We start from the raw sequence: 72,089 nt of genomic DNA on the forward strand, positions 1-72,089 counted from the left end.
TCGAGGAACTAAGACCTTATTTTGGCCAATAGAAACTGCCAAAATAAGTAAAAGATATTAACAAAGTTCATTTACATTGATAGTGCATAAATGTTATCCAAGTTACAATCAAAGGTCATTTGCTTTAAAAAAAAAAAAAAAGACTATTGCTTGAGACTATATAAAGACTTGTTCGTGACAATTGCATACCTCTTTCTTTTTTTCTAATTTTATGTGCTAAAAGCAGAAACCAGAGCCAAAGGAAAAATGGGCCATATGGGGACCTAAACATTTGTACATTGCTGCTTGAAGCTTTGAAAGCTGAATGAATGGAGAGCAATTCATTTTGACTTCTTAGTCTCTCTGCTGTTACCCTAGCTTTACCAGTTTTTTCAGTCATTAAATAATTCTACCCAATGGCAAAAAATATTCATGAATCATATCTTAAAGCCAACAGGCTAAAAAAGAAACAGTCTCATCCATGGCCCTAAGATCCACTCTCCATGAAGACTAATATCAATCTCAATATAATCATGTTGAAGGCCAGACATCTTTTGATCAATGGTGTCTAGGTGACTATCAGAGTAGTTGTTCAGAACACACAGATAATAACAATGACAAAGACCAATCTCAGAGCCAAGTTTTAAAGAGCATCAGGAGAGCAATGACAAAGATAAGATTTAAAATAATAATAAAATAAAAACAAAAACAGAGACTAGAGTCTGCAGAAATCTGAATTACGTAATTTGAGCATCTATTTCCTGAAACACATTTTCACTTAGGAAATTCAAAAAACAAAAAAAGGAATAAGTTAGCCTAGCTGTTTGAAAAAAAAAAAAAAAGCTGTTTCCTGCATGACCTTGTATAAAGGTTTCAAAGTTTCCAAATGAGAAGTCTAAATTTGAAGCATTGGAAGTCAAAATCACTTGCAAACCGTTAAGAATGGTTTTCCAATACAACAGCAGCAAGCTAGAAGCAATTTCTGTTCCTTTGAGATCATGCTCTGTTATCCAATTCTGGCATTAAAGACTAAGAAACTTAAGAAATACCTAATAATTATATAAGCTTCTAATTGCACACATTGTTCTAATAAGATTATGTGGTCAATTTTGAGACTGGGTAAACATTTTGAAATTGCCTTACCAGAGTTCTGCATATAAAAAGGTTTGGTTTTTTTTTTTTGTAATCCTAGTCCTAATCCTGTTTTAGAAAATCTCTTATTGAGAATTTGATGAGACCATTTCAGTATCAGTCTGCTTCTATCCCTTTCTATCCCTTTTTCTAAACAAAAGCCTTGTTTCAAGCAATCAATCCCAGCAAGCCAATCAGCTTTCCACCATGCATCCTCTTAAATATTTTCTCTGAAGCAATGTTTCTAAATCCGTATGCTTTCAATAAGATGCTAATAAATGTTCTGTGAGGGAAAAAAAAAAAAATAAGTTTACATAGTTAACTAAGCTTGAGGCTGGCTGGTAAAACACACTTAAACAGATTTCTTAATTACAGGAATTCTCTTGAGCATTTAGCCTCCTCTTTAAAGAGTCAACATTTAGCATCAGTTAAGCTCCTCCTTCTTTTTCCCCAAAACACTATTTTTATCTTTCAGACTTCATTCCCATGGAACTTAGGAAGAACATCCTTGAAAGACAGTAATAAGGAAAACTGTAGGTGGGATTAGTGAGTCTCACAGAGTGGACTGTACCTGTGTTACGGAAATGTGCCGCTTGAGGCTTTATTCCACAAGCCAGTTCTATTTAATGACCAGCTTCTCCCATCCATCCTGGATGAAAAAGCCTGATTTGGGGTCTCTGAAGCCCTGGTACCCAGGAATCAAGCATGTTTTATGCCTCTACTGAATATCTGTCACCTTTACATGTCACCAATCTCAGTGAAGAGATGGGATTACCAACTGACTTCATCTGGCTGTATTAGAGCCTAAATCTATATAGGTGCAGAGGGAGGTAACCTGGCAGGTAATACAGCCTTGTCTCATTGGGTTGAATAACTTCCCTCAAGCATTAGGCTTTCTTATGATACTTTTCAATGAGAATGAGACAATGAACCTGGCTGAGAAGACAGCCCTGCTTGTTCTCTCTCAAGCTGTTCTAAGATCTCTACCAATGGAAACTCACCAGGACTCCAACATTGATTTAAAGATGCCCATTAACAATCCACTTTAGAAACATTTGGCTTGTGAAAGCTTGTCCAGTGAAGATAAAATTTGATTAGAACTTAATCTAGGGAGATTGGGATTGACATATATACACTATATGTATAAAACAGATACTGAAATTGAAGTCGCTCAGTTGTGTCCGACTCTTTGCAACCCCATAGAATGTAGCCTACCAGGCTCCTCCATCCATGGGGTTTTCCAGGCAAGGGTACTGGAGTGGGGTGCCATTGGCTTCTCCAGAGGATCTCCCCGACCCAGGGATCAAACCTGGGTCTCCTGCATTGTAGGCAGACGCTTTACCGTGGCCACCAGGGATGCCTATGAGAACCTACTGTATAGCACAAGAAACTTTACTAAGTGCTCTGTGGTGATCTAAATGGGAAGGAAATCCAAAAAAGGGTATATACGTATATGTATAATTGACTCCCTTTGCTATATAACAGAAACTAACACACCATTGTAATGGTGTGTTAGTTATAATCTAATACAAATGTTTAAAAATAACAAAAAAGAATATTATTAAATCATTAAAAAAAAAAAAAAAAAAAAACTTAATCTTACTGGATTGCCAAAAAGTCTGTGTTACGGCTTTTCAGTGACCTCTTCCAGAAAACCCCAAACAAACTCTTTGGCCAGCCCAATACTAATGAAGACATATGCTGGCTAATAGAACCAATAAATGGTAATCACAGAGGTTAACAAGTTTACCCAAGGTCATACCTCTGGAATTCTTTCCATTATACCATGTAGTTTAGTCCATTCAATCTTTCTTTTTATTAAGATATGTATCAGCCTGATGTCCCTTCCTCACAGAGCCACACCTAACCAATTTATCTAAAGCATCTCTGTCCGTATCAATCTATGCTTTTATTTAATAAAAATTATCACAGTTTGAAATGATTTCATTTGTTTATGTCTTTGTTATCTATTTCACTCTATTGGAGTGAAAGTTTAAGATGCAAGTATCTTATCCTTCTATGTTCTACTTTATCACAAACACCAAAAAACAAGTACCTGGAGCTTATCAGAATTAAATCAAGATGGGGGATCAAGGAAGAGAAATCCATGCTTTCAAGTTAGTGAAAATCCTAATTCCCATGATAGACTTTCCTTCATAGCCATGTTCAGTCTATAAAGGGAAAGTGGGATATCGTGCGCCATGGGAACTTTTAAGGGGATAATCACCTGCCTGAAATGATTAAAGGAGTCTTTAACTTGGATGCAGGAGGCTGAACCTCATGGCTCTCTAGGGGGCCATCTGTTTACATCTATACTAACAAATCATTTCCACTCACCTTTTTTGACCCCGGTCTTTGATCTCTTTGGTTTCTAGTTGTTAAAAGAACCCGGACACTTCCAAATTTCTATACCTGTCACATCTCATAATATTAATGCTTGTGGTTTTAGTTGACAACAATTCTGGTGCAATATATTAATTAGTGTTAGATTGCTCACTTGATTGGTTTCATTATTTTTTTATGATGAGATATATAATAAGAAAATAATTTAAATAAAATAAAGTGAAATAAATATTCGACTCATTTCTATGATTTTTAAGAATTGGAGAACATGCTAGAGTTATGTCTATAAAGCAAACTAAAACCACAAAATGCTATAAGCTCTTAGCTATCCTGCATTCCCAATATGAAATTTTTGGATACTGACAGATTTTCGTCTCTTTTACTTTTAACCTGACTATGAGAAAAGTCAATATGAAGGAAAAGACAGTTTTTAAAATCAAGTTTGCTAAACATAATGACCAAAGAAATGTAATAGGGGGAAGGAGTTAGGGCCTGTAAGATTTAAGAAAGGAGGACCAAATTTGAAAAGACAGAACATATCACTGGGTCACATGATTTAATTTAATGGATGTATACTGATGTTGCCATTCAAGCCATCTCCCTCAGCTAATGAGGACTAAATCCATAAGATTTACTATACACATTTCCCTCTGCCATTAGACTTCAGATGTGCACTTTTTTTCCTAAAGGTTAATTCAACTTCTTCCAAATTATTAAGAAAACTAACATTATATACTCACCTCTGGAAGATAAACCACTCTCCCAAAAGCTACCTGAGTGGACATATTTTAAGCTGTATCACAACGCTTCATGATTACAATAGCAAGAGCTTACTTAGATATTACAAATGCATATTTTATCTTTTTAAATAGCTTTTCAACCATGAAAGCACATTATTTCTTTTATTCCTTAAGTACTCAATATACTCATGGTCAGTACTACATATCTTATGGTCCAACTTTTCCCTTATTTCAGAAGACTTGATCTTAGAAAACTTCAAACTTTTTGAGTTCAAGGTTTCATCAAAATTCTGACAAGTTATTTTATTGACATTGACAAAAGGTTTCTAAATTTATATGAAGGGGCAAAAGACCCACTATGTCAACACGATATTTAAGACGAAGAGCAATGTTGGAGAACAGATACAACCTGTCTTCAAGATTTATATAAGGCCACTGTGATCAAGAAAGTGTGGTATTAGCAAAGAAGAAACAAATGTATCAATGGAACAGAATAGAGGGTTCAGAAATAGACTCCTATAAATATAGTTATCTTTTACAAAGGTGAGAAGTCAATACAATGGAACAAAGAGTCTTTTAAACAAATAGAGCTAAAACAACTGAACATCCACAAGCCAAAAAAAAAAAAAAACCCACAAATACATCTAGACACAGACCTCTTTTTGTAAAATGAGACCAAAATCACAGATCTAAAGGTAAAATGCAAAACTATAAAATTACTAGAAGATAACATAGGAGAACATCTAAATGATCTTGGGTATGGTGACGTATTTTTATAAGCAACACTGAAGTCATAACCATGAATGAAATTATTGATAACCTGGACCTAACAAAAATTAAAAACTGTTCTCTATGTAAAAGACTACATCAAGAGGATTAGAGGACAAGCCACAGACTGAAAACAAACATTTTCAAGTGGCTCATCTAAGAAAGAACAGTTTTCCAAAATATAAAAAGATCTTTTAACACTCAACAATAAGTGAACTAACAACTTGATTAAAAAATGGGCCAGACACTACACCAAAGATAAACAGATAGCAACAAGCACATGAAAAGATGCTTACTTCATTTGTCAGAGAAATACAAATTAAAACAACAATCAGATACCATTACACATATTAGAATGGTCAAAATCCATGACACTAATAATACCAAATCCTGGTACAAGTCATGTCCAGCTCTTGTGAGGCCAGGCTCCTCTGTCCATGGGATTCTCCAGGCAAGTATACTGGAGTAGGTTGCCATTTCCTCCTCCAGGGAATCTTCCAGACACAGGGAGTGAACCTACATCTCCTGCATTGGCAGGTGGATTCTTTACCACTGAGCCACCAGGGAAGCCCACATACAGTATTTACAACAGCTTTATTCATAATTGCCAGAACTTGGAAGCAACCAAGATATCCTCAGATAAATAAACTGTGGTAAATCCAGACAATGGAATATCAATCAGTTCCAAAAAGAAATGAGCTATCAAGCCATGTAAAGACATGGAGAAACTTTAAATGTATATTACTAAGTGAAAGAATCCAATCTGAGAAAGCTATACACTGTAGTTCCACTATATAATATTTTGGAAAAGGCAAACCTATAGACAGTGAAAAAAAAAAAAAGGAAATCAGTGATTGGCAGGGGTGACAGTTAGTGGGGAAGGAGATGAATAAGCAGAGCACAGAGAATTTTTCAGGCAATGAAAACACTCTGTATGATATAATAATGATTGAGAAGTGTCACTATATCTTTATATTCCAAACCCATAGAATGTATAATACCAAGAGTGAACCCTAAGATAAACTGCGGACTTTTGACAATTATGATTGATGACTTTGATGATTATGATGTATCACTGACATCATCCTTGGTTAAAAAAGGAAAAAAAAAATTACCGTTCTAGTAAGTGATGCTGGGGAAGGTTATGCATGTGTAGAAGCATGGGGTGTGTAGAAAATCTCTATACCTTCCCTTCATTTCAGCTTAATACTATTTTTAAAACTTTAATTAACTAGAATGAAGAAGAAGGAAGGCAGCTATAAGGAAAAAGGGATGAAGGAGTAATCCTATTTTTGTTTGGAGTCTTTCCCCAACAGCAGAGGCCTGTCTGTCAGCTACAGATAAAACCCCACATCTCAGTTCCACTCCCTTTTGACCTTCACACACTCTGCACCACTCCTTGCTTGTCCAGCAGCACTGAATCTATTTTACCTGTGACACCACCTTGTAACATCAGGGGGGCCCCAGGGGAGACAGACGCACTAATGCTGATGCACAGCCTCTGGATTCCCTGTGGAAGCAGATGTTATCAGTACCACTGACCTCCATAGGCAATTGCTCAGCTGATTAGTAGGAGAAATAGCAACCCCTGACTTGACAAAAGCAATAAGGGAGAAGGAATCCTGAGTTAAAACGGGAGAGTGAGCGGTTGCTGCAGTAGGAAAGGAAATTATTCATTCTAGGATAACTCCCAGGAGAAGGAAAAAGAGAACTTAGGCAAAAAAGATTAGATCGTAGTTCTAATTCCACTATTAATTAGAAATATCTGGAGGGAAACTATTTCACCTTCTGGAATCTCCATTAATAAGCAAGTTTTAATGGTAACAAGATAATATTTATGAAACATTTATTATGGGCCAGAAAATGCACTAAGTGTCTTACATGTGTTCCTTCATTCTTTATAATTACACTTTGAGGCAAGTACTCCTATTATTATCCACATTTTACTCATGTGGCAACTTGAGGTTTTGATAGCATAGGAAAATTATTTAAGCCACTGAATGCTGGAGCTCTGGTTGTCAGAACAGCTAATGACATCATCCTTGCATTCCTATGAAGACTGTGGACGGGACCCAAGGAGATAATGGATATATAGTGTTTGGAAATCCTCCCAAATGAAGGAATAGCTATCATCATCGAGTCATATGGAAACTTAAAAATGACACCCAACATCTTTCATGCCTACTATTGCTCCAGTATTTTTTTCACACCTCCCTACTCTATCCCTGGTATTTTGTACTTGTGCATGTCTCGCACTTGATACTTCTCTGTGGTGCCGTCACTTTTGTGAAAATGTTGGCATCTCTTTTGCTTTTCTCCCAGTCATGAGGTTGAACAAACCAGTGGAGCTTAACACTGGCTCACTCAGCCCTCGATGTGTAGGTCAAACTTCTTCCAGGTAATAAATTTAGGACAGAGAGTATATAAGCATAGAAATAATTCTTTCTTAGGTCATGCCATCTGTCACTTGCTTTCAACAAAGGTAACAGGAAGGGAGGAAAAAAGGCAAACAATGCAGAGGTTACTTCTCCTCAAGGGGAGAATTATTTATCAGTAAGCAGTTACTTCTCATTAATTGGCAGTAAGGAATCTAGAAACGTCTTGCCTTCAGTTTCTTTCTACACTCAAATGCAAACGGCTTACATTACTATTCTTCCCCCACCCAAAATAATTTTGATAAAAACTTAGTAATATATTTTAAAAAAGAAAAAGTGCTTATCAGTCATTTTCACCTTAGTACAAGGTAGTTTATAGTACTTTATATCTGAAAGGGATCTTGCTACAATGATATTGGAAAGCATATGAAGTGCTTCATCATCAGAAAACAAGAGGCAGGGTGTTCGTATAGGGCCACCTCTGCTCCTCTAGAGCGGTGTTCAGTGCTAGAAGTTATTAGACTAATGATGATCATATTACTCACTTATATTGATTTTTATAGTACTACAGTCTTCATGTAGCACACATGATCCCATGCTCCTCTTACCACAGAATATTAGAATAAGAGAAAGAAATACCTGGGATGCCTTGCCTATAAAGAGGCTAAGACTATACACAAAAAGAGGTCTCCCGAATCAAGAGCCCTGACAGATGCCCAGTTATATGGTTGTGGCACAAGTGGCTACTTGGCTCAAAAATTTGAATATTCCCCTATAACATAGGGGAATAAAGTATAGGTCTTAGAAACCGTAGGGATGCAGGAGAAACACTGGCTCTGGCCTTGGTCCAGTGAGCAATAAAAGTTCTCAGTTGTAAATTAGGATCTTGGGAGTAGACAAGTGGTTTGATATTGGGTTGACCAAAATGTTCATTTGGGTTTTTCCATAGATGTTACAGAAAATCCTGAACTTTTGGGCCAACACAATACTAACCCTCACTTCATTGTAGGCAACATAGAGAGTTCAGATGACTTACTGGAAAAAGTGCCTCTCTGGGTTGGGAAACAGAAGACAGAAAACAGAAACAGAAAATGGGATGGGGGTTGGCACCATTGTTAGAGGTCAACTCATTATTTTCTCTTAACATTTAAGTGGTGGGTAGAATAAAACAGAGTTTTGCTCTGGATTACCATTGATTCACTACCTAAACTAGATACGTTGTTTACCTCTCATTTGTTCACCCCTATATTGGGATGTTTCATCCTTATCTCCCTTAGGTTGTTATAAAAATATTTTCCATGTTGTTTGTAAATGAAAAGGATTCTAGATATATTTTAAATAATGAGCTTGCAAGTATATGAAGTGTTTTAGAAGGAAACTGGATTTTTGAGGTTGGAATTTGAGATTAGAATAGGTCAGTCTTAGGGATAGACCATTTGAGTCCTAATCTTTATTCCACCACTTGAATTCTTCTATGTCTTCGTTTTCTAATCTGTAGAATGAAGATAATAGTAGCTCCACTTCATACAATGGTAATGTTATTGGATTTTAGTCCCAGAATCACTGTTAATTCCCTATATGACACTGGCCAAGTTATTTCACTTCTTTGGGCTTCCATGTACTCATATTTCAGAGAAGGCGATGGCACCCTACTCCAGTACTCTTGCCTGGAAAATCCCACGGACGGAGGAGCCTGGTAGGCTGCATTCCATGGGGTTGCTCAGAGTTGGACACGACTGAGCAACTTTACTTTCACTTTTCACCTTCATGCATTGGAGAAGGAAATGGCAACCCATTCCAGTATTCTTGCCTGGAGAATCTCAGGGACAGGGGAGCCTGGTGGGCTGCCGTCTATGGAGTCGCACAGAGTCGGACACGACTGAAGTGACTTAGCAGCAGCAGTAGTACTCATATTTAAAACAGACTTCAATCTCAAACAGATAATTTTTGCATCTTCCGTGGCTAAATTCCATGATTCCCTCATTATGTACATCATTTATAATGTGCATTGCATATAAAGAAGTAAATATTGCAAACTTTTAAGTTGATAATGAAATACCATCAATGTCTTGGAGCCATGTTAGAAACAGGAAAAGTAATGACTAGTAAAACTGATAATGCCCATAGCAAAAGGAAATGAGACATTTAAAACAGTAATAGAGACATTCATTGTTTCATTAATAAAGGGAACAAAGCAAATATAAGTGGGCCTATCACTATAAGTCAGTCTGACTGATTGACTTAAAGAAATAAGACTGTAATTAATGCACATCATTTACAAATAAAGGGGAATGGAGACATTTCTTTAACCAGTGGTTGCAAATCACAGTTTAAGAATTATACTCAATCATTTTAAGTGGATTGAAATCCTCACATGTGGGCCATGAAATTGGCCCTCGGAGCTCTCCCACTCACAGCTCCTACACAGGGAACACAGCCAGACAGTTTTACAATCCCTGTATGCTGCTTCTATGTAGCAATGGCAATGGTAGGGCTGTTTCATCGCCTTGCATGATTCCTGGGAAAGAGCTTGCACCAGATTGTTCAGAGTCTTCATGGACTCCTCAAAATCTTTCAACTCTACATATAATTTCGGCCTAGGTAATAGTATGGGTACTAACTAGATCGTATCCCGGATCACCTAGCATCTTTTGTACTGCCAGTTAAAGTTTCAAAAATGTTAACAGGAAATGAATCGTAAAAATTCTCAGTGCTAAATGCAGAGCTGTATTTAGCATTTGTTACTGGAGGAGAATTATTTTTTGACTCATAAAGCTCAAGGTGTTTCCAGGTGTCTGTTTCATTTGTTGGCAGGCTTATCAGCAGGGTTCCTTCTACCACCCATCCTAAGCAAGAGCAAGCTGACATCCTATGCTATCCAAGGCTATGCTCTACATCCCAGGTCTTACGCCTCCCCCCAAATGCATGCTTTGTATGTTCTGTGTCAGGTGCCACTTTATTCAGTCCCGAAATATTTCTGAAACCTCGACCTGCTGATCTCTGGTCCCTCTGCTTTTTGCATTATTTTATTTCTGACATTAAATCTCTGACTTGTTTGATTTTAGAATGCAGTGTTCTCATTATTCCAGATGTATAGCCTCCTTTTTTATACCCACTGAGCTGTCCCTCATACCCCCTGCTAAAAGAACCCCAAAGTGCTAAATTATCTTGAAATTCTTTGAAAATTTATATAATCAAAATGTGAAATGGATGTCTTGAGCCTGCAACAACAACAGAAAGTGAACTACTTCATTCAGCAAGTACTTGGGGCTCTTATCTAAAAAGAAAAACATTCTAGAAAAGGTCACAATTGTATGGTCATAAGATCAAAGTTAACTTTAATTTCTAATGATTTAAAATAACCTATTATCAAAACCCAAAGCAAGCTTTTAGTAACTTTACTGCTTTTGTTTTAAAAAAATAATGTTTAATGGGAATATTAATGTTTTTCTTGTACCTTCTGCCTAGGAGAGCACTTGTTTCCAGGCTTCCTACACCAAAACATTAAGAGTTTAGTTCACATCATGCTGAAACTATAAAGTTGAGTAAAAACTGAAGGGAAATACATCTTCAGTGAGATTCCATCATCCCTTATTAATGCCATAATTGAGGGCTATAAATCTGTTTCTTATACAATTCATGCAATAAAATACTTAATGGATTGTGAATGACATGTTATAAAACTAGGCATTAAGTATCGCAATTTATATTTAAATGGGCTTCAGACATAAATAAATGCTCTATAAATAGCAGGCTTTCTCAAGTCAGAAGATATAACCTTCCATTTACTTCTAGCAGACTTGGGAGCAGAATCATTACAGAGTGTGTTGCTGTCACCAAATTGTTATTTTATCTTGAATTAGGTTGTTGTTGTTGTTTTCTTTACATTTAAAATAGTTTATGATTACAAAATTGTTCAAGGGCTCTTCAACCAAAATCAGCTCCAAGTACTGCCTTTATAAGCAATGCCCCCCTAAAAGGATGTCAGAATGATCTTACCCCTAAAACTGGATTGTGTGGCATTGATATTGCTGCCTGATCCATAATGAACATATGATGAAAAGATGGAATACAGTAAGAATGAGGCACCTGGAATCATGAAAATATCTATTAGCCCAAACCTGCTTAGTCCCTTTGTATCACCTTCTCTCTAAATGGTCATTTCCCTAAGGGATATCACTGGGGCATTTACCACCAAGTAAACCTGCAAAGGAGACACAACCTCCTCACTCAAGAGACTGGGGAGCAAACCACAACTCATGACATATTTTAAGTAAACAGGGTGGCTCAGGCCATGCAATGTGAAGCTTACAGAAGTGCTGTGAGTGTGAAAACAAAGCCAAGTTTTAGATCCTGTCCAAAGTTTAAGCCCATATCTCCTTGGCATCTTGTAAGGCAAATCAAGGTTATAATATTGAAGCCTCCCTCATTTCTGTTGTGAAGTTCTACTTTACCTTCATATTATGAATATGTGAGTGTGTGTGTACTGAAATCTAGTCTTTAACTTCAGAAAATCTGACAAATTTGACTACTTCAATCTGTTCAAAGGACCAGTGGCTCACTAGATGAGAGGGAAGATAAGCATGGACTCACTAATGTTTGCAGATGAGAAATACCAATAAAATACTAGTCTTAACTACCTTGGGGAACTGAATGAGCCAGAAATGCCTACACAACACTAGACATAATGAACCATCGTTGCCGGAGTGCTGGATGGTGAGTCTAGGCCTAAGGTTTGATTCCATGTTAACCCCACTTGCTAATTTATTGGCCAGTGATTCCAGAACTATATTATCTTAAAAGTTGGAGAAGGCCAAGGCTAGGAAATGACCTCTAACATCCATTCTAATATTAACATACTCTGATCTGAGTCTGAATGTTTCAGTCCTATCCATGTCATCCATTATTTGTTACTTTACTGACCCCATACCAGTCTTATCATTCCCATCCAAATATAAAATTAACCACTTTGAAAGCTGCTCAGATGAAATTTCATATTTTCCAAGTAAAGTATTCCCGGAGATTGAGCTGAAAAATCTCTATCTCTGGCAATATTCTGCTCTGCTTTTCGAAAATATGACCAGGTGGTCTCTGAACAGAAGCCACTAAACGGTGGTCACAGATATCACTCTCTTCCTGATGAAAGCTGTGGTCTCCTCTACTGCTTCCCTTGTTTTCCTCAGTGCTTTTCTTTCATATCATTGAGTAATGCTTCATGCCAGGGGTGGTTCTTGGAAATCAGAGGGGAAACAGTACTTTGAAAGTGTATCCCAACTTATAACTGTGAAGTTCAGGTATAGTAACAGGTCCTGTGAATATTATACATCTCATTTTAGAAGTAATGAAACCACCTTAGATACATATATTGACTTGTCTCAGTTCTACCTACAGGAATACATGTCCTATAAAAGTAGGAATCTGTATCTTTTTAATCCTTTTCTATACCCTAGGCATCTAAAGAGCAACTGGCACATAGTATTCACTTAAATACTAATAATACTTATAAATAAATAGTTGCTTTAATGAATCTCACAGCAAATATATGAGAGAGAATCCCAAATCTTGTGAAACTTGATGTATTCATACAAGTACCAGTTCTCAGAAAAGTACCAAGTCACAAGATGGCCCTCAACTACAGATACCTAATAATTCTGTGCCCCAGTTTTATCATCTATAAAATGGGTATGATATTTGTTGAAAGAATAAAAAGAGTTAAAGATATTAAGAGTGCTACCATGGTACTAGGCACATCAGAAAAGGCTTATAAAATCTCAGATTTGTTTCCTTTTTTTTTTCTTCTCTTTTTTGTGTACTGTTCCCTCTTTTCCCCTCTACCCTCTTTTTTTTTTTTTTTTCTGACTTTATTCTTTCCAAGTCTCTCTTCCTCTCTCAGGGTCCTCCACTAGGCAGCTCAACTTTAAAGATAATTTAAAAAATAAAAAAGGCTCCTCTTACTCCCCATGAAGTAGGAGAAGAAATGCTATGACCAACCTAGACAGCCTATTAAAAGGCAGAGATTACTTTGCCAACAAAGGTCCATCTAGTCAAAGCTATGGTTTTTCCAGTAGTCATGTATGAATGTAAGGGTTGGAGTATAAAGAAAGCTGAGTGCCAAAGAATTGATGCTTTTGTACCGTGGTGTTGGAGAAGATTCTTAAGAATCCCTTGAACAGCAAGAAGATCCAACCAGTCCATCCTAAAGGAAATCAGTCCTAAATATTCATTGGAAGGACCGATGCTGAAGCTGAAACTCCAATACTTTGGCCACCTGATGTGAAGAACTGACTCATTGGAAAAGACCCTGACACTAGGAAAGATTGAAGGCGGGAGGAGAAGAGGACAACAGAGAATGAAATGGTTGGATGGCATCACTGACTCGATGAACATGAGTTTGAGTAAGCTCCAGGAGTTGGTGATGGACAGGGACGTCTGGCATGCTGCAGTCCATGGGGTTGAAAAGAGTCGGACACGACTGAGCAACTGAACTGAACTCCCCATAGCTGCCATTTTTAGATATATCCCCTATACTCCAAAAGTAGAGATAATTCCCAAGACAATCTAAGAGATTCACAGAGACCATTTTGTAAACATGAGATCTTGTTCTTACATTTGTTCTTTACAAAATTTGTTCTTTTTCAAACAATTGTTTCATAGCGAGGTTGTAATAGATTTCCTCAACAACAATGAAGAATTCCAGATCTCCCTATCTTTTCCTTGTGAAGTTCTTTATGGATGTAGATTTCCCTTGCATTATTCCTAAGTTGCTTAGCCTTCTATTGGCCACCAGGTTCTCTGTCCCTTTCTTCTCTTCAATGATTTCTGGAGCCCTTAAAAGAGAAAGTGTTGGTCACTTCAGCTGTGTCTGACTCTTTGCAACCCCATGGACTATAGCTTGCCAGGTTCCTCTGTCCATGGAATTCTCCAGGCCAGAATACTGGGGTGAGTAGCCATTCCCTTCTCCAGGGGATCTTCTCGATCCCCTCAATCTTCTCCAGGGATTGAACTCAGGTCTCCTGCATTACAGGCAAATACTTTACCATCTGAGCTTCCAGAGAAGCCCATACAGCCTATTATTCAGAAACTTGTTGTTGTTGCTGTTGGTTTTCCAGATGCTGTCATCCTTAGTGATCTTTTCCCTGCTCTACTGATTTATCTTTTTCATAATAATAGCTTTCACCTTTTTGCTAATTTTCAAAACTCATCTTTCTGTTTTATGTTTCTATATTTGTCCATTTTGACCTTTTTTTTACTGGTTGTCCTTTTATGAGCTAATAATCAGTTTGAGATGGTTAATCTGCTGCTGTTGATATTATACACGGATCAGCTATCCTTCCTTTTCCTCCCTGATTATTCTGTTTAATTATTTAATCTTCAAATGTTCAATGTTCTATTTAAAAAGTTCTTCTCCCCATTGTAAATTCTGCATACTATACTCCTTTCCTTTCATCTAACCTATATTTTATGAGGCTAATTAACTGAATCTAAAGGATGTTCTCAAAGCCACACTCCACAAAAGAATATGAAAAACTTCCCATATGATGAATGTGCATCATTCTGGTTTCATCCAATCTAGAGCATCAGTTAGCAACTTCTCTGAGAAACTTATATTGCTGGGCCAGTTTCATTAGGTACGGCAATATTTCTACTGTGATCCTTGCTGTGATCTGATCATAACTGTAAGAGGGGAAGTATTGAATTAAAACTCTCCACTTTAAAGTAAGTTTGAATCTCTGACAAAATTGTAGGATAGACATACACACCTCAGTATCTTTGCAGATTCTCTATCTCAGCCCACTTCAACCTTTATAAGTATTCCTTCGCCTCTGGCTCCTATATGTTGCAAAACCTCATCCTTGACTCTGCCTCTCCCGCACATTCAACCATGGTGCCCCCAAGTCAAACCTGCCCTGCAGATGTAAAACTGCCTGATGGACAGTTTCCCTGACATCCTGTCCCCTCAAAGTTCATCACTGTCTGATTATTTTGTGCTTATCCTACTTGAGTCATTAAAATGATGCAAACTAAAATTCAATTTGATGTTAATGGCCATTAATGACTTAAAAGGTGACCCTTCTCAGGAGACTTAACTATATTTTCAGAGTGCTTCTAATACCATAACCTGAAATGTTGCAGAATGGTGGTAATTTCAAATTCCATGGCAGACGAGCAAGGGAAATACCACATGTGGATGATAACAGGGCTCATGTCACCTTCTAATCATACTAATACTACTTATAAAGCTTTTCCTCTGAACCTGAGCATGACTGCCCCTGCTTACCGAAGACTGCAAATGGATAATTATACAGTTTGAAGGGATTATATCTGGTGGAGCCTTGATGAGTTAATCAATCTTCTTATCTTTGGAGGCAGAGTGATTATGAATTATTAGCTCAATTTCTGAATGCAAAAAGACGATGCTCTCTGAAAGGGAATCTAACCATTCAGATGTTAGTGTTTTTTTTTTTTTCTTTTAATCAATTAAATAAAAGGTTTAAATTTTTCATATAGTTTGAGGGCTTAAATTTTTAATTCAAACTAATATGTCAAGCAATGGCACTTACGAAAATGGAATGACGCAAAGGGACTTTTATCAGTTGATAAGTGGCGATGAGAGGAAAGTGCTGACAGATCAGCAGAGTTATCTAAAAGCCAAGGGACAAGCAGAACCTTGCAGATATCCAAGCCTGGCCAGGAAACAGAGATAAATGAGAGCAGAGAGCAGAAACCTCATTGTTACCCTCCTGCCCGTGGTAAACGGAGACTCTCAGTATGTGAGTACCTGTCTCTAATCACATGTAAAACTGCAAAACTTGCAGGGTTACTTTGATATGAGCAAGGTTAATGTGCTACTCAAGATTAATTGTGACTTCACCAAGAAATTTATGGAGGATGAGGGAATCTGAAAGTGAAAAGAGAACCAAAAGCCTTGTTGGAGATTTATCATGAGAGGGTGATGGATGAATGCCTTCAGAAACCAATAATAGGATTTTAAAGATTCACAAAAGCAGCATTAAGGAGATCTCTGGTGCTTACCTTAGACAAACTAGAGCTGGTGGATGGATGACTACTGTAATAGCTGCGTGGGGAAGCTCAGCTGGTTATTTTAGACTGGGTCTCAAGAATTGTCTCTGCTTGTGCAAGACAGACTAAAGTGGGAAGCCAGTGTACAGCCAGGTAGCTCAGCTTGGTACTCTGCGATAACCTGGAGGGGTGGGGTGGGAAGGTGGAAGGGAGACCCAAGAGGGAGCGCATTCATGTATACCTATAGCCGATTCACATTACTGTACAGCAGAAATGACTACAACATTGTAAAGCAATCATACGTCAATTAAAAGTTAAATAATAAAGGCTGAGAGTAATAGTTTAAAAAATGACAATTTAGAAAACAAATCTTAAAGAGTGAATATTACAGAAAGTAAGAGAGAATGTCTGCTGTGACGACATGGATGTTCCTTGGGGGCATTGTGCTAAGTGAAATAAATCAGATAGAAGGACAAAAAATAAAATAAAATAAAAAGAAGATATTCTATACTTTTCCCCCCTCACTGTTCTTGAGGTAAAATGATAAATAAAAATTGTATGCATATCATATAATGTGTGCAAGTATCTAATGTGATGTTTTGATATACATTATATTGTGAAATAATCATCCCATTCCACCTATTAAACATACCTATCACATGCACACAAAAGCTATGCTTTATAGAGAACAGACTTGTGGTTGCCAAGGGGGAAGAGAGGTGGGGGAGGGAAGGCTTGGGAATTTGGGATTAGCAGATACAAACTAGTATATATAGGATGGATCAACAACAAGGACCTAATATATAGCACAGAGCTATACTCAGTATCCGGTGATAAATCAGAATGAAAAAGAACATGAAAAAGAATATATATATATATATATAAAACTGAGTCACAGTGTTGTACAGCAGAAATTAACATTGTAAGTCAACTATAATTCAATAACATTTAAAAAAATGTGCTTTGGTGAAGTTTTGAATTCTGGATCTAGTCCTCTGTATGACATTTTGATAGACTTATGTTGACCATTCCACAAAGAAAGAAAACAAAATGACCATCTGATGATTCATAGACTAATCACACAAGAGATCTCAGTTTCATCTCTGTCACTCATTAGTTACACGATTTTGGATAATTCACCTAATTTCTCAAATCCTCTACTTCGTCATAAGAATGACAGGAAAACAATTGTGTCAACTTACATTTTTGTTGTGAGTGTTAAGTGAGATAATGATTAGCAGAGTCCTTTAGCACTTCAAAGAGCTACCCTTGTCAGAACCTCTTGTCATTCTTAGCGGTAGTAGTAAGAGAAACAAAATAAAAGGTCTATGTAATCAAACCGCTGTGGTACCCAGTGCAACCACCTCCACCCTAAGCATAGTCCATGCTCTAACTAGAAAATCTATCTTGGTTTTTCTCTCCCATAGATAAAGAAGAGGTAGGTAATTATTTGACTGTTTATCAATAGGCTTTTCAGTCACAGAAAGTGTTTGTCATGACATTATTACTTCATGTAGAACATGTTACAATCAACTAGCCCAAGCTTATCTTACTTTTGGATTCACTACAGTTTTACAGGAACTTCAGGAGGCAACCAGGACTCACTTGGCTATATGAATAGTGTAGTGCTTCAGAGGAAATTTTCTGGAAAGATTTCCACAGATGACTAATACATATGTGGATTTGTGTTACCTTCAGTTTCAGCAGGGAATGTAGTTTAATTTTGTTCATAAATTTTTATTTATTTTTTATTATTATTTTTTAGATTGCATACGGTTAAGTCCTGAAGTTCTCCATGCATTTACTGAACATCCCATTTCTTTCTGTGTTTGTATTTCAGAGAAAGGCAAATTAAAAACTTTAAAGGAAACTTTGGTTGGGACAACTAAAGTAGAAGATTGTGATCACCTGTGATTACCTGGTGTTTGTGCATGAAAAGCTATTATTTCGGTTTCCAGGTGTTAGGCTAACCGTTTTCCACTGTTAGGTAAGATGCTTTATTCAGTTTTTCTTAGTTTACCTGTGCTTCCTCTTTTCTTTGACTTTCTTCTAATTTCATTCTACACTCCACTGGTGATTTCATCATCTTGAAGGTGAGTATCTGCAATCAATTCTCTTCCTACCTCCAGACACATCTATGTCCAACAAAAAGTTGGCACTCAAAATTCTCAAGTAGTTCACATCTCAATGGCAACACACATTTATCTACTCAACCATTATAACCAGCCTACCATGTTCCATGTTCTAAGCCAGGAAAATAAAATAAAGCTTGTGGTCTATTGAAGGAGAAGGTTATTAATCAAATAATAACACATCAAAATGAAATTTCAGTTTCTAATTGAGGATGTAAAGGGAAAGCAAAGATTATCATAAAACATTTTAAAGGGGAATAAGGCCAAGCCAGGAAAAGCTCCACATCTTCCTATAATGCTCCAAATCTCAGCAAATTGCATTACCAAACCCTCAGATGCTCGACAAAAATCTAGAGGAGAATGTTCATTCCTCCTACTCTCACTGTCCTTATATCCAATTTGTGAGTAAATACTCCCAAGTACGTATCTCAAATGCTTGCATATTGATCCATTCCTTTCCATCTTCCAGTTCAAGCCAAAGTTATCTTTCCTAACTGGTTTCCCTGCACTGACTTGGCTCTGAAACCAAGCAGGACCCAGCAGACACTAAAGCCTTTCCGTGTCCCTGTTTGTAGAAAAAAAAAAGTTAGTCTCCTACACATTCCCTGGTTCCAAAGAGCCAATTCAAGCACTTATAAATTAGGGAAGTGAGAGAATTCAGAAACAAAGGAAATGAAAGCCCAGCATAACCTTTTTCATGATCACTAGCTTAAACCAATACCTTGATTTATGACCCCAAATTGTTGAGATAATGTCCTGTGACTTTAAACAGCTGGCCCCAAGCAGACTTAGAAATGGATGACACTGGAAGGGTCAACTGAGAACTGAAACTCCTGGACCATCTGCTGCTGCTGCCAAGTTGCTTTAGATGTGTCCGACTCTTCGTGACCCCATGGACTGCAGCCTACCAGGCTCCTCCGTCCATGGGATTTTCCAGGCAAGAGTACTGGAGTGGGTTGCCATTGCCTTCTCCATCTGGACCATCATCTAAACCCTAAACAAATCATAAATGCCTCCTAGAGGAAAGGTAAAGGATCACCAGACATTGACCATTGAGCTTGTTTTACAGGAACATATAGAATAATCACAGCCACCCGAGACAAGCAAAATCATACAGTGTTGCCAAAAAGTCCACAGCTAAGATTTTATCACAAAATGAGAATCCCATAGAACATCCTCCCCTCTCCCCCTTTGCTGTTAAACTTCTTATCTCCTGGCCAGCCAGCAAGATAGATTTGAGACAAGTCTAACTTTCCTGTCTTCCAGGTTGGCGCCTCCTCGACTAATAAATGTTTCTCATCCAAACTCCAATGTTTCAGCTTGCTTGTGCTCACTGTTCCAAAATGGCCACCTCCAATTTAGGCTCCACACAGCCACCAGAGTAATGCTTAACATTTTTTTTTTAGTTTTTAGCCAGTTCAAGATGGTGACATAAGAGGATCTTGGGCTGTCCTCATGGACACATCAAATCTGCAGCTACATATGGAACAACTTCCTCTGAAAAAACTCTAAAAGCAACCACTAAGCAATCTCTACAACCAGGGGGAGGAGGAAAGACCCACATTAGAGTGGATAGGAAAGGCTGGAACAGTCTCACCATAAAGTCCAACCCCCACCCTGGCCGGTGATCCACATTCGGGAGGGAATGAAATACCCTGAGCTTCTCCCTGAGGAGCAAAGAATACCCACAGCAGTCACCCCAGCTTTTAAGATCTGCCCCTGAGAGACAAGTCTCCCAAATGTTTAGCTTTGAAAACCAAAGGAGCTCTCATACCTGAGACCCAAAAGGCTGTAGTGACCTGAGAAATGGCTCTTCTAGGCCTGGTGCTGGGCCTTACCTGCTCCAGGGTCCTGTGTGAAGCAGTTGGTTGCTGGGTGTCCAGACTTCACGTTGGGGGAGGCTGGTCTGCTTGTCCTGGAGCTTCAGCCTAAGGAGCAGGCCTCTGAGGAAGCCTGCCACCAGTTGGGCACTGTCTCTGGGTCTGTCTCCCAGCCTGGCTCTCACCTGGGCTCCATCTTCTTTCTTTTACCTTTTTCCTGAGACCCCATCTATAAGCCCTTCCTTTGCTTTCTTCCAACGGGCAGGCAGGCCCATCTTCATGTTCTGGTGGCATCTCTATCTTTCTTTTTTAACATTAGGGCTTTTTGTTTCTTTTTCCTCAGCAGGTGCCATCTTCATGCTTGCCCTCTGCTGTGGGCAGCAGGATCTTGGGGTCTGGGGAGGGGGCTTTTTCTCCAGTTTGCTTCCCTCTCTTTTGCAGCCCCACTTATAACTGAGCATGGCCCTGTGGGGCCTTCTCAGTACAGGACTCCTCCACTTGCCTTTTGCCTGTAGAAAAACACTAGTCTAAGAATAAATTTAATCAGAGAAGGGAGAAAACGCAAAAAGGAAAACAAGCAAGCTCTGAGCCATGGCTTTTGAGCTGTCGGGCAGAGACTAAAACCACGACCAGGTGGAAGAAGTTACCCAGACCAGATGGAATTAATTATCTCCCCACCAACCTATCAGAAGAATGTCCATGAGCTGACTCTGTAACTGAAAGTGGGATCCAGCTTCCTGCAACTCCAAACCCAATAAAAAGGCAAGGTTGGTGGAAAGGAAAGTTTGCTTTATTTTGGATGCAGGCAACCAGGGGAAGGGTGGATTCCTGTCCAAAGGCTGACACACACTACAAGTGGGTAAGAGCTTTTATAGGAGAGGGAGGGAGCTCCAAACAGAGTCAGCTCTGACAGTCATCTTCAAACTAGTTATCAGTAGTCTGACTAGCCTCATCTTGATTGTTTTAAGTGCAAATGATTGCAATTAATCTTTAGTTCCAGGGTTGGTTTGTTCCCATTTCCTTGAGGCCAGTTCTCAGAATTGTGGCAGTTTAGGTCATGGCTACAGTCTGGTCATCATGTAGTTAACTTCTGTCTGGTGAGGGTTCAGTATCTACAAGACAGTTCACAGGATATGGTTCAGAATACTATCTATAGCCCTTGAAGTGAAGAAAGTAAAAGTGTTAGTCACTCAGTTGTGTCTGACTCTTTGCAACCCCTGCAAAGGACTATGGCCTACCAGGCTCCTCTGTCCATGGAATTCTCCAGGCAAAAATATTGGAGAAAAATACTGGAGTTGGTAGCTATTCCCATCTCCAGGGGGTCTTCCTGACCCTGGGATCGAACCCAGGTCTCCTGCATTATAGGCAGATTCTTTGCTGTCTGAGCCACCAGGGAAGCCTCTAGAGCCCTTGAGGAGGAACTAAAAGCCCCTGACTTTGCTTACTATTATTGTTTTGTCCTGATTGACAGCTTTTGTCTCTGCTTCTCTGTTTTCTCATTTCTCTGATTAAACTTATACATTGCGAAAGTTTTTTTCACAAACAAAACACAGGTGGAGGACACAGGGCACAAAGACCATAGGATCCTGCTTCATTTCAATCCCACACCTCACAAACCCCCACCCCCTGCCCCGTGCCCCCGCCACCCCCCACCCCGCCCTATCTTTAAAACATTCCTCTGAAAGCCTTTGGGGAGTTCAGGTTTTTGAAGCACTAGCTGCCTTGGACTCCTTTCTTGGCCTCCTACAATAAAAAAGCTGGATTTTCCTTCCCAACACTCTGGTGTCAGTAGCTGACTTTACTGACTGTGCGCAAGCAGAACCAAGTTTGATTTAATGATTACCCGGCTCTGGAGGCCTGAGTGGGGATGGTTGCAGTTCCGGGTACAATCAAAGAGAGGGACTATCAACCCCAGGGCTCTGCACAGATAACCCGCTGAGACAAACCGCCAGTCTTCCCATGAAAAAGGCCTATTTGCTGGTTCTGGATCTTTGGCCTGGCGGGGCAGCCTTCTGGTCTGGCACTAGGGGTCTTTGAAATGGAGGCCAGCAAGCAAAATCTTTGCGTCGCCCTGCAGGGGCTCCAACACTAACATAGCTGAGGGGAATCTGGTCCTCTTGGAGCCTAAGTCTTCTCTGCCAGTTGCTGCCTGGAGTAAAATGAGAACAACATAATGAAGTCTCTGAGGAACCACAGCTATTAGGATCCAATTACATAGTTGTATTCTCCATAGCTAGCACTGCCTACAGCATACCTTAACTTCTACAAGCAGCCTGGAATCTTATTGTGAGAAATGAAGTAGGTAGGGGAAGAAAAAATTGTTTTCAAAAATATTTTCTATTATTTAGAAGACCATGTAATGGACTTCAGATTAAATATGGCTGTATATGTACATGGCTTCCCTGGTGGCTCAGATGATAGAGAATCTGCCTAAGTGCGGGGGACCTTGGTTCAGTCCCTGGGTTGGGAAAATACCCTGGAGGAGGGTATGGCAACCCACTCCAGTATTCTTGCCTAGAGAATCCCAAGGACAGAGGAGCCTAGTGGGCTACAGTCCATGGGGTTTCAAAGAGTCAGACACGACTGAGCAGAATTTTGCTTTCATATGTGTATGGGGCTTACCAGGTGGTGCTAGTGGTAAAGAAAATGCCTCCTAATGTAGAAGACTTAAGAGACATGTGTTCGATCTTTAGATGGGGAAGATACCCTTGAGAAGGAAATAGCAACCCACTCCAATATTCTTACCTGGAGAATTTCATGGACAGAGGAGCTATAGTCCATAGGGTCATAAAGAGTCAGACATGACTGCAGCGACTTACCACGCGTGCACATATGTATATATGTATGTGTATGTGATAGTCGCTCAATCGTGTCTTGACTCTTTGCAACCCCATGGACTGTAGCCCACTAGGCTCCTCTGTCCTTGGGATTCTTTAGGCAAGAATATTGGAGTGGGTAGCCATGCCCTCCTCCAGGGCATCTTCCCAACACAGGTATGCCTGGCAACTCACTCCAGTATTCTTGAATGGAGAATTCCATGGACAGAGGAGCATGGGAAGCTATGATCCATAGGGTTGCAAAGATTTGTTTCCTTATTATTTCAGGCCAAGAACTAATAACTATTTTTGAATGTTTTCTTTATATCTAAAAATTTACTGGCACTCATTTTGAAGAATGGCTATTTATTAATGATAAATTATTTAAATTGCTTGAGACTTCAAATTAAACAGAAACCTAAAAAACTTATTAGATGAGGTCTGGAAGAATTTCTAAAAAGTAATTGTACATATGACTGAAATAAGAACCAACCAAAGAGGTCCAAGTCAGCTTCACTGGCAAACTCATTTTCTCTTAGCAGAGAAGTTAGGGGTTTGGGTGGAGGGGAGGTGCAGTGAAAGCTAACACTCTGTTTCCACCCAAGCTGCCTCTGTTAGTTGCATGTGTGTGTATGTGTTAATCACTCAGTCATGTCTGACTCATTGTGATCCCATAGACTGTAGCCCACCAGGCTCCTCTGTCCATGGAATTCTTCAGGCAAGAATACTGGAGTATCCATTCCCTTCTCCAGGGGATCTTTCAGACCCAGATATGGAAACCAGGTCTCCCACATTGCAGGCAGAGTCTTTGCCATCTGGGCCACCAGGGAAGCTTCTATTAGTTAAATTGGGTCTAATCTTCCCCAAAATAAAGGTAGATCCACACCATTGAACTAAATCTCAACAGACTGAAAATCTGAACAAATATGAGTAGTGGAACTAGTGGTGAAGTTCTCATGAAAGCATGAGAGACTTGAAAGATTGATAACAAATTCCATTCTCAATATTTTTACTTTCCAGAAAAAAAAAAGTGGCTACAATTAACTGAGACTTACATTGACCTTTTAAAAAGTTCATCTATTTATTAAGATCTTGGATACGTTTGGTAATACAGTTATATAAACTTACTTTTCCTTTGTAAACTGATAAATTCTAATTTGTTGCTAGATATTATATGTGGATATCATAGGCTGGTCCACAGATCACTGTTTGAGAAGGGTAGATAGTAATCAATAATTTTCACCTCTGACTGTGAGAATCTCCCTATAGTTTTAAAAAATACAGATGGGTCTTACCTGAGATCTTCTGAATCAACATGCTTCAGCATAAGGCTCAGATATGCATATTTCTTTAAGAGCCAATGGTAATTTTGACAAACAACTGCCATTAAGAACTTATGTACTATGGGAGGGAGTTTGGGGGAGAATGGATATACGTATATGTACTGTTGAGTTCCTTTGCTGTCCACCTGAAATGATCACAACATTGATAATCAGCTATATGCCAATATAAAATTAAAAGTTTAAAAGTGTAAAAAATAAAAATAATTTATGAATTAGATGATCTCTAAGGTCCTTTCCAACTCTAAATCCCACAATTTCATTGAAATACGTATTGAAAAACCAATATATATATATATATTTTTCATGAAATCCTATACATTCCTGGAGCAATCAATTTTGATGAAGTCTCTAAAGAAGTGTGTTTCAAAAGCAGCTGAAAAATTATTAGAGTTTGTGTTAGCCTTCAAATCTATTTTAGATTTTAGCCTTCAAATCTATTAAGACCAAAGTGATCAGTAATTTTAAGTAAATAGAAGAGGTTTTTCCTCATATAATTATACATCTGGCAGTGGGCAGTTGTTGTATTAACTCAGAAGTTCATTGAAGTTGATGAGATTTTCTAGTCACAAGAGACTTTTGTACTTTCAACCATCTTGGCTTTATTCAAAGCAGGCAGAAGAGAGGAGAGCAAGAAAGGGTGGACAGCTATAACTATCAAGAAAGCAAAAGCCTTAGCAAGCACCCTCTTAGTAGACTTCTTATCAAATCTTATTAGCAGAACAGGTTCTTAAGACTAGGTCTTGTTGTAAGAGATTCTGAGAAATGGTTTGAACCAGCCTAAATGTGCTAGGGCCAAACACATTGCACCCACACTAGATGAAAATAAGAAAGAAAGAAAGGAAAAGATTCTGATTAAGATAGAAATTGGACATTGAGTTGGAAAAATATTGCAAACAGTTTACTTTAGGTCAACTCTTATGACAAATTTGAGATACTTTTCAATTATATTTTGATATAGATAATAATCATAACCATAACATGAAAAGTGTTTATGGGTTTATTCAATAGCTAAAGAATAATCTCAAAGATATTTTCAAGTATAAGTATAAGTGAGATCCTAGGGTTTTTTTGGAAAAACAAAATTTATTAGATGAATAAGTTCTTGTATTGTTTATCAGTCAGTTCAGCTTAGTTGTTCAGTCATGTCTAACTCTCTGCAACCCCATGGACTGCAGCATGCCAGGCTTCCCTGTCCATCACCAACTCCTTGTTCAAACTTATGTTCATCGAGTCAGTGATGCCATCCAACCATCTCATTTTCTGCCATCCCCTTCTCCTCCTGCCTTCAATCTTTCCCAGCATCAGGGTCTTTTCCAATGAAAAGTGGTATTTTCCACTTCACATTAGGTGGCCAAAGCATTGGCACTTCAGTTTCATCATCATCAGTCCTTCCAAAGAATATTCAGGATTGATTTTCTTTAGAGTTGACTGGTTTGATCTCCTAGCTGTCCAAGGGACTCTCAAGAGTCTTATCCAACACCACAGTTAAAAAGCATAAATTCTTTGGTGTTCAGCTTTCTTTATAGTCCATCTCTCACATCCATGCATGACTACTGGAAAAACCATAGCTTGGACTTATATGGAAATTATAGGCAAAGTAATGTCTCTGCTTTTTAAGATGCTGTCTAGATTGGTCATAGCTTTTTCTCCAAGGAGCAAGGATCTTTTAATTTCATGGCTGAAGTCACCATTCACAGTAATTTTAAGAAATAAAATAGTCTGTCACTGTTTTCATTGTTTCCCCATCTATTTGCCATGAAGTGATGGGACGAGATGCATAATCTTAGTTTTTTGAATGCCGAGTTTTAAGCCAGCTTTTCCACTCTCCTCTTTCACTTTCATCAAGAGGCTCTTTATTTCTTTTTCCCTTTCTGCCATTAGGGTGGTGTCCTCTGCATATCTGAGGTTATTGATATTTCTCCCAGCAATCTTGATTCCAGCTTGTGCTTCCTCCAGCCTGGCATTTTGTATGATGTACTTTGCATGGAAGTTAAATAAGCAGGATGACAATATACAGCCTTGGCATACTCCTTTCCCGATTTGGAACCAATCCGTTGTTCCTTGTCCAGTTCTAACTATTGCTTCTTGACCTGCATACAGATTCCTCATGAGGCAAGTCAGGTGGTCTGGTATTCCCATCTCTTTAAGAATTTTCCACAGTTTGTTGTGATCCACACAGTCAAAGACTTTAGTATAGTCAATAGAAGCAGAAGTAGATGTTTTTCTGGAATTCTCTTGCTTTTTCTATGATCCAATGGATGTTGGCAATTTGGTTTCTGGTTCCTTTGTGCTTTCTAAATCCAGCTTGAACATCTGGAAGTTCTCAGTTTACATTCTGTTGAAGCCTAGCTTAGAGAATTTTCAGCATTGCTTTGCTAGCATATGAGATGAGAGCAATTGTATAGTAGTCTGAACATTCTTTGGCATTGCCTTTCTTTGGGGTTGTAATGAAAACTGACCTTTTCCAGTCCTGTGGCCACTGCTGAGTCTTCCAAATTTGCTGGCGTATTGAGTACAACACTTTCACAGCATCACTTTTTAGGATTTGAAATAGCTCAGCCTGCATTCCATCACTTCGACTAGCTTTGTTTGTAGTGATGATTCCTAAGGCCCACCTGACTTCACACTCCAGGATGGCCTGGCTCTAGGTAAGTGATCACACCATCGTGATTATCTGAGTCATTAAAATCTCTTTTGTATAGTTCTTCTTGCCACCGCTTCTTAATATCCTCTATTTCTGTTAGGTCCATCATTTATACCACATATCTAATCTGTGACAATTATTGTTTTTCAATGTTAAATATTTTCATCCAATAAGAAATAAATCAGGCATAGATACAAATCATTTTATTTAAAATAACTGAAAGAATTTTAAAAATAGGAATTTTGAAATCCATAAAATCCCATTGTTCAATTTGGAAACATGTATCAAAATCCTTGGGCTTCCCTGGTGGCTCAGAACGTAAAGAATCTGCCTGCAATGAGGGAGACCTGGGTTTGATCCCTGGGTTGGGAAGATCCCCTGGAGGAGGGCATGGTAACCCACTCCAGTATTCTTGCCTGGAGAATCCCCATGAACAGAGGAGCCTGGTGGGCTACAGTCCATGGGGTCATAGGGAGTCTGACAGAACTGAGTGACTAAGCACAGCATAACACATCAAAATCCTTAATGTGGACCACATATTATTGACTTTAGCCATTCAATTTTTTAAAAACAGAAAATAATACAGAAATTATCTATAAATCTGTTATTTTCAAGAACATAAAATTTTAACTAGTTTAACTGCCTAAGAATAATGGATTGTTACATGAAATATGTAATACATCACCTGATGATACAATGAAATCCTATTTTGTTATAAAAATTAATTAAGGAGACTATCTTAATGACCTGGGGCTCATCATAACATACTAAATGAGTAAAGAAGGTACCTAATTATGTGCATTATGTTCTAAATTGTTTACATGATTTATTGAGTACATACTGTATGCAAGACTTAATGACTTGCATCTATTTATATTACTAGATTCTCACAACTCTAGGAGGGATATTCAACCACCATCCCACCTTATAAGTGAAGAAACTTTACATGAGGTTTACAATGCTCATGAAACTGAAAATACACAGCTTACAAATAGAATTAGTATTTGAACTGAGAAAGTCTGGTTTCAGAAGTCAGGCTTACATATCTACAATAATATATAACTAGAAAAAATATTGAAAGAAATGCACCCAAAGGAAAACAAAAGTTATACCTGCATGGTATGAAATGCACTCTTTATTTCCACATATTTTAAAATAAATATTTATTAACTATAATAAAAAATACAATAATTATTTGACAGTCTTTCAAATCTAGTATTCACTCAGTAAGCTTTCAGCCGAGTTTGCTAGGCTATCAAATAAACCAGTACTCTACTCAACACCTACTGATAATATGAACACTACAAAATGTTTTCACTAAGAGCTATGACCGTTCTAAAGTGACAAACCATGCACAGTATCCCCTTTCCAGTCCTCTCTAAGATCCATAATCATATTACACAGACATCATAAAGTTATTTATTGAAAGGAAATATATTCATGACAATTCGTCATTTGTTTCACAAAATCGAGGGGGAGGAAGGAAAAGACTAAAAATGAATTTTTTAAGAACTAGGCACATTCCACTCAACACACTACTATATAACCAGTAAAAGAACCATGGAAATATATAAACAGTGGCTTATAAAGAGAGTCTCAATACATTATCAAGTTAAAAGTCCAAGAATAAAAACAACAAAAGGAGAAAATTCCCATGCATTTTTAAAACTTCTAAAATGTATCAGTTCAGTCGCTCAGTCATGTCTGACTCTCTGTGACCTCATGGACTGCAGCAAGCCAGGCCTCCCTGTCCATCATACGTCTAAATGTATGAATTGTTGTCATTTTTGCTATATCATGTCCAATTTTTTGTGACCCCATGGACTGTAGCATGCCAGGCTCCTCCGACCCCCACTATCTCGCAGAGTTTGCTCAAATTAATGTCCATTGAGACAGTGTTGCTATATCATCCTCTGCTACCTTCCATCATTTTGCCTCAATTTGGACCCAGTCCATTGTTCCATGCCTGGTTCTAACTGTTGCTTCCTGGCCTGCATACAGGTTTCTCAGGAAACAGGTAAGGTGGTCTGGTATTCCCATATCTTTAAGAAATTTCCTTAGTTGTTGTGATCCACAGTCAAAGACTTCAGCATAGTCAGTGAAGCAGGGGTAGATGTTTTCCTGGAATTCCCTTACTTTCTCCATGAGAGAACAAATGTCAGCAACTTGATCTCTGATTCCTCTGCCTTTTCTAAATCCAGTTGGTACATCTGGAAGTTCTCAGTTCATGTACTACTGAAGCCTCGATTGAAGAATTTTGAGTACAGCCTTGTTGGCATGTGAAATGCACAATTGTAAAGGAGGTTGAACATTCTTTGGCACTGCCATTTTGGGGGACTGGAATGAAAACTGACATTTTCCAGTCCTATGGCCACTGCTGGTTTTTAAACTTGCTGACATATTGAGTGCAGCACTTTAACAACATCATCTTTTAGGATTTGAAATAGCTCACTGGATTTCCATCACCTCCACTAGCTTTGTTCCTTGTAATGCTTCCTAAGGCCTGCTTGACTTACCTCTCCAGAATGTCTGGCTCTAAGTGAGTGACCACTTCATCATGGTTATCTGGTCATTATGACCTTTCTTATATAGTTCTTCTATATATTCTTATCACCTCATCTTAATCTTTTCTGCTCCTGTTAGGTCCTTACCACTTCTGTCCTTTATTTTGCCCATCCTTGCTTGAATTGTTCCCAAATCTTGTGTTCATTCTAGAAGGTGTTGTAGGTCTTCATAGAACCAGTCAACTTTAGATTCTTCAGCACCAGTGATGGGGCATAGTCTTGGATTACTCTGATGTTAAGTGGTTTGCCTTGGAAATGAACTGAAATCATTCTGCTGACAGAAATCATTCTGCTGACAGAAATCATTCTGCCGTTTTTGAGATTGCACCCAAGTACTGCATTTTGGACTCTTCTGTTGCCTGTGAGGGCTACTTCATTTCTTCTAATGGATTCTTGCCCTCAATAGTAGATATAAGGTCATCTGAATTAAATTTGCCCATTCCCATTCATTTTAGTTCACTGATTCCTAGAATGTTGATGTTCAATCTTACCATCTCCTGCTTGACCACATCCAATTCACCTTGATTCATGGACCTAACATTCTAGGTTCCTATATAATACTGTTCTTTACAGCATCAGCCTTTACTTTCACCACCAGACACATCCACAGCTGAACATCATTTCTGCTTGGGCTCAGCCTCTTCATTCCTACTGGAGCTACTTCTCTGCTCTTCCCCTATAGCATGTTGGACACCTTCCAACCTGAGGGGATCACCTTGGGGTGTCATATCTTTTTGTCTTTTCACACTGTACATGGGGTTCTCCAGGCAAGAATACTGCAGTGGGTTGTCATTTCCTCCTCCAGTGGACCGTACTTTGTCAAAACTCATCACTATGACCAATGTGTCTTGGGTGGTCCTTCACAGCATGGCTCATAGCTTCATTGAATTACACAGGCTCCTTTGCCATGACAAGGATGTGATCATGAAGGGGAATATATATATATAAAAACATACATATAAATGAATAGAAAGTGGTTTGAAGATACATTTTCAAAAGCTTGCATTAATGTGTCTCTTGAAGGAGGGGAATGGAAATGATATGGAAAGAGAAAGAAATGAATAGGTGGCCAGTTTTTTATGTAGGACTGTTTTAGAGTTTCTCAGGTGGTGCTAGTGGTAAAGAACCTGCTCTCAATGAAGAGACATAAGAGATGCTGGTTCAATCCCTGAGTTGGGAAGATCCCCTGGAGGAAGGTATGGCAACCCACTCCTGTATTCGTGTGTGGAAAATTCCCATGGACAGAGGAGGCTGGTGGGCTACAGTCCGTTATTTGTAGCAAAATCAAAGCACTTTGTTAAAGCATGAGCAATCAAAATATAGGATCTATTTAGTAATTAAATATTGTACGTTCTGAGAGAAGGTAATGGCACCCCACTCCATTCCAGGATTGCCTGGAAAATCCCATGGATGGAGGAGCCTGGTGCGCTGCAGTCCGTGGGGTCCCTAGGAGTTGGACATGACTGAGCGACTTCACTTTCATTTTTGACTTTCATGCATTGGAGAAGGAAATGGCAACCCACTCCAGTGTTCTTGCCTGGAAAATCCCAGGGACAGGGGAGCCTGGTGGGCTGTTGTCTATGGGGTCACACAGAGTCGGGCACGACTGATGCAACTTAGCAGCAGCAACAGCATTGTAAGTTCTATTGGAAATATTTTTAAGGAAATCAATACTTCCAAATATATTGGTCTATATTGATACCTGACTTTAAAAAGTTTCTTATCAAATAAAATCTTACAATAAATTATATATCAATTCCATTGAGAATGTTGTGATGTTACTGGTTAAACTGATTTCTAACTGTTTTTATGTATGTGAGTATTGGGGGTTTGAAAAAAGTTTATAAATGTAGGTTGATTTAATATTCAGTATCACAATAAACTGTGGAAAATTCTGAAAGAAATGGGAATATCAGACCACCTGACCTGCCTCTTGATAAACCTATATGCAAGTTAGGAAGCAACAGTTAGAACTGGACATGGAACAACAGACTGGTTCCAAATAGGAAAAGAAGTATGTCAAGGCTGTATATTGTCACCCTGCTTATTTAACTTCTATGCAGAGTACATCATGAGAAACGCTGGGCTGGAAGAAGCACAAGCTGGAATCAAAATTGCCGGGAAAAATATCAATAACCTCAGATATGCAGATGACACCACCCTTATGGCAGAAAGTAAAGAGGAACTAAAATGCCTCCTGATGAAAGTGAAAGAGGAGAGTGAAAAAGTTGGCTTAATGCTCAACATTAAGAAAACAAAGATCATGGCATCCAGTCCCATCACTTCATGGGAAATAGATGGGGAAACGGTGGAAACAGTGTTAGACTTTATTTTGGGGGCTCCAAAATGACTGCAGATGGTGACTGCAGCCATGAAATTAAAAGATGCTTACTCCTTGGAAGGAAAGTTATGACCAACCTAGATAGCATATTGAAAAGTAGAGACATTACTTTGCCAACAAAGGTCCATCTAGTCAAGGCTGTGGTTTTTTCTGTGGTCATGTATGGATGTGAGAGTTGGACTGTGAAGAAAGTTGAGTGCAGAAGAATTGATGCTTTTGAACTGTGGTTTTGGAGAAGACTCTTGAGAGTCCCTTGGACTGCAAAGAGATCCAAGTAGTCCATTCTGAAGGAGATCAGCCCTGGGATTTCTTTGGAAGGAATGACACTAAAGCTGAAACTCCAGTACTTTGACCACTTCATGAGAAGAGTTGACTCATTGGAAAAGACTCTGATGCTGGGAGGGATTGGGGGCAGGAGGAGAAGGGGACAAGAGAGGGTGAGATGGCTGGGTGGCATCACTGACTAGATGGACGTGAGTCTGAGTGAACTCCGGGAGTTGGTGATGGACAGGGAGGCCTGGTGTGCTGAGATTCATGGGGTCTCAAAGAGTCGGACACGACTGAGTGACTGAACTGAACTAAACTGAACTGAAACAATTGTTATATTTTCACTTCATAGTTTAGTGGCAAATCTTGCTTTCAATATTAATGGGGATGCTTATTCTTATGGAAATATGATAATATATGACAACAATTTTAAGATGATGGTACTCTAGAAATAAAGAGAATCTAAAAGTCCAATGACAAACAGTACACGATTTAGTATTTTGTCTCAATAAATACTTATGTTCTACTTTTCATAATTACCTTCAATTCCAGAAGGAAAATAAATTAACTTGAGAGGAATATCACTGAAGGCATTTCAAAGAATATAGGATTAAGTAGTCTTCTTGATGCCACTTTCTATGGTATTTGATATGGCTATATCCTACTAAACAGTTAATTCATTCAGAACATATTTACTGAGTGCTTATCATTTTATGCACACTATTCTAAGCTTTGGGGATATAGTAGCAAACAAACAGATCAAACAGAACAAAACCCTTACCCTCATGGAGCTTACATTTCCAGTTGAAGGAGACAGACATAAACAAAATAAAATGTATATTACATAGTTCATTAGATAGTAATAGATACTAAAAAGAAACATGGTTATTTCCAACTACCTCTTTGATCCCATCAGTGATGCTGACGAATCTAAAATTGACTGGTTCTATGAAGACCTACAACACCTTCTGGAATGAACACAAGATTTGGGAACAATTCAAGCAAGGATGGGCAAAATAAAGGACAGAAGTGGTAAGGACCTAACAGGAGCAGAAAAGATTAAGATGAGGTGATAAGAATATACAGAAGAACTATATAAGAAAGGTCATAATGACCCAGATAACCATGATGGTGTGGTCACTCACTTAGAGCCAGACATTCTGGAGAGGGAAGTCAAGCAGGCCTTAGGAAGCATTACAAGGAACAAAGCTAGTGGAGGTGATGGAAATCCAGTGAGTCATTTGAAATCCTAAAAGATGATGCTGTTAAAGTGCTGCACTCAATATGTCAGCAAGTTTGAAAACCAGCAGTGGCCATAGGACTGGAAAATGTCAGTTTTCATGGAGAATGCAGCACTTCTTAATCATGGGTTTTGTTTGTTAATTTGATAAAATAATGATTGTATTCTAAATCTTTCTATTTCTGAGCTAATCTGATTTGTCATTTCTTAACATTTTCTGTCCATTTATATTCCTGTTGTTGTTCAGTGGCCCAGTCCTATCTGAGTCCTTGTGACCCCAAGGACTGCACAAACCCCATGGATTGCATGTTCCTGTTATGGCTTAATCAGGGGCTTACATGATTCAGATTCTCCAAAACTTCATAGAAGAGTAAGAAGGTGCTTCAAAATGTCTTCCATATAAATTCATTACTGTCATTCCCTTGCCTCCCACAGTTGCCCTGGTACACTTTCATGCCCTCTTGAAAGGCTCAGAAAAAAATGATACAGTTTGCCTTGGATGCCCCTCTGAGCTTGCCAATAAACTTCAGTTGGAAGAAGTCAAGTTAAATAATGGCTTAACTCCATCAATTAAGCAATATACTACACCCATGAACAGGGCCACCCACTGGGCACATGCCACAGTTATGGGAGGGTGCTGTCCCCCTTAGTAGGGGGAGATACTCAGGCTGATTCAATAAGCCCCTTAACCAGGAGACTCCTATTGTTAAACCAGCCCCTATAAATTAGGTGACTCCAAGATTCAGTCTGTACTGCCTTGTCACCAGACTCCCTTATGTCAAATTAGCCCCTTAAATCATGTGACTCCAATTGATGAAATCAGTCCTGTTACATATCCTGATCCCCCATTAAATCAATCACCCTTCTTAAATCCTGACACTTATTATAGCAATCAAACCCTTAAGGTTTCCTAATCCCATTATGGGAAATAGATGGGGAAACAGTGGAAACAGTGTCAGACTTTATTTTTTTGGGCTCCAAAATCACTGCAGGTGGTGATTGCAGCCATGAAATTAAAACACGATTACTCCTTGGAAGGAAAGTTATGACCAACCTAGATAGCATATTCAAAAGCAGAGACATTACTTTGCCAGCAAAGGTCCATCTAGTCAAGGCTATGGTTTTTCCAGTGGTCATGTATGGATGTGAGAGTTGGACTGTGAAGAAAGCTGAGTGCTGAAGAATTGATGCTTTTGAACTGTGGTGTTGGAGAAGACTCTTGAGAGTCCCTTGGACTGCAAGGAGATCCAACCAGTCCATTCTAAAGGAGATCAGCCCTGGGATTTCTTTGGAAGGAATGATACTAAAGCTGAAACTCCAGTACTTTGGCCACTTCATGAGAAGAGTTGACTCATTGGAAAAGACTCTGATGCTGGGAGGGATTGGGGACAGGAGGAGAAGGGGACGACAGAGGATGAGATGGCTGGATGGCATCACCACGTGAGTTTGAGTGAACTCTGGGAGTTGGTGATGGACAGGGAGGCCTGGCGTGCTACAGTTCATGGGGTCGCAAAGAGTCAGACATGACTGAACGACTTCACTTTCACTTTCTTCAACAGTGGGATTAACAGATTAGGAAACCTGATTAATTTAATGGGGTTCAGGAGAACTCAGAAGGCAGATTGCTTTAATGGGATTTAATTCAGTTCAGTTCAGTTTAGTTGCTCAGTTGTGTCCGACTCTCTGCAACCCCATGGACTGTAGCCTACCAGGCTCCTCTGTCCCTGGGATTCTCTAGAGTACTGGAGTAGGTTGCTGTTTCCTTCTACAGGAGATCTTCCCAACCCAGGGACTGAACCCAGTTCTCCCACATTGGAGGCAGAGGCTTTACCATCTGAACCAAATTAATCAGCTTTCCTAATCTGTTAATCCCACTGTTAATCCCACTTAAATCATTGGATTGCCTTTTATTCCATCAGTCCCCTTAAAATATGGGACTACCAACATTTCAATCTGGCTGCTTGTAATCACATGACTGCAATGATTTAATCAGCACCCTAAATCATGTGACCCCTATTGATTAAGTCAGTCCCCATTAATTAAGTGAATCACATTGATTAAAACAACTCCCTTAAATATCATGACCCCATTAAATCTATTGTCTTTCCTAAATCTCCTGTCATTCATTAGACCACCAAAATTCCTTAGGTTTCTTGACCCCAATTAAATCAATCCCCTTAGGTTTCCTGACTCCCATTAAATCAATCTGCTTTAGGAAGAATGGGTTGGTTGCCTTAATCATCTGACCCATTAAGAAGGATGATTGATTTAATTAGGATCAGAGAGATTTAAGAAGGCAGATTATATCAAGAGAGCCGCTAACTACCCTCTCAGGGTCCAGCCTCACTACGACAGACATGGGTGTGATTATTCAAATTATGTTCTTTGTGGGGGATTCTAGAAAGACAACCCTTTGAGCAAAAGAAATGCTGAACAATTTGTGCATAAAAGCAAGCTATCAATAACACTGAAGTGCCAATAGATCTAATCCATTACTAACTCATGATTTCACTGACAGTGAGACTATTGGTGACCCACATATTTACTCAGCCCATGTGTGAAAAACACACTTTTTTTTTTCCTCTGACTCCTAAGAGCCAGGAAGAATTCTAGACACTGAGTCAATAAGGCACAATGCTTTTTCTTCCAGGGGTTCACAGAAGCATCAGATCAGATCAGATCAGATCAGTTGCTCAATCATGTCCGACTCTTTTCAACCCCATGAATTGCAGCACGCCAGGCGTCCCTGTCCCAACCATTTCCCAGAGTTCACTCAAACTCAGGTCCATTGAGTCGGTGATGACATCCAGCCATCTCATCTTCTGTCCTCCCCTTTTCCTCCTGCCCCCAATCCCTCCCAGCATCACAGTCACAGAAGCATATAGACACCTAAATAGAGAACCACAATGTCCTATCAGAACTGTTTTACTAAATGTACTTTGGGAACTATATTTGATTAAATCATGATTTTATTCACCTGTTTTAAATTGGATTTCAGGTAAAATTTCATTTGACAAGAAGAAATTTAGCTTAACACAAACAGTAACAATGGGTTTTAAAAACATTAAAAATGTATTTTTCTTTTGCAAATTATGCTTTCTGGTTAATTAATTTGGACTGAATTACATAACAAGACTTATAATTCATTCCTGTACAGTTAGGAATGTTCTCAAATACAAACTATTCTGAAAGCTAAAGATGAGTTCATTTACTGTTTTTTGGTTTTAGTACATTTATGTTTTTAGTGTTGCTCATCTCAGCATAAATTATAAATCTGAAGCTTTTAATTCTAGTTGATTGAATTTTTATGATTCATATCTCCCTATGGGCACAAGTTTAATAACTTTTCTACTTTCCATAATACATAACACTTAGAAAGATTTAAGAGTCCAATAGCTGCTGATAGATTTTGTGAGGCGGATTACCAAAGGAAAATACTGCTATATGAAAACAGACATTTCCCCCCTGACATTTGGTATCATTCATGGGAGGACATTCATCAAACTAGACACTGACTATAGCATTTCACTCAGTTTGTCCTTAATTGTCTATAAAACAAACTAGGTTATTCAAGAATGTTCAAAAAAAAAAAGAGAGAGAGAGAAAATGTAAAATGTAAGAATATTCACTTGAGTTAACTGCAATACTAAGAATCTGTTCACCTTGTAAAGGTTGTATTCCAAGGCAGTTACAGTACATGGTGATGGTGGCTTGCCTGTCATATGATTTGAAAGCTATCTTGATTTTAGAATTAATTTTAGAACATTTGAAATCGTGTGGCTGAAGTTTTATGCAATATCTCTTGTGACTCCAGCCAAACCCAAGACTTTTAAAAGGCAGAAATGGTTCTTTCCAAACATAAGAATGGCAGAAGCAGTGCCCTGCAGGTGGTGAAGGAGCGATTGACAATAATTTGTTTATATGATTTATTTTAAAATAAATAAAATATTTAATTTATTTATCAGGGAAAACCTCTGAGGCTAGAAGACCTGGGAGTAGCCTAAAGTCAGCCAGACTTTGGCAGTCTGGCATTGATTCGAGCTCGTTACAGCTTTAACAAATCTAAGCTTCCTTCTTTGTCGTTTCAAAAGTCTATTGTGGTCCTGCCAGGTAATACTCAAGCCACTTCAAAATCAGAGCCCAACAGACAGGCAGTCTTTTAGGGACTCGCATTCCATTTCTTCATTCGGTTCTTTCTATACTGTCTTAGTAAAGTGTCTGTCACTTTTTCTTAAAGGACAGTGGGATGAAGGAACATGTGGAATTGATGTCAGGAGCTGCTGTCTTCTGTCTAGCTCCTAGCTCTGATCACCCAGGTAGAGGAAGAAAAGCAGAGAATTAATCTGGAGTGAACAAAACTGTGTGGACAAAAAATACAGAAAAGCTTGGGGAAGCCTGAAATATACAGAGGAAAGAAAAAGACCATTTTGATAATACCAACAAAATAGTCTTCTGTGGACTGTTGTTATCACCAAATGCCCTCAGCTATCTCTGGGAAGCTCCACCTCTGGAAATTTATATCCCTTCCCTCAGAAACAATACAACACAAAATGGTGTGGGAAGATGGAGCTGGGAGGTGCCTCCTGTCTCTCTAGGTGTCCTGAACAAAGAAACTCTAAGATGCTGAGATATGCATGCAGAAGGCTTAATGGGATGTGTTCTCAGCAACAGCTCTTAGGAAGCAACAGAAACAGGGTTGAACAGAAGGAGAAGACAAAAGGAGATGAGGTTGCAACGTGCCTCAGTCAATCAATCAAAAAGTTCTAAAACTTGGAAGTCTTCCAAGGGTGTTTTTATTGAGGCAAGGAATATGGGCTTTAGTACTGCCCAATAGTGACCAATTTCTGGATAAGGGCTGCTCCCAGAGAAGGGAATAACCTCAAGTAAGCAGCCTTTTCATTAGAGGGCAATTCTCAGAAAGGGATGCAGTTCTGAGCTGTCAGCAGTCAGCACTGCCAACCACTTAAGTGTAAGTGCCAAGTTCTTTAAGAGGGATCTAAGTGGCATGACATGGTGTCACTCTCCCCACTCAGCCAGGCTAACTAGGATCATCAGTAGAAATGATTAGGATCGATTCTGACCCCAGGATTACTTGTCTCTATACTTTTCCCTCTGCTGGACAAAGAACTAACCATATAACAAATGCTATTTTACATAGATTATCTCATTTTATCTTCTCATCACTGTAAGATCTTTATCTCAGTGTGTACATAAAGAAACTAAGTTTTAGAGACATTAAATAACTTACCCCAGTTCACACTACAAGTGAGAACATGCACAGAATTCAAAGTTAGATTTTTCTGAATCCAAAGTGTTCAGAAACAATTCATAGCATTCAATATTATACTCTATGGGTTGTGTTTTTATTCCTGACCACCCCACAGATACTTGTGGGGACAGGTAAAATGAATTTCATGAAGGGCAGATGTATCATCCAGAAAATTTAGGTTTCTGAAAAGTTACCAAACCACGCATGCCCAAGAACACTCTTTTCAGGCTGATGAGGCTGAAGGAGGATATCATACCAATCAGGTGAGTTCAGCTAAATCAACATCATAAATCTAGGACTATCATATCTGAACAAATGAACCTAGAAATTAGGAACTGAAGCAACAGCACTCTCTGTTAGATTATCTCCCAAAACAGCACTTACAAAACTCTTCAAACATCTTCCCTGTATCTTCTCTTCCCCACTCCAAACCCAGCAGTCTACAACAAAATAAAGATTTTTGAAGGTCAAGAGCTTGATGTGAATGATATTCTAAGTGTATCACACACCAGGTTGCTTTTTAAAAATGTATTCTTTTGTCTTAGCAGTTATTTTGTTTTTTTATCTCCTGACTTCTTCCCAGAATAACTACTATGTCTGGTTCAAAAGCACAGCATAGTAGATGTTTCTCATTTCAACTACTCAAAGGTAGTATGCAATTATGGAATATACTGGAAGAAGTTTGGAGGAAATGCAAATTATTCATTTAATAAGAAAATGCTAAACAGAAACTTTCAAAAGAAACTATTTTCAAAATGTTTCAAAGCCTGCATACAGGATTGTTTTACTGTAACAATTATAATTTCATGTCCCAGCAAGAATTTCCAGAATATCACATGTGTATTGATAGTCTCACTACCTGATGATCAAGAGCAGTTTATTCCTAGACATCTCTCTCCAAAACAGAGCAGAAGCAACTGACTCCATCCTTTCTAATTTCTGCCTTTTCCCAGCAAGACAGAGGCTTTTCTAGTGGCTCAGATGGTAAAGAATCAATCTGCAATGCTGAAGACCCAGTTTCCCCCCTCAGGTCAGGAAGATCCTCTGGAAAAGGGGATGCTTTTGAACTGTGGTGTTGGAGAAGACTCTTGAGAGTCCCTTGAACAGCAAGCAGATCAAACCAGTCAATCCTAAAGGAAATCAATCCTGAATATTCTTTGGAAGGACTGATGCTGAAGCTGAAGTGTCAATACTTTGGCCACCTAATGTGAAGAACTGGCTCATTGGAAAAGACCCTGATGCTGGGAAAGATTGAAGGTGGGAGGAGAAGGCAGAGGATGAGGATGAGATGGTTGGATGGCATCACTGATTCAATGGACATGAGTTTGAGCACACTCTGGGAGTTGGTGATGGACAGGGAGGCCTGGTGTGCTACAGTCCATGGGGTCACAAAGAGTCGGACATGAGTGAGCGACTGAACTGAACTGAACCCACTCCAGTATTCTTGCATGGGAGAATACCATAAACAGAGGAGCCTGGTAGGCTACAGTCCATGGGGTCACAAAGAGTCAGACAGGACTGACTGACTAAACACACACACACCATGAAGATAGGAGGGTGTTTTAAGCAAGTAGGATTACCAAATTAGAAAAACTTTCTCAGTCTTGGGAAATAAATATTGACTGCAGTCAAGAGATGACCTTTTCTTTGCTTATCTGACTTAAATTGATAAATCCCATGAAATGGATGCTGCACCCAGTCCAGAGCCAAAAATTCAAATATTTGTTGATTTCATAAATGCCCATTACCTTCTCCATGAAACCACTGCATTACCTCTAGAAGAATTAATTCCCCTCTCTGTGCTCTGACAAATTTTTGTGCATTTTAAATAACATTTCCATGAATTGACTTTTGTTATATTTAGTAACAAAGTTTCTGTCTCTTCCTCTTATCTTCAGGGCAGAAACTAGTTCTAGTTCAATCTGTATCCCATACTTTGTCTTGTACAGAACAGGATTCAACATTAATGATTTACTGACATGACCAGAAGAATGAACTGTGGAAGTACAAAAAAAAAAAAAAAAAAAATGGTGCTGGCCACAAAGGTAGAACTTTATATCTAGACAAGGAAGGTGGATTCAATTCTGCTAATTGCCCATGGCAGGTACATGACACACTGCAATGCGCTGGATCTCATTTTGTCATTGCTATACTCCCCATGCCAATTGCAAGCAGCACAGCACTCTCAGGCTGGAATCCACAAGTCTCTATGCTGACAGTATGGTTGAAAGAAAAGAAGAAAAAGATCAATCAGGTTAAAACCCAGGCCTATTGCTGGCACAAAAATTGTGCTGCAGAGAGTTGCCAAAGCTTCTCAGTCCTGACCTTCGAAGCAGGGGTTTTGCTTCTCTAGATCAGTTTAGAAGTGGTTGAATGACCATTCATTTCATGCTTCGTTTCTTCATCCATGCCTTTTCTCACAAGAAGCAGTCATATGTGGTGGTTCAGGATGAACCCTGGAGTCAAGTGGCTTGCATTTGAATCCGGATCCACCACTTAGTTGTGTCTCTTTAAGCAGGATCCTTAACATCCCCCATGGTTCATTTCCTCTGCTAAACTGGATATAGTAACATTTACGTCACAGGGCTGGTGTGAAGATTAAATAAATGAGTACTTGGAAAGCCCTCAGAATAATGTATAACGCAGAATAATCACCCAATCATTTCGGCCACACAGAGGGCACTGTATGTGGTATGATAGAGACTCAGGAATTTACTCTGTGTACATCAGTAAGCCACTGGGGAGATTTAAGCAGGAGAGTTATGTGATCTGATTTATTGCTTAAATATCCCTCTGACTACTCTGAAAGGCTGGCTTGGCGGAGAAAGAGTGCAAAGGTGGAGCTGAGTTGGGAGGAGTGACCTGGGGAGAAGGATGATGACCTGGTGATGGCTTATTCTATAGAAAAGATAGACAGATGGGTAGGATTAGCTGTCTTTGAGGGGCAGAACAATGAAACATGCCAAAGGAGTATATGTAGAAGGTGAGAGAATGGAAGAATTAATCAGTCAAGAGTCTAGGTTTCTGGCTTCAGTCATGGAAACTTGGTGATGTCATTTACTGAAACAGAGAAGATTGAAAGAGAAACATTTTGGAAGGGAAATCTAATTTTCCTTGGGGAATTCTAAGTTTTGGATTTCTATGAGAAGTCCATTTAGCACTTTCAAATAGCCTGTATTTAAGCTTGGAAATTATATGAAATAACTATATGGAGATATAAATTTGCCATATATAAAAATACCATATAGCTATGATATATAGATATGTAAAGTCACAAAAGTAAATGATATCTGCTATGACTCTGTGATTGATATAAAAGAAGAAGGAGGACGTAGTCCTAAATGACCCCAATATTTCAGGTCAGAGAGAAGTAGCACATGAAGATGACTGGGAAGAGTAACCAGGGAGATAGGAGAAAACCTAGGGAGTGTAATGCTATAGAAACAGAGAGATAAGAATGAAACAAGGAGAGTAAAGTGGCCTGATGGGTCTAGTAAGATAAGCATAGAGAAGTTATTTGATTTGGTGACATGGAGGCTATTCATGACTCTGACAAGAATCTTCATGGTAGAATTACTAGAAATTAAAAGGCAACTCAGTGCCTTTCTGGGTGATCCAGTGGCTAAGACTTCCTGTTCTTAATGAAGTGAGCCCATGTTCCACCCCTGGTCAAGAAACTAGATCCCACATGCCACAACTAGAGACCCTGCATGCCATAGCTAAGACCAGGAGCAACCAAATAAATAAATATTAAAATAATAAAGCTAGAAAATATTATTTAAAAAGGCAACTGGAAAGGAGTTAAAAATTAGGTGGTAGTGTAGAAATGGAGAAGGTTTATACTGAAGGGGAAGGGTGAAGGAAAGATCATAATAAAGAGAGATTCCATTTATCATGTTTGATCTCTGAACACTCTTATGCCCCAACCCTCCCCCTTGATCCTATTGGCTCATGTCTGGGTGACTGAATAAGAAAGTTCACATGCTTCCTCCTTTGGTGCAGATGGGAAAGTTGACCCCACACAAACCCCATCCAGTGCTCAAGGTGCCCTAGTCCACCTCAACCTACCCCGGGCTCCTACCAAATCAAAAAATCCAATGTCACCCACCCTGCTTTGCTCTTGCTTCACTCTGGACCAAACCAGAACACTTCTCCTTGGTGAGTACTTTTGTTGTTTAATGTGTGAACAATAAAGCTTATCTCATATCTTACTGGTGCCCACGTGTCATTCATGCCTGGCATGAATGGCATCATTTCCTGGCAGAGGCCACCCAGCATTCAGCAGAGGACACTAAGCACCCAAACAAAACAGAGACAGAAGCAGGGTGTGAGGTCAAGGGCAAGCTGGAAATTCTGTCTTCATGGAGGTGGGAGAACATAAAACATGTTTTTATGCTAAATGAAACAAAGTCCAACAGAAGATGAGATATTCATGAAACTGGAGAAAGGGGGAGTAATGGCAGGAGCAAAGGACTTGAGTGGCAGAGAGGAGATGGGGATCCGAAAAAGGGCAGAGGCTGGCCATCACTGCTTGTTCCCCTGTAACAGAAGAGGAGAGGGGAAGATGGGGTTCAAATCAAATACCCAGACCTGAGTCAGAGTGAACGAGTGCAGAAGCCAAATAGAAGATGAGAGGGAGTGACTGGGATTGTGAGAAGCTGGAGAGAAAATATGCTTCTACAGGATTTAAATAGAAGATTTTACAACATGCAACCTGCTTTGGGGCCCGCCATTTATAAATCCTGGGGCTGCCCATGGTCCTCAGAATTGCTGGTACTCCCTGTGAATTACTCTTGCCTTTTGTGTCTCATAAAAGCCTGAGATGGGTCAGGGCACAAAATTATGCCCCTGAAAAGTCAATAACAGTTTCACAGTGGTGGCCCAGATTTTCACTGCAACCTCCCTAACTGCATTTTATCTGCATCCTAGGAAGGCTGTATTACTTAGAGAGTGTAGGAATTTCCACAAATAACTAGTTCAGTTTTCCTTTCTATTTCATCTCTTCAGTTTGTTTTCAAACTGTTTGAATAGTTGTCTAGCTATCTAAAGGTAAACTGGTAGTTTTGACTCCTACATTTTTTTTTTTTTAATTTGAGATTCATGAACTACGTGTTTAAACTAGGAAAGCGATTCATAATTCCCCTGGGAATCAACAAGCTGAATTGAAATGAGTACATTTCCACAGAAATGGACTCATTACTCTGCCATTATTGCATAGGGCTTTATGAATAACTGCTATAAGACAAAGGGGCTTACAAGAAGAAAGCTTTTGTATTTATCTTAGATTATATTTTTACACTGAAAACAATTTATCCACTTGCATTTAATTTGCTTTGGTGTCAAGTTAGCTATTTTCCTTCTGCTCAAAAGATGGGCATAGTCTAGCATTTGTAAATGTTAAGAAAAAATTTAAATATATTAGAATAAAATATGTTAACAATTCAAAATCCATAGCCATCATATTTTTAAAATGAGATTTCTTTTTTTTTTTAACTCTAAGTGTAATTTAAATAATATCAGAATATGTTTGGAGCTGAGAAGAAAAAGAAAAGACATTTTTATGTCTGCTATGTGGTAAAAAGCAGGTTTGGTGTGTTGAATACCTTATCTTTTTAAAGTGGGTTTTGTCTGCACAGATGAGAAAACTGAAGCTGAAGAGTTTAAAGTTTGTCCAAAGTTAAAAAAACAAAACAAAACTAGAAGATGGCAATGCAGCAATATAAATATAGGTTTCATTTTGAAATGTCTTCTGTTGCTATTTCCCAAAATAGAGGTTAAAAAGAAGGTAAAGGATTCCCATTAAGCTAAAAAACTCATAACATCAAGCAATTTTCGACATTTGACATTTGATGATTGACAATGACAGAGTTTTCTCCTTTCAAATCAGTAGAATTTGATGTGGTTAATATTCAGGTCAAAGTCATGAATCTTTAACTGTGGTGATTAATCAACATTTCCTTCCTTTAACCTAATCACCATCTTTATATTTGCATGGCTAAAAAAAAAAAGGGGGGGTGGTGGGGCTTTGAGGGTTATGTGAATCCCTGTGTTTCGTTCACCCTCAGAAAACTACAGTTTTGTCTACACTCCAGATTAGCATGCTGCTGCTGCTGCTAAGTCGCTTCAGTCGTGTCCGACTCTGTGCGACCCCATAGATGGCAGCCCACCAGGCTCCCCCGTCCCTGGGATCCTCCAGGCAAGAACACTGGAGTGGGTTGCTATTTCCTTCTCCAATGCATGAAAGTGAAAAGTGAAAGTGAAGTCACTCAGTCGTGTCCAACTCTAGCTACCCCATGAACTGGAGCCTACCAGGCTCCTCCGCCCATGGAATTTTCCAGGCAAGAGTACTGGAGTGGGGTGCCATTGCCTTCTCCCCAGATTAGCATACCCATGATATAATTGCAGAGATTCTAATTCTTAAGAATTCTTAAAGAATTTAAGTCCACTTAAATTTTATGTCCTGCTTTAAGAATTTGTAAGTTCATCTCTGAATTAAGAACAGAATGGGATTACACAGGAAACAGCAGGAACAGTTCACATTAGAATGGATCATCAGAACCTAGACATGAATTGTTACATAGAACCAAGACATACATAGTGGTTGTGTCCCTATATTGATCCACAAGGGTCAATTTAATCTATCAGTTGTAGAATATTAGAACTACAAATAGTGTTGGTCTTCAGTTTGGGGATCTAGGAGCAGGAAGTATCATAGCTAAATTTAAAAATTAAAGGAAGTAGAAAAGGAAAAGCTTCCATTTTTGTCATTGAAATGCAGGGCTGACCCTAAGCAACATTTTTAATAGATAAGCTTGGTCTGGTACCTTGCCGCTGGGCCACCAAATACCTCTGGTCTTCACTGTAATCAATTACACAGAGCCCTCTACTCAGATGTGTTGCAATCTCTAACACTGTACCAAAATCTGAAATTATTTTCTCCCCCCTTAGGACCAACTTCCTCTATTTGAGTGCAACGATTTTAGTTAACTATTAAATTAAATGGAGAAGGGAAAGGCTACCCACTCCAGTATTCCTGCCCAGAGAATTCCATGGACACAGGAGCTTGGTGAGAAATGAAAAGGTGTGGTTTAGTGGAAAGAGGATACAGCTAATCATCACGGCATATGGGTTGTTATCCTACCTGCGGAATATACTTCTTATATTATGATTCTTTGATACATTGTATGAGTTTTAATGTATTAATCCACAGTACAGAAAGAAAAATATAGGAATAAGAGCTGCATAGCATCAAATAAAATAATAGGAGTATCTTCTTTTAAAATTCTAAAAGTAGGATAGAATTATAAGGTATGGTTAATATTAATTTTATATTGTAGTCAATCTGATGAAAACAAGTATGCTAATATTTAAAAAAACTGGCTCTTAATATAACCCAAACTAAGATATTTGCCTCTTCAAAAGTGAAAGCTTATTAACCCAACCATTAAGATCTTTCTTTCATCTGGTAGTCATGGTACATAGGATACACTCAATAAATGTTGTATTGCCTCTAAGAACAAAGAAACAGCATGAACTGAAGCCTGAAGCCTATGAGACAAAGCAAGAAATTCACCCTGAAAAGGACTAAAGGACTTTATGTACTGGGAAGTGTGTAGAAATCAGATGTCCCAGGGTTGAGGGTGACATGCCATTAGGAGGGCTTAAAACATGGGAATAGGAAGATAGACTTCATGGAGCAGGCAGCAGCAAGATGTTCCAACATCCAGTCATAGCAATTAAACAGAAGCCACAGAAGCCAATGTCCAACTGTTCTTGGTCCTAAAGTAATGAACCTGTTAGGAGCATAATTTTTAACCACGTTTTTAGACATTAAACAATTGAGAAGTTTCTAAGTGGTAAAGATCCCACTGTTCCTATATGAGGGGATTTCCCTTTCACCCTTTTATTTGGTTTTCTTTCTTAGGTTAATATATATTTTTACACAGTTCCCTGCACAACTTAAAACTCAAGCAGTTTCTGTGTTAGCTGAGTACCTTGTTCGTGTTGCTTTATATAGACACAAATTACATATGCACAGAATAAATCAGTGAGAGCTTTGGATGATAGGTAGCAAAGGACATACAAAGAAGTGTTAGTGAAGCTTTTGTCAATCAAGGACAGAATTAATCACCTGCAATATGGACATCCTAACTAGACAGTTTGATTAATATGGTAGAGATATGGATTCTTCCTGGTCCTTCTCTTGCCTTGTCCTCCAGGTAAACAAGATCTCTTCAAAGTGAATTCTTAATATCAGCCAAACTTAAAGCACATAAACCCCACAGCTTCCAGAAAGAGCCTTTCATTTTAGGACAGAACTAGTTAAATGGAACTTCACACCTAAAAATAAACCTGAGAAGGAAAGAGTAAGATTAAAGAGGGATCATTTCTCTCAATGGATTTTTTTTTAAAAGAATCATTCTGACGGATTTAAGTCACACTGTCAAAGCATAGCCTTTATGTACATAGATATACATAGTGTATCTCATCCTAATATGAGATATGGAGTTCATTTTATATTATTTGCCTGTAATTTCTCATGCATTCACGTTATTTCTGTAACTGACCTCTATTTTGCTTATATTTAAAAATCAGAGTTTTGAAAAAAGGATATGCTATAATCTCATATCATTCAATTCTAATCAGCTATCAGCTGATTAGGAAAAATTTACTTTTTAAGATAAATTTCAGGCCGTTCCCTCTGAGTAATAAAGAATGATGATCTCAACACCTAACTTCTAATTATCTCCTTAGAAAATAGGGGTAAAGAAATTATAAGTAAGAAAACCAAGTGCAAAGATATATGTCTCAAATTTACATGATCGTGTCTTCAGTCAGCCTAATCAAATGGGGATACATTTTCAAAACATGGTGGATAAAATGGAGCTGGGAGAAAGCCCCAGCCATTTACCTTTACAGTCAGTGCAAAGCCTGCTGGTGGTCCTTCTATCTCTCTACTACTTCTTTCTTCATCTAGTTCAGTCCTGAATGTACCTTCAGAAATCTTGTGTTGTCTGAGCACTCTAAGACTGAGAAAATCCATAATGTGATAAATAAAATTTTATAAAAATTTTGCCATGGCAACATTTCCACATTTCTGCATTCTCTTGCAGAAATCCGTCACTCCCCATTAAGAAGGAAAGTTCATTCTCTCAACTGCCTTGACCAAAAGAATGTGGTAGATGTGATATGGTGTGGCTTTTGATGACAGCTCGTCAAAGATGATATGCTTTTATGATCCTATCACTCACCATGCTTGCCTCTTTCACCCAGCCACCATGCTGTAAGGAAGCCCAAATTAGTGCTTACAGAGAAGCCCGTATGGAAGCCCAAATTAGTGCTTACAGAGAAGCCCGTATGGAGATGAACTAAGACCTCTGACTAGTAGCCATATGAGTGTTTGGAAGCTGATGCTCTAGCCTCAGTCAAGCCTTCAGCTGACTGCAAACCCATTTGACATCTTGACTGCAGCCTCATGAGAGAGCCTGAGTCAGAACTCCACCCCACCCCCCAAAAAAATGTTTGTTGTTTCAAACCACTAAATTTTGGAGTAATTTGTTATGCAGCAGATCCTGAACTGATACATCTTCCTGTCAGGGTTATATGAATGAAGGGCAGTGACCTTTTGACCATACACAAGACCAGAAGCAAAGCATACAAAAGGGAAAGACCCAAAGTAAGTGGTGAAGAAGAAACAAACAAAACAGCAATCAAAGAAAGAAAGAAAGGAATTGTGGTTTTCATGGCATGCTTTAAATAACTCATGGAGCTGAGGGCAATTAACATTATAGTCTGTTGTCTGTGGCTACTGAAAGGTCCTGAATTACAGGTTCAGGGATCTTGCTTCCTGCTGCTGCTGCTGCTGCTAAGTCGCTTCAGTCATGTCTGACTCTATGCAACCCCACAGATGACAGCCCACCAGGCTCTCCTGTCTCTGGGATTCTCCAGGCAAGAACACTGGAGTGGGTTGTCATTTCATTCTCCAATGCATGAAAGTGAAAAGTGAAAGTGAAATTGAAGCTGCTCAGTCGTGTCCAACCCTTAGCAACCCCATGGACTGTAGCCTACCAGGCTCCTCCGTCCATGGGAGTTTCCAGGCAAGAGTACTGGAGAGGGTTGCCATTGCCTTCTCCATCTTGCTTCATAAGACTTCCCAAAAGAGACCAATGTGTAAGGGAGATCAGAAAATACTCTGCCTTTTTAAGTATTATAAATGAGTCAGTGGTAAGTCCAGCTTCAATAACATATATTAAAGTTACTGTAGTTAAAAAGTTCCTAGCTGGATCTTGGGAGTGGGTGGGTCGTATGCCACAAGGCCAGCCACCACCCATCCTCTCCCCTTGCCTCATGGTGCCCCTTCAATGCTCTTAGCTGAGTGTCCCATGGGGCCCGAAGCACTTACTTTGAAATGAGACAAAGCACATTCAAAAATTAGAATTTTTGCAGCATAAAGCAAGTCCATTTTCATACTTCTGACAACGCTTTCTTGTTTTTTTAAATGACTTTTATGAAAATCTTATGACATGAATGCCAGCAAAAGTGCAGAAGAGATCTCATCCTTATTTCAAATGCTCTCAGGATCTTTGGAAAAGGGGAATGTGCCAGTGTATAAGCACTGACCTTTAGCAAATCCCAGCAATGATTTCTATGACATTCTGGGGATTATTAAGAATAACAAGCAAAATCTGAGTGAATGAAAGAAACGGGAATGCCAAATCTTGGGCTTTCTTATGAAATCCTTGAGATCATACATATTTCAGAATTCAGAACTTCCTTGATTTTAGAAACATAATCTGTGTATATAGCAGAACCCCCAAATCAACAATGGTAATATTTCCATGTAAAAATGAAAGAATATTAAAATGAAATAAAGTGTAAGTACCTTCGAATCTGTTCAGGTCAACTTTTTTTTTTTTTTTTTTTCCAAAAAAGTTTTAGCACAAAAATTTTGAAAATATTTCAGTATTTAGATCTTTGGGGATTTTAAAATTGCAGGTGGAAGATTATGGACTATAATGATAAAACATATACTATTTGTAGTTTTAATTTATGCCAGTCATTATGTTAATCTTCATTGATCCTTCCATCTCCCCTGTGAAAAATGATAAAATTGAGGAACATAGTAAATGAGTAACATTTCCAAGGTCACAGGACTAAGTGGGTTGATTTGGGTTCTATCTTGAGCCAGACTTCAAATCTGTTGCCTTAATCTCTCTACCATAATGCAAGAGATACAAGTTTGGTATTTTTTTTTCTTTTTCTTTTTTTGGTTTGTTTGTTTCTTTTAACATAAGTAAGAACAATGTTAACAAATTTGGAGGAAATTGCTTATAATTTACTATCCTGACATGACTTATCACCTTTTAAAATCTTGTTATAGGTCTTATACCAGGATAAACCCTCCAGAATAGCTTCAGAAAGTAGCAATTTCACAGTAAGGGTGTAGGCCATTTGCCAGCATCCATTGGATCATATAAAAAGCAAGGGAAGTCCAGAAAAGTATCTACTTCTGCTTCATTGACTACACTAAAGCCTTTGACTGTGTGGATCACAAGAAACTGTGGAAAATTCTTAAAAAGATGGGAATACCAGACCACCTTACCTGTCTCCTGAGAAACAGGTCAAGAAGCAACAGTCAGAACCAGACATGGAACAACAGACTGGTTCAAAATTGGGAAAGGACTACATCAAGGCTGTATATCATCACCCTGCTTATTTAACTTGTATGCAGAATACTGAAAGGTTGTTGTTGAATCATGCGAATACACCGGGATTCTTGGCCCCCGGAGGAGAAGAATTCAATCCGGGGCCAGAGACGAGGCTTGATCGCTCAGAGCTTTTGTGTAGTAAAGTTTTATTAAAGTATAAAGGAGATAGAGAAAGCTTCTGACATAGGCATCAGAAGGGGGCAGAAAGAGTACCCGCTTGCTAGTGTTAATAATGAGGTTATATAATCCAAAGAATGTCTGGAGGTTGTAAAGACCTCCTCTGACCTACTCCCATAATTTACATTTTAAGATAACACTGTCCTCAGGCAAGATACATCCTTGTAAAGACCAGGTATACTCCCATAATTAACTTTTTAAAATAACAGAAGGTTGAATCCAAAGACTGTCCTTAGGCAGGATACATTATTGGTATATAATCCTAAGGAATGTGGAGAAAGAAAAAAGTTTGTCCTTTTTTCCTCCTTGAGAATTCCAGACCCCTCTCTCTTTGGGGACCCCTAGACTCCCTATCAACCTGCCTAGGAAATGACTCTCTCAATACATAATGTGAAATAACAGGCTGGATGAATCACAAGCTGGAATCAATATTTCCAGGGGAAATATCAATAACTTCAGACATGCAGCTGACACCACCCTTATGGCAGAACAGAAAGAGGCACTAAATAACCTCTTGGTGAAGGAGAAAGAGGAGAGTAGAAAAGCTGGCTTAAAACTAAACATTCAGAAAACTAAGATCATGGCATCTGGTCCTATCATTTCATGGCAAATAGATGGGAAACCAATGGAAACAGTAACAGACTTCATTTTTTGGGGCCCCCAAATCACTACAGATGGTGACTGCAGCTATGAAATTAAAAGACATTTGCTTTTTGGAAGAAAAGCTATTACCAACCTAGACAACATATTAAAAAGCAGAAACATCACTTTGCCAAAAATTTGGTCTAGTCAAAGCTGTGGTTTTTCCAGTAATCATGTATGGATGTGAGAGTTGGACCATAAAGAAGGCTGAGTGCTGTAGAATTGATGCTTTTGAACTGTGGTGCTAGAGAAGACTCTTGAGAGTCCCTTGGACTGCAAGGAGATCCAACCAGTCAATCCTAAAAGAAATCAACTCTGAATATTAATTGGAAGAACTGATGCTGAAGCTCTAATACTTTGACCATCTGATGGGAAGAGCTGAACTCATTGGAAAAGACCTTGATGCTGAGTAAGATTGAGGGCAGGAGGAGAAGGAGGTGACAGAGGATGAGATGGTTGGATGACATCATTAACTCAATGGACATGAATTTGAACAAACTGCAGGAGATGATGAAGGACAGGGAAGCTTGTCATGCTGCAGTCAATGAGATTGTAAAGAGTCTGATATGACTGAATGACTAAATAACAAAGGGGTGTAGGCGGGGGTAGGTCAAGGGGACCATGACTTGAGATTGAGAAAAAAACAATGACTAGAAAGGAATGGGAATTATTTCCTGCACTTTTTTTTTTTTTTTTTTGGAATGGTAATGATATCAGAAGAGTAGACAGTGATAGAACCCTAAAAAGAGACTTCCTTTGCAAACACCTTTGTAAGAGTGTTTTCAGGAAGAAATTTAGGGTCTCCAGATAACAGGAACAGAACTGAAACAGAGCAGGACCCTAAAGTCTTTGCTGCAAAAGTCCTTAGCCTCCTTTTTGTCTGTGGAAAAGCTTTAGCCAAAGAATAAGTTTAATTAGAGAAGTTAAAAAATATAGAAACAAAGGAAAGTGGTCAAAGGAGACCAAATAATAAGATTTTGATCACTAAGCACACTCAAGGATCTTTAGCTCCTTATCAAGGGCAATAGATAATATTCTAAGGCATATTCTGTTAGCTGTCATATGGATCCTGAAACTCACACCAGAAGAAGTTAACTACATGATGACCAGATTGTAGCCATGACGTGTGCTACCACAATTCTGAGAACTGGTCTCAGGAAATGGAAACAAATTGGCTTTGGAACTGAAAATTAATTTCTCTCTGTCTATAAAAGTTCTTGCCCCCTGATTGTTAGGGGTGAAGCGGGGGAGTTGGCCTTGGGACAGGTGTTCATCCCACACCTACCTTCCCCAAATTGCCTGCATCCAATATGAAGCAAACTTTCTTTTCCACCAACTTGGCTTCTTTATTGGCTTTTGAATGGCAAGCAACCAGACCTGGGCTCGGTAATAGAATCACCTTAAAAAAAAAAAAAAGACACCAATTGACCAACTAGCAAAGAACTGGGAAAGAGTTTCAAATCAGAGGATTCCTGGAAGAGTTTCAGTCATCAGAGCACAGTGCCAAAGTGATATAATGTAACTGTGGGGCTCCAGCAAACTGGGTCATTGTAAGTAAAGAATTTGCCTGCAGTGTAGGAGATCTGGGTTTGATCCCTGGGTTGGGAAGATCCCCTGGAGGAGGGCATGGCAACCCACTCCAGCATTCTTGCCTGGAGAATCCCCATGGGCAGAGAAGCCTGGCGGGCTATAGTCCATGGGGTCGCAAAGAGTTGGACGTGACTGAGCGACTAAGCACAGCACAGGAAGTTATGCACCATAAAGTCATACAGTGTAACATGTGCATATGATTTCCATCCAAGAAGCTGCTTTCCAAAATACTGGCTTAGGACTGCTGATAAGTAAAGAACCAATGGGTTGTCCTGCCTAGTTCATTGCCACATTAGCTGAAAGTGGGTGTCAGTCCCTCAGTCGTGTCTGACTTTTTGTGAACCCATGGACTGTAGGTAAGGCTTCTTTGTCCATAGGATTTTCCAGGGAAGAATACTGGAGTGGGTTGCCATGCCCTCCTCCAGGGTATCTTCCCAACCCAGGGATTGAACCTGAGTCTCCTGCATTGCAGGCAGATTCTTTACCATTTCAGCCACTAGTTAAGACCACACAAGAGCTGGGGGCATCCTTAGACAAAGCAAAACATGTCACCTCCTTCCAATTCTATCTAGGCAACATACTGACTCATAATAGCAACATCCATGACACAAATACCACCCACACACAAGAGTTAAAACTGTCTTAAACATTTGCATTACATAGCAACTATATTAGGACAAGACAAATGTATGCTTTGAACAATAGCTTCCAGAATGAAAACCATGATGTGAGTAGTATTTTGATGTAAATATATTGGTGTTAAAAGTAAGAACTAATTTAGTTCAGACACAGGGATTGGGATACCATCAACTAAGAAGGTAAGTTAACATCTTAAACATAACAGAAATAATCAAACTGTTACAGTTCGTCATGATCAACTCCTTCCATATAGAAGAGAAGCACTAAGACAAGCAATCAGTAGTGACTGTCAGAAAATATTTGCCTCACAAATTCATAAGTCCGTGGTGCATGCTGTCACTTCAGTTGTGTCTGACTCTTTGTGACCCTGTGGACTGTAGCCTGCCAGGTTCCTCTGTCCATGGGATTCTCCAGGAAAGAATACTGCAGGAAACATTGCCATTTCCTACTCCAGGGGATCTTCCGGGCCCAGGGATCAAACCCATGTCTCTTCAATCTCCTGCACTGGCAGAGGAGTTCTTTACCATTAGCACCACCTGCAGAGAAGGCAATGGCACCCCACTCCAGTACTCTTGCCTGGAAAATCCCATGGACGGAGGAGCCTGGTAGGCTACAGTCCATGGGGTCGCTAGGAGTCGGACACGACTGAGTGACTTCGCTTTCACTTTTCACTTTCATGCACTGGAGAAGGAAATGGCAACCTACTCCAGTGTTCTTGCCTGGAGAATCCCAGGGATAGGAGCCTGGTAGACTGCCATCTATGGGGTCGCACAGATTTGGACATGCCTGACCTGACTTAGCAGCAGCAGCAGCAGCAGCAGCACCACCTGGGAGGCTCCGTGGTAAAACCACAGATAACTGTAGGTGTTAACCTCCTGTTAACTTAAATGAAATTGTCAAGCTTTGTGTCAGAACTTGCCTGATGAAAAATTGAGATAGAAGTACTCATTTTAGGACTTCCCTGGTGGGTGAATGGCTGAGACTTTCAATGAAGAGGGCCCAGGTTCCAGCCCTGGTCAGGGAACTAGATCCCACCAGCAACTAGGACCCAGTACAGCCAAAAAAAAAAAAAAAAGACAAGTACTCATTTTGAACCCTTCCTCACCACCTTGCCAAGTTCTGATAAGAGAATTGTCAGCAGTAAATGCACAAGAGAATAAATAGATTATTAATAAATAGAAGCTAATTGAAGACATGCAATTAATATCTTAGAGCTACAAAATTGGGACACCCCTAGGCAAATAAGCACCTCCATTAAAGATATTGTATATCCAATAAAAACTGTATTTTTTTCCAGTAGACTGACTTTGCTCACTTTGAATTTGATCAGAGTTGAAAGGCTGAATTTTCCAGCAGTGTCCTCTTGTGTATAACTAAAGATAAATCAGCCTTAAGAGCTCTGTTTTGTAGGAACGATTACAAACCATCATACTTGGATCTGCATGGCGCAGGTTTCTTTGTTCCAACTATGCTGAATTAAGTCATTAGTGGGAAGTAAAAATTTAATTTCATACATGGATAAAATTGTATTAAAATGTAGGTGCATACTTTCATTACTTTCATTTTTCACAATCAGATTGAGAAAACACAAACTTTTTTTTATTACAATACAGTTGATTTACAATGTTGTGTTAGTTTCAGGTGTACAGCAAAATGATTTAGATTTTCAGATTTGCATGAAATAACTTTCTCTATCCCTTCGTTTCAATCTGTATTTGTCCTTCACTATGAAGTGGGTCTCTTGCGAGCAACACTTTTATAGGCTTTTGTTTTATTATCCAGTCGGCCACTCTATGACTCTTTAAAATTGTTTTTGCTTTTTGGCTGCACCATATAGTAAATGGGATCTTAGTTCCCCAACCAGGGATGGAACTCTTGCTCCCCTGCACTGGAGGCACAGAATCTTAACCACTGGGCCATCAGGGATTTCCGCACTCAATCTCTTTTGATCAGAGTGTTTAGTCCATTGACATTTAACGTAACTATTGATAAGTATGTATCTATTACCAGTTTTCAGAGAAGGCAATGGCACCCCACTCCAGTGTTCTTGCCTGGAAAATCCCATGGACGGGAGAGCCTGGTGGGCTGCCGTCCATGGGGTCACACGGAGTCGGATACAACTGAAGTGACTTAGCAACAGCAGCAGCAGCATTATCAATTTTAAACTTTGTTTTCCAGATGATTTTGTATTTCTTCTTTATGTCTTCCTCTTTTTATTTTTCCTTTTGTGGATTTGATGGTATTCATTTGTATTAGGCTTGAGTTTTCTTCTTGATTTTTGTGAATCTATTGTATGTCTTTGTTTCATAAATACCTTGGTTTTCAAGTATGCTAACCCCTTACTATATCTGCTTGCTTTAGACTGGTAGTTACATAAACTAAAAGTCCAATGTTTTCAGTGGAATTACATGTGACCATGCTATTTCACTTACATGCAACAGAAGAGGGGAATAACAACATGTATCCAAATGCTATATATTAAATAAATTTAAAATTATGCTGTCTAGACAAGGGAGAGTTAATATTCTTTAAACTCAATTTCCACTCCAATGAGACACTGACTTTAGAGCAGAAAGCATTGCTTTACACTAAATTTCAACCTCCCAAACACACCATGGTGACCAACAGAGAGTAATAATTCAGAATATACTCTGATGGAAAAGATACACTGACCGGCAGTTTCAGGTGTAACAGCTGTGTATTTATCTAGATGTTGTTTGGTCCAGAGTGCAGTAGTCTGTCCTGACCTTAAACTAGATGATCTCTGAAACACCTTTTTGCCACATTTTCAGTTTTGACCTTTCTTGAGCACCTGCATCTAGGGATCCACTCTGTGCATATCCTTTCTAATTCTAATAACAGCCTTTATAAGGTATATTTCTATGGCCCTTGTGTAAATGAGGCCCAGAGGTATAAACTAACTTAGGTAAGGTTATCCTAAGTGTAAATAGTGACACAAGGACTTCAACCAAAGTCTCTGTGACTCCAGAGCTTATACACTGTCCACTATACCCACAGCATTTTATGAACCTGCATGGAAAACATTACACACTGATAAGAAAAGGAATGAGAAATTTTGCTATTATAATCTTAGCAGTTTACCAGAGAAATGATTGTTACTATGTTGGTTATCTGAGGGCTATATTCTCCATCAGAGACTGTGAATGAAAGTGGAAAGGCTCAAACAGTGATGAGGAGGTTGGGAGAATGAGCACATGTGAGACCCGGGGTCTGTTTTTTTTTTGTCTTTTCCTGAGTTTGCAGGATTAGTTCCCTGACTAGGCATTGAACCCAGGCCTCCTATAAGTGGAAGCATGGAGTCCTAACAACTGGACCATCATGGAATTCCTTTTTTTTTTTTCCTTTCAGTGCCTGTTGTTTTGAAATGACAACAAAGTTAATTGCTGCTAACAGCCTGAGCATAAATTGAGTTGTTTGTCAAGTTAAAAAAAAAGACTTGCAAGTCACAAAGTTCCAATAATTTCAGTGATGCCAGGTCCACTTGGTCCATGGAGACAGTTCAGAGGAAACCAAGTTTTGGCCGAGTTCTATGAAACATACATCTCATATACAGATATGCATTTAAAACTTTGGAGGAAAATACACATTTAAAGCAAGGTCATCTGCTGACAACATGTTAAAAAGTTTAAAGTCACAAAATTTTAAGCAAAATGATTAGTCTGCTTGTATAAAAGTTTGTTGCTAAGCTACAATGTCAATTAACTATTTCAATTATGATTTGAAGTTCCCAAGCTTCCCTTAGCAGTAACAAAAATAGACATTCCATGGCTAATGAAATCATCTTCTCATAAAGTATGGAAACCTGAGACTAATTTTCTGAAACAATGTGTCCTGAAAATATGGCAACATAATGATATTAAAACATAGAGTAAGGGCCTGGTGACAATAATCTGTTATTTTCTATTGCACATTGACATTTTTCAATTAAAAATGAGCTCTTGTGTAGTATGCTCTATTCTTTAACATTCAGTAAAATCATTGAATATCTATTTCCTTTTTGAAATGATAACTGTAGTCATTAAGCAGATGAGTAATGATGCAGTTATACAACCCCAGAGCTTTATATTTCACTTTAAAGTAAAATTTCTTCATCTTTTGGTTTTAGGATCCACATTTTTTTTGCTTGAAATAAGACTGAAATTAGGATGCTTTGCTATTAATTACCTGTTATAAACTGTGAAGGCATTTTAGCATTTGAATGTATATATTCCCTTCTTCCTCTTCCCCCCAGCTGGGATCTGGTCATTATTAAAATTAATAGTAGAGGAAAGGATTAGCAGAGCCATGCAAAATTGTCCAGTGTTTTCCAAATTACACCAGTCAGACTATACCCGAAACAATACTGAGCAAATGACTGATGCCTCTTTCCTTAACAATTGCCCTTAGAAAGGGATAAAAGGTCGTCTTCCTATAACTAGTTTTGGAAATAAATATTTCATTTGTATTAAAAATGAAAAGGAATGGTGAATGTTTCTTTGCCTGGGATTTTCCAGGAATGGATCTTAGAACAAAGATTCCAGTGCAGATATTTAATTTTGGATGTAATCTTTGCAAGCACAGCTAGAAAAGTGGGGGAGAGAGACACAGAATGGAAGTGAGCCTATGAAGATACAATATCAAACAAATCTCCACTTTGGGTGCTGCTGCTAAGTCACTTCAGTTGTGTCTGACTCTGTGCGACCCCATGGACGGCAGCCCACCAGGCTCCCCCGTCCCTGGGATTCTCCAGGCAAGAACACTGGAGTGGGCTGCCATTTCCTTCTCCAATGCACCTGTGGCGGATTCATGTTGCCACATGATTCATGATATATGGCAAAACCAATACAATATTGTAAAGTTAAAAAATAAAATTAAAAAAAAAAAAGAAAAGTGAAAGTGAAGTTGCTCAGTCGTGTCCAACCCTCAGAGACCCCATGAACTGCAGCCTTCCAGGCTCCTCCATCCATGGGATTTTCCAGGCAAGAGTACTGGAGTGGGGTGCCATTGCCTTCTCTGCCACTTTGGATAACTTGAACCTAATTCTGCTGGAAAACTCTGGGAACTGAGGATAGAATACATGCCTTAGAGGTTCCCAAAGAGGGGCCAAGAGTTGGGCAGTTTGTGGTAGAAGCAAAGTCCCTAATTCCCAGGGACTTTTAGCAAACCCAATGGGCAGAGGAAGACCTCCGTGAAATTGGCATAAATTGTAGCAATTGGATTTCCTGTCAATGAGCAATGAAACAGTGAGGCATCATAGGCACCAGGTAAAATTAATGCTTCTGAAAACAACTATCAGCCAATAGCCAAGGGGAACTGAAAAATAATTACATGAGTTGTTGTTGTTGTTGTTTTGTTTTTTTTTTTGCCATTCACATCGGATTAACCCTAAGGCATATGCTATAATGATGTTTAGGAGTCAGAGCTCCTAAATGCCCACAGCAATAAGCTCTCTGATGCTACCCTTCTGATCTTCTTTCTCTTCCTTTTCTCATTAACTCTTTCCTGGAATCACATCCCAAATAAAATCCTTTCATTCTTCTCATCCCCACCTCAAGATCTTCTTTGGGGAAAAATCAACCTAAGATACCAAAATTTATTTTAACTTGATCAGGATTTTTGAAAAGTAACAACCATTTTGTAGTGAAGACAATTAAAAATGAGTAAGATTGATCTCCCCTATCAGCATAAAAGTCAAATGTATCTCTTCCAGTACTTTCTTATCCAAAATGATTTACTAGATTAGTCATCTGACTTCTTCACTCTGTAATTGTTGTTGCACTGAATACCCAAACTTGACAATTTGACAATAGTGTACTGAAGTCATTTTCTTGGTGTTTCCAAAAAGATGACTCTGTCTGGCTCAGAACCTATCCACAGTATGGTAATTATTTCATCTGGGCTTTTCCACAAGACCCATACCAACTGCTAAGAAATCTCTTTCATACTACAATCCCATCATTTATACTGCTGCCAAATCAATGTTCTAGTGTGTATCTGTAATGATGTCACTTCCAAGTTCAGAAACATTTGATGGTGCCACGATTCCTAGGGAATTAAATAAAATATCCTTGTCTTGAAAGTCAAAGCCTTCCAAAATTAAACTCTACCTTACCTCTGATTACCCCTCCATTATAGAGGACTGGAATGCAAAAGTAGGAAGTCAAGAAACACCTGGGGTAGCACGCAAATTTGGCCTTGGAATACGGAATGAAGCAGGGCAATGGTTGATAGAGTTTTGCCAAGAGAACGCACTGGTCATAGCAAACACCCTCTTCCAACAACACAAGAGAAGACTCTACACATGGACATCACCCGATGGTCAACACCGAAATCAGATTGATTATATTCTTTGCAGCCAAAGATGGAGAAGCTCTATACAGTTCGCAAAAACAAGACCGGGAGCTGACTGTGGCTCAGATCATGAACTCCTTATTGCCAAATTCAGACTGAAATTGAAGAAAGTAGGGAAAACCATTAGACCATTCAGGTATGACATAAATCAAATCCCTTATGATATACAGTGGAAGTGAGAAATAGATTTAAGGGCCTAGATCTGATGGATAGAGTGCCTGATGAACTATGGACAGAGGTTCATGACATTGTACAGGAGACAGGGATCAAGACCATCCCCAAGAATAAGAAATGCAAAAAAGCAAAATGGCTGTCTGGGGAGGCCTACAAATAGCTGTGAAAAGAAGAGAAGTGAAAAGCAAAGGAGAAAAGGAAAGATATAAGCATCTGAACGCAGAGTTCCAAAGAATAGCAAGGAGAGATAAGAAAGCCTTCCTCAGTGATCAATGCAAAGAAATAGAGGAAAACAATAGAATGGGAAAGACTAGAGATCTCTTCAAGAATATTAGAGATACCAAGGGAACATTTTATGCAAAGGTAGGTTCAATAAAGGACAGAAATGGTATGGACCTAACAGAAGCAGAAGATATTAAGAAGAGGTGGCAAGAATACACAGAAGAACTGTACAAAAAAGATTTCATGACCCAGATAATCACGATGGTGTGATCACTCACCTAGACCAGACATCCTGGAATGTGAAGTCAAATGGGCCTTAGAAAGCATCATTATGAACAAAGCTAGTGGGGGTGATGGAATTCCAGTTGAGCTATTTCAAATCCTGAAAGATGATGCTGTGAAAGTGCTGCACTCAATATGACAGCAAATTTGGAAAACTCAGCAGTGGCCACAGGACTGGAAAAGGTCAGTTTTCATTCCAATTACAAAGAAAGGCAAAAACAAAGAATGCTCAAACTACCACACAATTGCACTCATCTCACACACTAGTAAAGTAATGCTCAAAATTCTCCAAGCCAGGCTTCAGCAATACGTGAACCATGAACTTCCAGATGTTCAAGCTGGTTCTAGAAAAGGCAAAGGAACCAGAGATCAAATTGCCAACATCTGCTGGATCATGGAAAAAGCAAGAGAGTTCTATAAAAACATCTACTTCTGCTTAATTGACTATGCCAAAGCCTTTGACTGTGTGGATCACAAGAAACTGTGGGAAATTCTGAAAGAGATGGGAATATCAGACCACCTGACCTGCCTCTTGAGAAATCTGTATGCAGGTCAGGAAGCAACAGTTAGAACTGGACATAGAACAACAGACTGGTTCCAAACAGGAAAAGGAGTACGTCAAGGCTGTATATTGTCACCCTGCTTATTTAACTTATATGCAGAGTACATCATGAGAAACTCTGGACTGGAAGAAGCACAAACTGGAATGAAGATTGCCAGGAGAAATAGCAATAACCTCAGATATGCAGATGACACCACCCGTACGGCAGAAAGTGAAGAGGAACTAAAAAGCCTCTTGATGAAAGTGAAAGAGGAGAGTGAAAAAGTTGGCCTAAAGCTCAACATTCAGAAAACTAAAGTCATAGCATCTGGTCCCATCACTTGATGGGAAATAGATTGGGGAAATAGTGGAAACAGTGTCAGACTTTATTTTCTGGGACTCCAAAATCAATGATGATGGTGAGTGCAGCCATGAAATTAAAAGATGCTTACTCTTGGAAGGAGTAAGTTATGACCAACCTAGACAGCATATTGAAAAGCAGAGACATTACTTTACCAACAAAGGTCCATCTAGTCAAGGCTATGGTTTTTCCATTGGTCTTGTATGGATGTGAGAGTTGGACTGTGAAGAAGGCTGAGTGCCGAAGAATTGATGCTTTTGAACTGTGGTGTTGGAGAAGACTCTTGAGAGTCCCTTGGACTGCAAGGAGATCCAACCAGTCCATTCTGAAGGAGATCAGTCCTGGGTGTTCTTTGAAGGACTGATGCTAAAGCTGAAACTCCCATACTTTGGCTACCTTATGTGAAGAATTGACTCATTGGAAAAGACTCTGATGCTGGGAGGGATTGGGGGCAGGAGGAGAGATAGCCGGATGGCATTACCGACTCGATGGACACGAGTTTGAGTGAACTCTGGGAGTTGGTGATGGACAGGGAGGCCTGGTGTGCTGCAATTCTTGAGGTCACAAAGAGTCGGACACAACTGAGTGACTGAACTGAACTGAACTTACCTCTAATCAGAAGCAACTTTCCACTTGTAACTCCCTAATGGACCCAACATAAAGCTGTTGTGGGTGTAATGTGCTGTACGTGGGTGTTAGGATGACCAAGCATTCCAGTTTGCCTGAAACTGACTGTACCCATGTTAGCACTGAAGTTTGCATGTCATGGGAAAATTTCTTAGACCCAAGCAAATCGGACAGCTAGTCATCCTAGATATGAGAGTGTGCACCGTTAAGGTGTATTTATTTTTCACAGGATTAAGGAAATATCTATGCTAAAATAAATTAATTGCCCTATCTGGAATAATATGCAGTTGAAAGAAGAAATTTTACTTGCCAAAACACATAGTGGGAAGTATGGTACCTTATTATTTGGGTTTCCCAGTGGCTCAGTGGTAAAGAATCCACCTGCCAATGCAAGACACGTGGGTTCAATCCCTGGGTCAGGAAGATCCCCTGGAGAAGGAAATAGCAACCCTCTCTAGTATTCTTGCTGGAAAATTCCATGGACAGAAGAGCCTGGTGGGCTACAGTCCATGGGGTCACAAAAGAGTTGGACATGACTTAGCAAATAACAGCAACAAACTTGTTCCTCAGTGCCTGCTTAGTCATGTCTGACTCTTTGAGACTCCCTGCACTGTGGGCCTTCAGACTCCTCTGCCCATGGAATTTCACAGGCAAGAATACTGGAGTGGGTTGCCAGTTCCTACTCCAGTGGATCTCCCTGACCCACAGATCAACCTGAGTCTCTTGCATCTCCTGCATTGGCAGGCAGATTCTTTACCACTGTGCCACCTGGAAAGCCTAACAACAAACTTATTATTCATCAAAATCAGACTCTTGAGACCGTATTTCCCCCATATTCTCTAACTATTTCTTCCTAGTAAAGGACCCTCACTTCTGATAACTCTCAAAGCCCCTACCTTCCTGAGCTTCAGTCATTTGTTCATGCTATTTCCTTGGCCAGCTGAAAGGCCCACACACTTCCCATCAGCCTTCATCACATGGAATCCATCCCCCAAGACTCACTGTAATGCTGCCACCTCTATGAAGTCATTTCTGATTCCCTGCCTCCAGTCTCAGGTTTGGGTTTCTCTTCATTTAAGACTTCACCCCATTTCATTCCTTTATCACAACACTTAGAGAAATTTCATTATCTTAAATGTAAGCAAAGTTGGACAACCATGTTTTAGTATATCATCACCCATTCTTCACAACATCTCTGAAGGCCCTTGTACAAAGTGGGGATTCTTAACTTCATTAGACACTGAGGAAGCTGAGGCAGGTGGAGGATTAGGTCAGCTCTGAGTTTAAATCTCAAGCCCCAAACCTCTAATTTGACATTTAGACATTGTTCCTTACATTTGTGTCCTTAAGCAACCCACTAGGCTTCAAATTACTTGAGCTAAAATTTGATGCATATCACCACTGTATTTTCATAAAAACATTTAAGTAGAACCTTTAATCCTGACATTCAAATTCCTCCCTTAGGTAAACTTTATTTGCTTGTGGTTATGGCTTCAAATATACATTTTTTTCCAGGATACTCTTCATTTGGATTTCTAGTAATTAGGTACCATATCCATTCTTTAACATGTCCCCTAAGCCAAGGTACAGTTTTTTTTTTTTTAATTTTATTTTATTTTTAAACTTTACAATATTGTATTAGTTTTGCCAAATATCAAAATGAATCCGCCACAGGTATACCCGCATTCCCCATCCTGAACGTACAGTTTTAAGAGCAACTATGAGGCAGCGTTATCACTATAAAGGTAATCTCTCTCCTCTCGATTACCTTCAGGGACTCATCACTTTATTAATGCAGAATCCTCAAATTGTTATCTGTAAACCACCTGCAATAGAGCCTTCCATATGCCATAGAATAAATGCTGATCCCTGTATGCTATCTGAGATTTCCTGTTTCAGAAAACCTGGATGTATAGTTCAGAAATGATGATTCTTCTGGTTAAAGTTTAAACTGAACAGAAAGATTAAAGGCTTGCATGCAAAGTCTTCTTAAATATAAAGACCTCATATCACCTTCTATTGGAAACTTCTTGCCTTTCTTTCACCTTATAAGTTCTGGCTATGGTCTCCACGATGCCAGTGCCACTCTTTATATTCTTCCACACCATTCCAATCCTGCTTATTATTTTAGGCTTAACCCACACCTTGGCTCCACTGATGGCACATCTCCCTGCTCTGAGCCGTGACCATCGTTGTTGCCATTGTCATGATTGCTTTGGTTGAGGCAACATGCAGCAAGCACTTTCCATATGCCAGACATTCTACTCAGTACCTTATACACAATATCTCTTTAAACTCCACCAAAAAAGACAAACAAGTAAACAAACAAACAAAAAACGTTTTGGGATAAGCTCTATTATTATTTGGTGCTTCCCATGTGGTTCAACGGTAAAGAATCTGCCTGTCAGTGCAGGAGATGCAAGAGACATGGGTTGGACCCCTGGTTCAGGAAGATCCCCTGGAGGTGGAAATGGCAACCCACTCCCATATTCTTGCCTACAAAATTCCATGGAAAGAGGGACCTGAAGGCCTATAATCCATTGGGTCGCAAAAGAGATAGGACTGAGTGACTAAGCATACACACTACCATTATTTCCACTATTGAGGTGTCAAAACTAAAATTAAAGTGGCTTAATGACTTGCCCAAGAGTCATTAATCCTCTGTGAAGGGCAACATCAGGACACAGACTTGTAGTCTCTGATGCCAAAGCCCACACCTTTAGGAGCTACGCTGCATGCTTCCCCCAGCATCTCTACTGTGATAGGCACCCATCATTTTGATAACTGATGGTGCCAGCTCCTTGGATAGCCTGATTAGCAGTAAAACACACTGATCATTCTTACCAGAAATGATGAAATCTAAATGAAGCTAATTCTTCAAACTGTCCCACTAGTTTGTGTTACCTTGATTTAGAAGGAGAAAAGTTCATGAGCAGGCAAATGGTTTATTTTACTTCTAATCACAGAAAGGCCCACTCAACAAAGATGCAATAATCACAAAGATACTGAATATGTACCTGATTAGTCTAGAAAAAACAACAGTGTAATACTAGTAACAGTGATATATAACTAACAACATGTATGATAGCCAGTATAAGCCAGGCACTCTGATTAGCCCCACTGTGCACTGTCGGTTGTTGGTGCACTCAGTCGCGTCTGACTCTGTGCCATCTGATTTAATTCTTATAAGAATCTTAACAAGTAGACACTTTATCATCATCCCATTCTATAGATAAGGAAACCTAGGCACAGAGAGGTTAAACAGTCTGAACAAGGCCACTTGGCTAACTGTAGTAACGCAATTGCACAGATGCATACCTTGGTGTATGAGTCTTGGTGTACTCATACCCTGGTAGCTCAACTGCTAAAGAATCTGCCTGCAATGCAGGAGATCCCACTTGGATTCCTGGGTTGCAAAGATCCCCTGGAGAAGGGAACGGCTACCCACTCCAGTATCCTGGCCTGGAGAATTCCATAGACTGTAAAGTCCATGGGATTGCAAAGAGTCAGACATGACTGAGCAACTGTCACTTCACATGCCTCTTGGCGTGCTTGACTTCTAGTCTCAAGCTCATTATTTTTTGCTCCATTAAGGAAAACTGTTAGTCACTCAGTCATATCTGACTCTTTGTATCCCCATGGACTGCAGCATGCCAGGCTCTTCTGTCTGTGGAATTCTCCAGGCAAGAATACTGCAGTTGGTAGCCATTTCCTTCTCTAGGGGATCTTCCTGACCCAGGGATTGAACCTGTGTCTCCTGCATTGCAGGCAGATTCTTTATCACTGAGACAGCAGGGAAACTCATTAAGGCACCAGGGAAGCCTAATAAAGAAGGTTCCTTCTAAAGATTACTTTTGAACCAGTGATTAGAAATTATTTTTTTAATTTAAATACTAGAAAAATAAGCTCGTTCAACTCATAAATGGATACTAGACCACAACACTTATCTGTGGATATCTAAAGAAGAGTGGAACATAGACTTGCCATTCACATCAATGAATGCCAATAGCTGTAAGTTTGATTTGGCACCTAATCACATGTATTTTATTAAAAGCCAACTTCATCTGGCTATAGAATTAAATGAGGTTGGCATTGGTCCAGGAACGTAACCTAAATTTCAGTCTGTTAAAAATTACTTCCTCCACATAACACAAAGAAGCTATGAACACAAAATTATCCAGTAGAAGAAAAGTTTCTCAAAGACTGGCTAACAAAATAGAAATTTATTTGAGATAAAGCAAGCATTCTGTGAATTTGGCTTTACCTTTAACATTTGTACCATAAAAGGAGAGGGAGAGGTAAGACCAGAAAATATTAAAAGACAGTACTGATTTTACTTGAAATGCCTTTGCAGAATCTTTTTTCCATTTTTTTCTTCCATTGTGGTCCCTCCCCACTTCAGGGAGCAGAAGACCACAAAGCCCATCTTCAACATCAAACATAAGTGATAGAGATCTCAAGACCTTCGAAATTTGCTTAACATGAAAATCATCCTAGATATATCTTCCAGCAAAGTTAAGATACAGTGCTATGGCAAGGCTACATCCATCACATCCTAAAACTCTCTTTTGGGAGAAGGTAGCATCCTTCTCATCTAGAAATTTAGCATAAACATTTCCATTTCTATGGGAAATCTAAAAGCAATAAGTCAAAGTAGTAAACGGCACATAAAAGTTTTCCAATATTCTCAAGTGTTACACACACTGTATTCTTCCCATCCATCACTTTGATAAAGCTTTTTATTACTGGGTACACGAGGAAAACTGTTTTGTGTGACTGATTAAGACTACATTTTCCCTGGCTAAGGCTTTTTATAGGCTGTCTCCAGGTGGGATAACTGATCACATTCGTTAATCCACTTATTTCTGGTGGAAGCTTCAAATGGCATTACCTAATTTTAATACACTTCATAAATTTGCTCTGCTCTCTAAAACTTCTGCCTCAAATGTGCTTGTTTCTTTCTCAGCCTATTTTGCTTCTTCAATATATATCTCCTGTCATTCCTCCCTCTGAATAATCTTTCCTCTGCTTATCAGAGAACCATCCCTATCAGAACACTCCCAAATATGTCCTTAACTTGATTCATCTTTTCATACTTCATTTTTCATCTTTATTTTCAGTGAAAGTATCCTACTCCATCTCATATTTCTTTGTTTTTCTCTTTTTGACATTAGTTACTTTTATAAATGTATTTATTATTTACAAAAATTCAGTAGGGATATGTCCTTAGAAATACATTGCATGAAAGACGTTAAACACAATCAAATTTCACTTTTATTTTTCATTTTCAAAAAAATCAAAAGCTCAACTATTAATCTGCAGATAAAAGTTGTTGCATTTTCAGGCAGCCTCTCATGGGTCCATATAATGGTAAGGACTGGAGGTATGCACACACTTGTATCCCCAGAGGGAGATATTAATAATAGATATTCACTTTTTGTGGAATGTTCAGAGACAGAGTGACTTATCTCTCTACATCCCCAATTTTCAATGTTGTGTCTGCTTTGGGACAAAAAGGGAAAATTATATTTAATCCATGGTCTAGTTTCTCAAAGCTTTTAAAGTTATATGTGAGTTTAGAAGACTTAGCTAGAGTATTCTTGCCTGGAGAATTCCACAGACAGAAGAGCCTGGCATGCTGCAGTCCATGGGGATACAAAGAGTCAGATATGACTGAGTGACTAACAGTTTTCCTTAATGGAGCAAAAAATAATGAGCTTGAGACTAGAAGTCAAGCACACCAAGAGGCATGTGAAGTGACAGTTGCTCAGTCATGTCTGACTCTTTGCAATCCCATGGACTTTACAGTCTATGGAATTCTCCAGGCCAGGATACTGGAGTGGGTAGCCGTTCCCTTCTCCAGGGGATCTTTGCAACCCAAGAATCCAAGTGGGATCTCCTGCATTGCAGGCAGATTCTTTAGCAGTTGAGCTACCAGGGTATGAGTACACCAAGACTCATACACCAAGGTATGCATCTGTGCAATTGCGTTACTACAGTTAGCCAAGTGGCCTTGTTCAGACTGTTTAACCTCTCTGTGCCTAGGTTTCCTTATCTATAGAATGGGATGATGATAAAGTGTCTACTTGTTAAGATTCTTATAAGAATTAAATCAGATGGCACAGAGTCAGACGCGACTGAGTGCACCAACAACCGACAGTGCACAGTGGGGCTAATCAGAGTGCCTGGCTTATACTGGCTATCATACATGTTGTTAGTTATATATCACTGTTACTAGTATTACACTGTTGTTTTTTCTAGACTAATCAGGTACATATTCAGTATCTTTGTGATTATTGCATCTTTGTTGAGTGGGCCTTTCTGTGATTAGAAGTAAAATAAACCATTTGCCTGCTCATGAACTTTTCTCCTTCTAAATCAAGGTAACACAAACCAGTGGGACAGTTTGAAGAATTAGCTTCATTTAGATTTCATCATTTCTGGTAAGAATGATCAGTGTGTTTTATTGCTAATCAGGCTATCCAAGGAGCTGGCACCATCAGTTATCAAAATGATGGGTGCCTATCACAGTAGAGATGCTGGGGGAAGCATGCAGCGTAGCTCCTAAAGGTGTGGGCTTTGGCATCAGAGACACAACTCAGTGACTGAACAACAACAACCTACAAAGCCAAAATACTTCGGAAATAAAAACTAGCCTATTGTAAGTGCAATTCATTATTTTCAAAGTCGATATTGGTTTGGAATTGAGCTGAGCTATTAACCTTGGTTTACCTCTTTTCAGTTTTTATTTGTATTTTTTTAAGGTTTTTTTTTTTGGTGTGGGCCATTTTAGGGCTTCCTAGACGGTGCTAGAGGTACAGAACCCACCTGCCAATGCAGGAGACATAAGAGATGCATGTCCAATCCCTGCATAGGGAAGATCCTTGGAGGAGGGCATGGTAACCCACTCCAGTATTCTTGCCTGGAGAATGCTATGGACAGAGGAGCCTGGCCGGCTACAGTCCATGTGGTCGCAAAGAGTGCGAAATGACTGAAGCAACTTAGCTTGGGGTTGAATTTGTTAAAATGTTGCTTTTGTTTTTTTTATGTTTTGGCTTTTTGGCCGTGAGTCATGTGGGATTTAGCTTCCTGACTAAGAATCAAGCCTGCACACCCTGCACTGGAAGGTGAAGTCTTAACCACTGGACCACCAGGGAAGTCCCATCTTACCTCCTCTCTTGTCACTCCCATCAACCAGTCCTGTGACTGACCCTCAAAGGCCAACCATTGGAGTCATTATTATGGTTTCTAATTATGTAAATAATTAAAAAAAAATCTATGCCTGGTTCTCATCCCAGACCAATGAAATTAAAATCTCTAGAGGTGTTAAGTGGCCCTGGATGTTTTTAAAATCCCTCCAGGGGATTTGCTAGTCAGTTGGAATGGAGAACTATTGAACTTGACAAGGGACTCATCTATATGATCCCTCATCCATTGGCACATTGAAGATTTAGTCAGTTGATTCTTTGAGTCTGGAAATTCAAAGATAGAGAGTCTTAATAAGCAAAACCCTTCATACACAGGAAGAAGAGTAGAGATGTTATCAGACTGCAGAAGACAAGCTTTGGGGAAAAGCAACTCAAGTATCAGTTCAGTTCAGTTCAGTCGCTCAGTCGTATCCAACTCTTTGCGACCCCATGAATTGCAGCACACCAGGCCTCCCTGTCCATCACCAACTCCCGGAGTTTACCCAAACTCATGTCCATCAAGTCGGTGATGCCATCCAGCCATCTCATCCTCTGTCATCCCCTTCTCCTCCTGCCCCCAATCCCTCCCAGCATCAGGGTCTTTTCCAATGAATCAACTCTTTGCATGAGGTGGCCAAAGTATTGGAGTTTCAGCTTTAGCATCAGTCCTTCCAATGAACACCCAGGGCTGATCTCCTTCAGAATGGACTGGTTGGATCTCCTTGCAGTCCAAAGGACTCTCAAGAGTCTTCTCCAACACCACAGTTCAAAAGCATCAATTCTTTGGCACTCAGCTTTCTTCACAGCCCAACTCTCACATCCATACATGACCACTGGAGAAACCATAGCCTTGACTAGACGGACCTGTGGCCAACAACTCAAGTATAGAAAGCCACAGACACACAGAAAAAAAAGCATGAAAGCTTTCTAAAAAGCATGAAAACTAATCAACCCAAGTCTGTCTTTACAGCAAAATATAAGAATTTATCTTTCAAAAGGGACTCATTTAAATTATTTAGAATTAATCAGATGCTTTAAAATATTGTCAAATGGTGAAGACTAATCACAGTTTTTAAAATAATGACAAATTATTGAGTAGGTGATGTGATATTCTACATGTTATCTTCTTAAATATTCAAAATAAATTATACATGATAGATAATAGTTTTATGTTGCATGCTCAGTTATGACCCACTCCTTGGGACCTCATAGACTGTAGGCCTCCTGGCTCTTCTGTCCATGGGATTTCTGAGGCAAGAATACTGGAGTGGATTGGTATTTCCTTCTCCAGGAGATCCTCCCGACCCAGGGATTGACCTGCATCTCCTGCTTTGAAGGCAGAATCTTTACCACTAGCTCCCCCTGGGAAGCTTGCAGATAATAGTTAAAGAAGCAGATCAGAGAAGCTGAGCAAATTACTTCAAATAAAATGGATGAATAGCTAGGTCTATCCACTTTTCCACACTTTGCCTTCCTTGGAGACATTTTAGTCCAATTGGAGGAAATATTGATTGAGAAGCTTTTCTAGACTTAATTGTGATAGAGAGAAAGGAAGGGAGGAAGGGAGGAAGGAAGGAAAAGAGACAGAGACAGAGAAAATATAAGGCAAAATGTGAATGTAAAAAAAGCAAGCTATAGAGGAAAAAAAAAAAACCCTGAAAAAGAATTTTATGCTTGGTCAAGCTGGCTAAGACTGGAATAAATTTAATTAAGGGAATGGAATATCAAAGTAAGCTGTTGCAAAATTAGAATTCGATTTTCTCTTTCTGTTAAGAAGACAAAAGTCTGCTCTCGATAAATAAATTGTAAAAAGGATTTTCTTTACTTTCTAGTAGTCTGCCTAAAAAGCAGGGGTTTTATGTTTAATCAAAATAATTTCCTGTGCTGTTTTTATCAGGTCTTTGATTACTTAAACTGAGTCTTTTCACTAGTACAAGAACTAAGTTATTTTTTTAACACGTGTTTAACTTTCTGTATTGCCTTAGATTTGATTAAACGGATAGCTGACAATGGTTTCAGAGTGACCTATGGTCCTATTTGACCAAAGTTTTAAAATCTTTTGAAACGTTTGACAAACTTTCTCAAATCAAATTCTAAGTGAAGTCCTTTTGACTTGAAGCAAATTTTAGAATTTTCAGAGAGTCTCTGAAGTATCTGAATAAGAAATATTAAACTTATTATCCTTTTTGGCTTGTTAACTTACATGGGAAGCACTGTCAAATAAGTGATGATAAATCTTCTTGGGTTATATTGTGTGGATTGTCAGGAAGGAAGAAATTTTCCTCTACCCTTCTAGGTTCTTCTGACTTGGCTAAGAATTATGTTGACATGAGAGAGATTAATGGAAGAAAGATCAAACTAGAGTTGAATAGCAAGTATACATGGGAGAGACCCAGGAAAATTGAGTAACTTGTCAAATGGCCAAAACCTTCACCTTAAATGTCATCCTCAGCTAAAACCAAAAGAGGAAGTTGAGGATGGAGAGAGTCAATTTGGGAACATTATCAGGAAAAGCACAGTCAACAAGGATGAGGTTGTTGTGCAGATTTCAATCACTGTCTTCTTTGTTGACCAGAGTTTGCTCATCCTCTTCCCTCTGGTACAGTGAGGGAGACAAGCCTACAAATAGAGACTTTTCTTACAAGTATAAATGCTTCTTTCAAAAGGGTAACTCCTACTTGGTTTTCAGGTTTTTTTCTCAGATTTTTCTTTTTCCTAGAAAGTAACCAGTAATTAATATGCCAAAGAGACACATTGTGGGGTAGCAAATTCTATTCCCCTACAAGGATGAATGC

This window comes from Bos indicus, chromosome 28 (genome assembly GCF_029378745.1).
Source record: "Bos indicus isolate NIAB-ARS_2022 breed Sahiwal x Tharparkar chromosome 28, NIAB-ARS_B.indTharparkar_mat_pri_1.0, whole genome shotgun sequence".
NCBI classification, from domain to species: domain Eukaryota; kingdom Metazoa; phylum Chordata; class Mammalia; order Artiodactyla; family Bovidae; genus Bos; species Bos indicus.